This window comes from Mixophyes fleayi, chromosome 2 (genome assembly GCF_038048845.1).
Source record: "Mixophyes fleayi isolate aMixFle1 chromosome 2, aMixFle1.hap1, whole genome shotgun sequence".
Classification (NCBI taxonomy): Eukaryota; Metazoa; Chordata; class Amphibia; order Anura; family Limnodynastidae; genus Mixophyes; species Mixophyes fleayi.
In genome coordinates this window covers 352,078,419-352,150,507 of record NC_134403.1, presented here as the reverse complement: position 1 = coordinate 352,150,507, position 72,089 = coordinate 352,078,419, and the positions used below count along the sequence as shown (strand labels likewise).

Sequence of the window (72,089 nt, the reverse complement as noted above, 5' to 3'; positions counted from 1 at the left end):
TTGGCTGGGACTAAAGCATTTCTGCAGCTTGGCTGGGAGATCATCTTCAGAATGATCTGCCGGCGCCGAAGGCTTTATTGCTCTGGCAACATCCATAGCACCACTTTACTTGGCTACAGTTCAGTCAGGTTTTGCTTATAAAGGGAAAACATAGGAAACTGCATTTAACATTGAATGTATAGAGATTGACAGCTTGGCCCGAATTTGAGTACGCTCTCCGTACTGGCGTTCCATTGTGGTATCTCCATGACAACTGCATCAGGGCCACTTTTCCAAACTACAGCTTGGCTAGATGCAAACTACCATAGACATTCAAAGAGGACAAGGCTTAATTGCCGCTACAAGTATTGATTTAGCACCTTGGCCAGATGCCTTCCTTGCGGTTGTCCCAGCAACTGCATCAGGACCTCTCTCTCTTTGTATGTGTGATCAGAAACCTCTAGCTACCAGGAATTACCTTTGGGTTCATATCTTAACGTCCTGGTAACATCACAGTCCCTGCCATGTCTTATACTGTCTTATACTGAATTGTTTCTGCATGCCTAGAGATTTATTCTGTTAAATGCATCCATTCATTACATGTACATGTTATTATGTCTACCGTTTTAATGTACAACGATGATAGGCATAATGGAATCTATGCCATACAAATAAATAATAATAATAATAATAATAATAACAACTGTGTTTTGTAGGCTTATACATTTGTGCCTACAGAAATGTAGGTATGAGTTCTATGTTTGTCATGCAAGTACTAACTTGGACGCTGTTTTGCATTAAGAGCTGGGATACACCTAAGCATAATGCACCTCTTGGGTCTGTGCATATTTTCACAGGTGCAAATTTGCACAAACACTTGCAACTCTAAATCACCATCTATGCTATTTTTGACGCTTCCTGTTATACAATTCTTACTACTGGGACAGGTAAAATATATCTATGTCTTCCATTAAATAACAAGTCCCCAGGTTGTTTTATACCATTCCCAATGTACCATGTAAACACATATTAAGAGGCAGAGCGAGCACTATGTTACAAGCATGAAAATGGACAGAAATTAAACCGCCAACTGGATTTTTTCATGGTTTTTTTTTTAATCGTGATCAATTTGTTTCACTTGAAGTCCTCATCTTGTGTCACCTGCTGATATTTCAGGTGCATTATATTTCTCCTTTGCTGGCTCAGACTAACACATCACTATAAATACGCATTTCTTGATGTGAAACCACAATCAGGCAGTTTCCTAATGTACTCAATGTATAAATTGAGATTATGAATACAAGTTATTTCAAATATATTTGGCATTAAATGACCCTTAACATTAATATATAGATAGATACATAGATAAATAGATACACAGATATATATAAATGTGGTAAAAGGTCATAAATTGCAGTGACGAAAGTCTTATGTGTGATGTCATTACCAGATTTATTTATAAACTGCTATTCAGTTATGCACATAATAACTCAGTATCTAGAAGCAAAATATACGGCAGGTTTTGCCAATTATCGGAGGTGTGAAACTTCTTATTCTTACCAAATCCTTAATGCTTATTTCCTGATGTAATAGCGGAAGCATTCAAACAGGCCATATGTCAAAAAATTCAAACTTTAAAAGCAAACATTAGTCAGAAAATAAACACTTAGCCTCTCAAAAATTGTACTATTTATTGTCCAAAATACTTCCTTTTAGCTGCAGGGCCAAAGAAACAAATAGCCTCGGTGTATAACTGATACAATTATATTTTGTTTCTGAAAAGATTTACAGTTTAAGGGAAATAGCAAGACATTAATTCCTTTGCTTGCAGCCATGTCTGCTGCAGTTATTTATTGCCACCTACTGGTGGATGCAGATACTACAGACATCTACAGTACCATTAGGAATATTACACTGCCTCAGTTCTGACTCTTTCTGGGACAAGTGGACATAGCAGCCGGGGGTTGTAAATCTCGAAACACATTGTTGCTTGTTATAAAGACATTAGCATCTATGGAAAAACATAATAATAATAATAATAATAATAATAATAATAATAATAACAACAATAATAATCAATATTCATAAGGATGAAACTCAGTTAAATCATACGTTCCTAGAAAATAGGTAACCCGTATCCACGTGAATAATGGTTCAGTCCACAAGATGGCTGCCTCCGCTATGTATGCCAGGTATTATAGCAACACAGGAGCCAAAGAAAACGAACACAACGGAAAATCTGTCAACAGAGATGGATAACGTAGAACAGATGTTAAGAAACTCACAAGTGAAAGGGGATGGGAAATGTATTTATCAATGCAGAAGAAATAATCTGCATGTTGTACCAAAAGAGCTCCGGCCTCTGGATTCACTCAACAAGATGATCCGCTAAACTCCTTTGTGTCCACTGTGAGATATTCTCTCAACATCTACAGCCATTCCTGTTATTTATGTGCTATGGGAGCGCTGCTAGGTGTGACAGCAGGGGAGTATGCGAGGGAGAACGTAAGGAAGTCCCAGCGTAGATGACATTAGCTTGGGAGCTCAGTAACAAACAAAAAACAGCTGGAGGAAGTGTCAAGTTCACCTGAAAAGCACAATAACTAATCTGATTTTTAAGGGGCATCGGACTGAAAGTAATTACTGTGATTGTATAACCCCTTTATAACCACATCTGAGCACAAATACTGTGGCTGAGTCCAAATAATACAAGTGCACTCGCTTGGATAACACATTTTGTTCTGTATAAGATGGAGACTATCCAAGCAAAGGTGGTATCTCTTATTACAGTACACATATAGGCCATATAATGTATGTTACACTGCATTCCCTTGGCATGCCAAACTTATATCACTAGTTTTAAAATATAGGGGAGATAACAACATCAATATAGAATCTTTTATTGGTCTAAAAATGTAAATGGAATAACTTACAATTCAATATAGAAGTTGCAGCTTAGTGCAATAAATATGGATTGTGGAAACCTGATACTATTGGCTGGAAACCAGAAACTTAAAGTCACGTCACCTGAATTCCAACTGGTATCCTACAATTGCCCTCTAAACGCGTTTCACACCATGTGCTTCTATAAGCCACTGAGGCAGCAGATGGTGTGAAACGCGTTTGGTAGGCAATATGGCATACCAGTTGGAACCTAGGTGACACACCGGGTAGACTTTCAGTTCTGATTTCCAGCCAATAGTGTTGGGTTACCACACTCCTTTTTGATTGAACTATGTTGCAACGTCTATACTGAATTTTATACATCTTTTAGATTAATATAATATTCTTTATTGACTCCAGTTTTCTCCCCTCTCATTGTTTTTGGGAATACATTTTGGTACTGGCCAGTGGATATAAATTTATGGACAATACATATGGTAACAATACTGAACTCTGAACAGCAGGAGACATCCTTTCCAATTTAATATGTCGCTATTTTAATAGACTAAAAACTGTTGAACAAGTATTTATATCTTCTAAATTTGCTGGACATCCTCTTAGAATATTATGTGAGTTGAATTTTTAAATTGATCTCAAGTTTATTCTCAGTTAGATCTGAACATTCTTTGAAATATTGTTTTTGTCTGCAGGAATGGAGACAGATATGAAACATGCCCATTTGTATGGGTTTGCACCAAGGCCCCCTCAGGGCGCTCCTCAGACTGGTAGTGTGGCACTCTTAGCTGCTGACCGCTTCTCCTTCATGTCAATGGGCTACGTTTGCCTAATTGTAGCACCAGCCCTGATTTGCACATGGCTTAGCAGATAGCCACGTGTTAAAGGGAGTTGCTCTTTCTGATTAGAGGTGTTGGATGGACGAAGGTGTTACTTGCAGAATGCAGCCTAAATTTAGGAAAGCACTGCACTCTACCCCACATGTAAAAGTAACATATTATGTTACAAAATATTTTGAATGAGGCATAGAAGATAAAAAAAATTTAAATGCGGGTTTGAAAAGTGGAGATGTTGCCTATAGCAACCAATCAGGTTCTAGTTATCATTTATTTAGTACATTCTACAAAATGATAACTAGAAACTGATTGGTTGCTACAGGCAACATCTCCATTTTTTTTAAACCCGTAGTTTAGTAGATATACTCCATAGATTGATTGATTAGCGACCAGTTAGAAAACCTATGTAGAGCCTCTTTCACTCACAACAGTACTCAGGTAGGCTGTGGCATTTCAACAATGCTCAATTGGTATTAAGGGGTCTAATGTGTGCCAAGAAAACATTCCCCACATAGTTGACACAAAGTAGGATGAATCCAGGGATTCCTGTAGTTAGTATCAAACTCTGACACTACCATCTGCACGTCACAGCAGATAACAACAGATAACAACTTTAGTCAGACAAGGTGACATTTTTCCAGTATCTAATTGTCCAGTGTTGGAGAACCTGCGCCCATTGTAGCCTCAGATTCCTGTTCATAGCTGACAGGAGTGGAACCTGGTGTGGTCTTCTGCTGCTGTGGCCCATTCACTTCAAGGTTCAATGTGCTGTGTGTTCAGAGAAGCTCTTCTGCATAACACTCTTATAACCCATGTTTATTTAGTTACTGTTGCCTTCCTGTCAGCTTGAACCAGTCTGACCATTATCCTCTGACCTCTCTCATTAATAAGTCTTATTCATCCACAGAACTGCCGCTCACTGGCTGTTTTTTGTTTTGCGAACTATTCTCTGTAAACTCTAGAGACTGTTGCGCATGAAAATCACAGGAGCTCAGTAGTTGAGATACTCAAACCACCCTGTCTGGCACCATCGTGTATGGTCAAAGTCACTTAGATCACATCTCTTCCCCATTCTGGTGTATGGTCTGGACAACAATTGAACCCCTTGACCATGTCTGCATGCTTTTATCCAGTGAGATGCTGCCACGATTGGCTGGTTAGATATTTGCATGAGCTGTGTACCTGTGTACCTAATAAAGTGGCCACTGAGTGCATATGCTTAACATTGTAAAGTGTATATAACTGTGTAAAACTTGGGTATTTCCATGCCTGAGTGTTATTATATCCACCAAAGTTATAAGAGGTTATAATGCAAAAAAATTTGTAGGAGGGGAATATTCATATCTGTTTGATTATACCGTGTGTTTCATCATGAGTGATGTTACACAATACAGCCTAGATATTTAGGGGCAGATTAAAATCCCTGCGTTAATCTTTAGAATACCGCGGGCCGTGCATTATTACCGTTACTATGGTAACTTTATCACGGGTCTTTGTTCGCAGCTCGAAGAGCTGTGAGCAAAAATCAGCGTTGAAATTACCGTAGTAACGGTAATAATGTTTGTATGTCAACATCATTTATAAAGACTACTATGACTTTGACCATGTATTGTACATTATATTCCAGTGTCAATACACAGTATGTCCCATATCATTATCCAATATAATCTCTATGCCAGCATACACAGTAACACCCTATGTTAACATCATACACAGCATTGCATCCATTACCACAATTACTATATACAACAATAGATATGTGACTAATTCCGTCCAGAATTCTGGGAATTGCAGAACACACGGGAACACTGTATATATACAAATAGAGTTACAAAATAAACAAAGTATGTATTAACTGTAAGTTTAAAGCAGAATGCTAAGTGCTCGCTCAATGACAATCGGTCTTGAAACGCCGAAAACAGGAAATTTATCACAAAAAACAACAGAAAATGCTCAAGTACAATAATGTTAGAAAAGGACCCAAACTGGAACATAGCAAAAGGAAACGTTAAGCAAAGGACACAAATCTTGACTCCTAATATTTAGAAAATAAAAAAGAGTTAATGTCGCAGGATACACTATAAAATTGCAAATGTTTTTATGCAAGTCACAAACAATCGTCAGATCAAAGCTTTACTAGCACCAGGCAGAAGAGCTTTTTCTGATCCTTACATTGTTGCTCGAGTCACCATTCTTTGACCTGCAGATCACTACCTTTAAAGATGTTTAATGTACCAAGCTGATAAATTGAGCGCACCTTGATCTCCTAAACGTAAACAGCAGTGAATGGGTCTGTGCTTCAAGCTCAGCCTCTTGGGAAAATCCTCAAAGCCTGAGAGAGCTTGTCAACCTTTCAAGTTTTTTAGACTGGTAAAATCTCCATCTTCATTCGACTGGAACAGTTGGCTGCTTTTTTTTTTTCTTATAGCAAGATTTCTGAGATTTACTGTTTCTTTGATGTAAATAATTTTGCCTTACTTTCTGCACTGTTAAAAAGTTAAAGTTCAGTCTTACAGTTAGAGCTATAGCGTGTGTTAGTATGGTAACAGGTGGGGTGCAGAGCAGCGAGGGAGGGCAATGTGAAATGCGTTTCGGCTCTTTTGGAAGGCTACACGGAGGCACAAAACGAGTCCCATTAAAAGTAGAGGAACAGAAATAAAGACCGCTGCTCTGAGACAGCGAAAAATTTAACTCATTTTGTGGAATATAAGGCGGTTCTCACCGCACGGCAATGAACATCCCTACAAATGCAGTCTATTCACTTCTTTATCTTATTTCTATAATCGCGCTCCACAAAATAAAGTCTTGTTTTTGCACCGTTCTGCAAAGCAAGGCGCAATGATGCAACTACTCTTTTCTTTGTATTCCTCCCTCTGCCTCTGCAAACATGGTAATCTTGTTCTGCAACCTCACGCATTTTGGTGGAAATGTAAGTGCATTCATGCAAATTGAAGCACATTGTAGGTCCAAAGTTAATTTTGCACTGATCAGCAGATGCATTACTTCCTAAATGACCCCTCTTCCCCCCTATTTCTTTCGTGCTCCCCCACATAACTAACTCCTATTCTTTCCCCCTACCTAATTCTCACAATTCTTCTATTTACCCTTTCCACCATTGTTTAATTTTTTTTCTCTCTCCTTCATTTGGAGCTGTGCATATGTGTGTATATAGTATACCATTATTATATACGCTATATATAGCATACAGTCACAGTGGTGTTATCAACTCATATAAAAGCACAAGACTACAGGCTGAGAGTCTTCATTTCTGACACAGATCTTCGAAGTGAGTTCTACACTCACAGTAGTGGCTGTGATATTACCTATAATAGAGGAGTAGTGGTTTTTGACATTATTGACATCTTGAAATTAAAACATTTTAGTATACGTTTTTAACTAAATTATGCTTTGCTAAATATACATATTTTTTTTATGAAAGGGAAATTGTCAGCCTGCCAGTGGGCTGAGTCTTGTGAGAAAATTCTGGGACAGGAAACTGTCATGTGCCAGGGGATTGGTACTGTAGTGGTTCTGCATCTTCTGTGAGGATTATAATGTCTAGCAGATGTAAATTACATGGAAGAAAGTATGACTTAGGCTGGGTACACACTACAAAAACTTTCGACCAATTTTTTATCACTAACAATTTTACAAACGACTGAAGTTCCAATCAGTCTGCCGAAACCCCCCCTCGGTTTGCTTAGGCAACCCGATGGGGGGTTGCCTAGTGCCTGGAAACCCCCTCCAAGCCTGGGGCTCTGAATAAATGAGGTGGCTGGATCCTGCTCCCGCTTCACACGGCTCTGCTTGTAAAGGGAGAGCTGTGTGCACCTAACAGTAGTGCATGCAGCATTGCCCATGTATATTATGGAAGAGTTGGAGAGCATCCAAGCACTGTCTAAATTTATATGTGTAGTTTCACAACACCTAGAGTGTCACAGGTAAGCCAACACTGATCTAGGACATGCCCTACCCCAACTTTAATTCTGAAATCACATTATAAATTTACCTCCCCCTCCAACATGGTTTTGCCTTACTTACTTACTTTTGCTTAACTTCCTTTAATAAATCAGGCCCTCTGTAAACCCTATGGAGATTGTGATTGTGAGTGCATACACACTGCAGGATCGTAAGGCGGTTGGAATGAGATTATTAGTTTTACCGGCCAATCAAATGAACCGACGATCGGTGCTCTGGAACAACTATCGGTCATCGTGTAAGTGTACATACTACTGCAATATTGGACCGAACAGTCGGTTTACGGGTGTTGGATCTGATAATCGACTGAAAAACCTGTAGTGTGTTCCCAGCATAAAGCAGAGAAGCACTAGGTATTGTTCAAACAGTATTTTAACAAATATGAAGTATATTATCTTTTTCATTCTGTAAATGGATGAGGTAAATTGACCACGGTAGTAAAATATATTATTGCCTGTGATGAGTGATATCAGAATAAAACAAAGAGCAGAGTTTATTTTCCAGCTGTTTATAAAACATTTTTATATTATATCCTTATATTTGGTACGCAGTGATGTCACATGACAGCTAAGGGTTCCGTGATGGAACGTATGATTGTCAGTGAAGTTAAAATACATCTGGGTATCACGATCTGCTCCTACAAGCAGCTTTTTTTGTTTTAAATTGAAACATGTATGTTATAAGGAATAATATATATTCTACTGTAAATTCGGTCTTTTGTATTTATAGGGTAATGGTCTTTGTAACCACTGAGAGTACTTTATACATACTCAAATATCATAGGCAGTCTTTGGGTTTATGTCTGTAATTTGTGTTTATACTTAGATCTGCAGTTGACCACTTTTGGATATTTGCGCAGTTATGCGCACAGATTGTACCATATGATCATCATTTATCGATATAGTGCTACCAATTCTACAGCGCTGCACAGAGAATATTTATCAGTCAATCCTTGCCCCATCGGAGCTTACAGTCTAAATTTCCTAGCACATGTGCTAAGGTTCATTTTTAAGTCAGCAGCCAGTTAACCTAGCAGTATCTTTTTGGACACAGACACACATATATATATATATATATATATATATATATATATATATATATATATATAATTCTACACACATAAGGCCATGGTCAGGAATCAAACTCATGACCCCAGCGCTGTGAGGCAGAAATGCTAACCACTGAGCCACCGTGCTGCCCTTATCACCTGACTCTCCAATGTGTGCTTATTAGTGTGTGGATGAAAAAGTCTGACCAAACCATTGCCTATTCTATGACAGGAACCTCCTCCTTTATTAAATGGGAGATTTTTCCAATTTCTCTCAATATGCTGCTCATTACACACTCATTCAGATTTTAAATAACTCATGTTTATTAGGGATGTGCACCGGCGACTTTTGAGGTCTCGTGTTTTGTGTTTTGGATCCGGATTTTCATTATTTTTGGGGTTCGGATTTGTCTCGCAAAACACTTGACGAAAGGTCTCGGTTCGGATTTAAGGTTTTGGATTCGGATTTTTTTTGGAAAAAACATAAAAAGTTTAAAAATCAAGTTTTTGGGCTTATTTTCACTCCTATGCTATTAGTAACCTCAATAACATTCAATAACAAGCATTTCCACTAATTTACAGTGTATTCTGAACACCTCACAATATAGTTATTAGTCCAAAACGTTGCAACAAGGTATCTTTCTGGACTGCGTAGAGGAGTGGGTCACCACAATATATATAATAAAAAAAAAACATCAACTTGTATGATTCGCACCAATAAATGTACCTGGACTGCGTAGAGGAGTGGGTCACCACAATATATATTAAAAACCCTGAACTTGTATGATTCGCACCAATAAATGTACCTGGACTGCGTAGAGGAGTGGGTCACCACAATATATATTAAAAACCCTGAACTTGTATGATTCGCACAAATAAATGTACCTGGACTGCGTAGAGGAGTGGGTCACCACAATATATATTAAAAACCCTGAACTTGTATGATTCGCACCAATAAATGTACCTGGACTGCGTAGAGGAGTGGGTCACCACAATATATATTAAAAACCCTGAACTTTTATGATTCGCACCAATAAATGTACCTGGACTGCGTAGAGGAGTGGGTCACCACAATATATATAATAAGAAAACCATCAACTTGTATGATTCGCACTAATAAATGTACCTTTTTACTTTTTTTTTATTTTTTAAAAACTTGGGAATAATGGGGAAATAACTATGCCCTTAGAAGCACAGAGCACAGGACACAGCACCACTGGACTGAACAGGACACGGCACAGGACCCAGCAGCACTACGGAACTCAGCAGGACAGAGCACAGGACACAGCACCACTGGACTGATACTGCAGAATGTGTGAACTTTGTAATATTGCAGTACCAATGGACTTATACTGCTGGATTGGTTTTGCAAATTTGGTTATAATTATATATTTTTTTTTAATTTTTAATTTTTAATTTTTTTTTACTTTTTTTTTATTTTTTAAAAACTTGGGAATAATGGGGAAATAACTATGCCCTTAGAAGCACAGAGCACAGGACACAGCACCACTGGACTGAACAGGACACAGCACAGGACCCAGCAGCACTACGGAACTCAGCAGGACAGAGCACAGGACACAGCACCACTGGACTGATACTGCAGAATGTGTGAACTTTGTAATATTGCAGTACCACTGGACTTTTACTGCTGAATGTGTGAACTTGGTAATATTGCAGTACCAATGGGCTTATACTGCAGGATTGGTTGTGCAAATTTTGTGGTAATTAAAAAAAATTAAATTAGTTTTTGGTATTTTTTAAATAACTTTTTTTTATTTTTTTAAACACAGGGGAATATTGGGAAAATAACTATGCCCTTAGAAGCACAGAGCACAGGACACAGCACCACTGGACTGAACAGGACACAGCACAGGACCCAGCAGCACCACTGACCTCAGAAGGACAGAGCACAGCACACAGCACCACTGGACTGATACTGCACAGCACAGCACAGAACTAAACAGCACAGCACAGAACTAAACAGCACAGCACGAGATCTACCAGGACAGAGGACCACCTAACACACCCTCCCTCTACCCTGATCAATGCCCGAGTGAAGATGGCGGCGACTAGCGGGGAATTTATAGGATCCGAGTATCGCGAGATCCGACAACGGGATTATGAGTCAGAGCCTCAGTTTCAAATTTGAATTTGGCGCCAATACCCGGATCTGTCTCGGATCCGACTCGGATCGGCAACGTTCGGGTGGGCTCGGATTTCAGAAATCCGAGTGCGCTCATCTCTAATGTTTATTACCGGACATTGTAATTAGGAGACTTGAAGCGTAAATAATATTGTTACATTAGAGGCTTACTGAATACGGTAGAGCAAAACATTCCTGTTACATGGTAATGTAATGTACTGTAATGTAATGTAACGTAATGTAATGTAACGTAATGTAATGTAATGTACTGTAATGTAATGTAACGTAATGTAATGTAATATAACGTAATGTAATGTAATGTACCGTAATGTAATGTAACGTAATGTGATGTAACGTAATGTAATGTAATATAACATAATGTGATGCTGCGCTAATTTTAGGGTTTATAAATTACCTAATTTTTCAGTGTCATTTGTGATATTCTGTGGGAGCTGCACATGGATTGAAGAGTAGGTGGAGATTGATCACACTTCTTGGGACTTTTAGATGACAGCTGCAGAAATGTTAATGAGACAGGTCTTAAATATTCTGTGTGGTAACACTAACGAGTATGACTAAATTACAACTGCCTCTAAGGGCTAGATTTACTAAACTGCGGGTTTGAAGAAGTGGAGATGTTGCCTATAGCAACCAATCAGATTCTAGCTTTCATTTTGTAGAATGCACTAAATAAATGACAGCTATAACCTGATTGGTTGCCTTAGGCAACATCTCCACTTTTTCAAACCCGCTGTTTAGTAAATATACCCCTAAGAGACCACACCAACATGAACCAAATTGTTTAATGCCCACCGATTACCATTGCTCTAAATTTCTAATGGAATTAATTTGGTAAAATGTTATAAACAAATTAATTTCTTAGGTGTCAATAGTTCAGAGCTACTTTTTGCTATTGATCCTCATTTCCTGCTCATTCATTATGCTCCCAGTTTTTAAGTGGATGAGTATAGAACAACTAGTAGCCAAAAAACATCATAATGTTCACACCAGCACAGAGTATTTCAGGAGACGAGTGTGCTCATATAATCATCATCATCTTTTTATATAGCGCCACTAATTCCGCAGCGCAGTACAGAGAAGTCACTCACATCAGTCCCTGCCCCATTGGAGATTACAGTCTAAATCCCCTAACATACAAACAGACCGAGGAAGACTAAGGGCAATTTAATAGCAGCCAATTAACCTACCAGTATGTTTTTTTTTAGTGTGGGAGGAAACCGGAGCAAACACGGGGAGAACATACAAACTGCACACAGATAAGGCCATGGTCGGGAATCAAACTCATGACCCCAGTGCTGTGAGGCAAAAGTGCTAATCACTAAGCCACCCTACTGCCAACTAAGTCACCATGCTGCCTATAATAGGAGTGAGTTGACTGCTTGCTTATAGATAAGTAAGTAGCCACAGACTGAGAGTTAGATGGTGGAAGAAGCAGGGTCCTCAGCAGCACATAGTATTTCAGGAGGTGAATGTGCTGATATAATAGGAGGGAGTTGACTGCACACTTATAGATAAGTAATAAGCCACAGACTGAGAGTTAGATGGTGGAAGGAGCAGGGTCTCCAACAGCACAGGGTATTTCAGGAGAAGAGTGTGCTGATATAATAGGGGAGAGTGGCCTGTACACCTATAGTTAAGTAAGAAGCCACAGACTGAGAGTTAGATGGTGGAAGGAGCAGGGTCTCCAACAGCACAGGGTATTTCAGGAGAAGAGTGTGCTGATATAATAGGAGGGAGTGGCCTGTACACTTATAGATAAGTAAGAAGCTGCCAGCAGACAGTTAGACGGTGGAAGAAACAGGGTCCCCAGCAGGTCCAACTAGTTATATGCGGCTCCTATCACATTGATTACATCAAACTATTTTCCCACAGTTCCCCTTTAATTCTACATGGAACAGGCCATGTCCTGCAGACTAAACAATACAGGAATATTCAGAACAGACTTATCTTATTTTTGGACTATAAGACACACGGAAACGTTAGGTTGATTTTGTTGAGAATTAAGCTTCCCAGAAACACAGAACACAGAAATTTAAATAAAAGTTTCCTTTACATAAATATTCATACATATTCCAAATCTGATGGTAAAACTTTCTCTTGGTGCTGAAGCAATAACAGAAAGTGGAAATCCCCAGGTCTCGGAAGCCAGAGCGGATCCCAGACACTTGGCTGGGGAACTCCATACTGCAGCTTACAACAAAGAGCTGGTTGATCCTCATCCTCCTGTAATTACACGTCCAGTGCTGAAACGTAGGGACTATTGTTCTTCCTGAGCCACCTGTGAAACTTCCATCACTTCCCAGCTCCCGTCTCCACGAGATTTACCAAGAGAAACAGTCCCCTCTTAGCTCAGCAGCTGACAGATTACAGAGTCCTGGGGGTAACTGGATCAAGCTGAGAGTTTTCCGGCGGGTTTGAAAAGTGGAGATGTTGCCTATAGCAACCAATCAGATTCTATATATCATTTTGCAGAATGTACTAAATATATGACAGCTAGAATCCGATTGGTTTTTCAAACCCCCTGGAAAACTCTCAGCTTGATACATTTACCCCCTGCAGTCCTTTCATGCCAAGAGACCGTGAAAATAAAGTGTAGATGGCCGTCTCCTCCTCCATGCCCATCGCTAAACCTGACAGTGTTAAACTTATGGATATGGAGGAAAAACTTTGACTTCAGGGCTGTCTTTCCGACTGGGCATGATGGGCAGGTGCCCAGCGGACAAGGGGACCCGAGGCAGGACTCCTATAAAGGTGGCAATCCAGCTCCCTCCCTGGTCCCCTCTTCCGTGCTGCGCTCGCAGTGAATGTTGGGCGTTATGACGTCATCATGCCCGACATTCACTGCGAGCACAGCACGGAGGAGCGCAGCACGGAGGAGCACAGAACAGCGACGAAGAGAAGAGGATCGAACTCGGACAACCAGGTGATTGAGAGGTAAGTTAAGGGGGATTTGAAAAAAAAACCTGATATATATGTATATATAAAATCATTTTTTTTTTAACACATACATATATATATATATATATATATATGTGTGTAATCACATATATATATATATATATATATATATATATATATATATATATATATATATAGGGGCCCGTAATGTATAGGGGTGAACTGCTTTGCCCGGGGGCCCGTAATGTTGTTAAGATGGCCCTGTTTGACTTACTATCTTTTTTCCCCACAACTATTTGCAGATTGACATTAATACATGTATATCCTCCAGTATCATTAATAGGGCTTAGTGATGCAATCAATTGTAAATAGAGTTTAGTGATGTCATCAATTCAGTACTCAGACTTTGTTTGTTTTTTACTTCTCTGTAGTGCAGATTTATTTGGGACAAGTGATACGATCAAGCTGCTCCCACTGGGCACAGAGAGCCCACCCACCATTCACTTACTAACCATGCTGTCACTTCAAAATGTTGCTACAGAGCGACCGGGATTAATATGACCCAATCCACTGCGTGCTCTACAGTGCTCGGGGTATCAGATCGTGCCATAAGTCAAAACAAACAAAGCCTTCTCCATCTGTAGCTGTGTCTCATCGCTGCCAGATCCTTACTATTTTCCCATACATTAATGTTTTACTCAGCAAACTTTACGTTTACCTGTATAATGAACTATATGATGTTAATTATCAAAACCACCGAAGTGTTAAAATGAGACACTTATTCTTACCAGTGTTTCGTAGACTGTAGTACAGTTTATATAACCATACTTGCCAACTCTCCCGGAATGTCCGGGAGACTCCCAAAATTCGGGTCGGTCTCACGGATTACCGGGAGAGCTGTCAAATCTCTTGCATCCCGCAATTGCGGGGCTAAAATGTTGCGATTTACGGTGAATCGCGTCATTTTGGCCCCCGCCACAAAACGGCATATTTGACACGGGGGGCGGGGCCAAAATGACGCGATTCACCATGCCCCGCTTCCTCCCGCCCTCTAGACATGCCCCTCTCCCGGATACAACTTGCCAAAGGTAGGCAAGTATGTATATAACTTACTTTCAATGTGTATTTTTTTAACCCATAACAAAGACAAACATTCCCTGGAGAAGTGGGAGAATTAGGTGGTTTTATTTTTCTCATACTTTCTAGTTCCAGGATGCTTGGAACTAAATTCTAGGAACAGCTGCGGAGGGAACTAGGAATCCTATTGGAGGATAATAAATGCAGTTAGGGGGTAGCTTGATGACCGGAACTTAGGAGGCCCAGAGCTGTTCCACCCATCATTATTGGTGCAGATACATAGTGATATGAAAAATGTCTCTGCAAGATATAAGCTTCAATCTGCCTCCATACTAATTTCTGTCAGCTCCTTTGTGATTCAGACAGGGTATAGATAAAGCTTGGTGAAATATGAGCGTGAAAGGAGTTAACCAATCGCAGAGCATAATAATAAGTAGGTGGGGAAGGTGCAGCGAGTCTTACCGCTAGGGTGCTGCTAAAGGCCCACGATGGTCTTAAAGCATTGCCGAGTGTTCCTATAGATCAGGGATTTCTTATGGCAAATAAGTATACCTTAGAATTGTTTTGTTCTTAGAATGCAGCTTCCTGATTCATTCTATCAACCTTTCCTAAAAATAACAGTACACTCAATAAAAGAACATTACTTTGTATTTTGTCTCCATTATCACAGAAGAGAGCTTCCAGTACAGAAGCTCAGGATGTAATTCAAATCTGCCTCGCCGACAGCTTTGCAGTGAATTCATGTCACGCTTGTGCCTACCGCCTGTCGATAAATACTAATAACCCGGCTATTATCTTATAGCAGGCCCGTCTTTCCACCAGGAATAATACATACATCAGAGGTGTGTATCAGCGAAGAATACTGGGTACCAGAACCAGGAAACCACAGGACAAAACAGGATCCAAGTTCAGAGAAACACAATGAAAGGTTAGACTTAGGCCACATCAGCTATAGCCAGGCAAATGCAGCACTGAATCAAAAAATAGGTGGTCCCAAACTAAATAACATCTTTATAGGTTGTTACGTTTATATGACATCTGTACAATATTAATATTTTTTATTCGTTTTAGTTACTTTGGTTATTTTACACCTATTAGTGCACTTCACCTATAAATCACTCCAAGACATAATAAAAAACATGCCAGGGGCCAAGATCAGGGGCCAAATTCTAATGACGGCCATGCCAGGATTAAGAGTGATATCATCACTTATAAATACCGTTTACTGATGTCATCAATTGTAGTACAGATTTCTTTGGGATAAGTGACACAATGGAGCACCTCTCTCTGGGCACAGCAGGCGCGGGTGGGGCACGAAATGACCATTCTGAACATTCCGACAAAAGTCCGAGCGACAGTAAAATGCTGATTCGTGGAATCCTAACCTGTAGGAAATAGAGACTTACTCACAAAGTGACAGACTACCTTTCTGGTGACCTTGCTATTAACTCTGACAGGAGAACAAGCCGGCACTGTGATTCCTAAAAAACATTAATTTAAATTAAGGTTAATAGTGTTTGTAGCTACCACCCCCCCCCCCCCCCCGCTTTTTATTTAATGTATTAAATCGCAATAGTGACTACCACCGGCAAGCCCACCATTCACTAATAACCAGGCTGCAATTCCATAATGTAGCTACAGAGTGACCAGGGTTTGATATGACTCAATCTAACATATTTTAGCTGTATTGAGAGTTGTAGTGTTATTTGTGTACTGTATTGTACTGTTACACCATGTTGTTGTTTGCCCTCTAGGCTGCAAAAAAAAAAGGCCCGTGAAACTCGTACAGCTCCAAGTATCTGTAATCTCCACTCCCTCCATCTCATTCATCCTGCAATAATTAAATCTCATAACGTCCCTACAATGCACAATATTAATAAGTCTATCTCAGGCATGCCCCAATCCAACCAAATCCTTCTGCCTATGTACCACACATAATAGACTATGGGCCTCATTTAGAGTCGGACGCAAAGTCCGTTTCAGGCGCATCCTGCACATTTCCACTGACGCGCATGCGCAGTAAGCAACAGTTCCCTGCAGTTCCGACCACTTATCAGACGCAGTGTACCCTGCGACAGCTTGCCTCTCAGTACGAGGGAAAGGGTGGAACACAGAGTTATGTAGGTGTGACCGTAAAAAATTCAGATACTATGGGCGTCTAGCCGCAAAAACTACCCTTGTCGGATCAAGACGCAGGCGTGACACAGGTCAAAACAAGACTGTAAAAGTGCGGCAAGAATTAGGAGGCGCAAGTAGTTAGCTAGCTGCAGGAACTGGTCGTAGCTTGGTAAGGTATTACGAGTGGGATGTAACCGGGGTTGCATGCCACTCCTAATACCCAACTAAGCTGCGGCACACTCCCACTCCTACTCTTTCATGTAAGTCTTAGACGCACATTGCGTCCGACTCTAAATGAAGCCCTATGTGTATATCTTACAACATGCAAACATGCGAAATCGGGCCAAGTAAACCCCACCCAGATCTACCCTAAAGCGCACACTTTGGGATGAAACTCCAATTGAGGTCCGCAATTTGGGACTGTTATGCTGAAATCAGGACACTCGGGGAATATGTCTGTGCGACTTATGACAACGAACGTAAATTTGTAAAATCAACACAAACAACTTTTACGGTTCATACATATTATTAATATTAAAACAAAGCACAATAATTGTTTTGCAGATAGATAGATAGATAGATAGATAGATAGATAGATATAGATACACCAGCAATAGTACAGTGGCCATACCACTAATACTGAGAATACATTGTTTTATTCTTTAACTAGCTCTATAACAATGATAAACGGTTTTAAAATAAGTACTTGTATATACTCTTCAAGTTGACTGTGACATTATGGTGCAGCCTGTAACTGTGCCTGTGTTGCATGAACCCAAAATAAATGATGCACTATTAACAATTCCCAAAATAGAAAGAAAAATGAACAATAGAAAGAAAGTATTTAGTATAATTAATACTTTTGCCAGCTGGCATTTTTTCTCTTTGGTTACTTAAATTGTCTTACAGCGCCATCTGGTGGACGTGGCGATAGAACAGCAAAATTACTTAAACTTTAAAAGTGATGAAAAAGCAGCATATAAAATAACATACAGAAATAAAAAATAAAAAAAAATAGCTTAAGACAGCCATTCATTATAGACACAGACATTCAAATAAATTAATAATAAATAGATATTTAAGGTGAACTCTGGATCACTTTTACTAGGAGCTAGTAAGATCACTGAGTCTTAAGGCACTTTGGGATACATTTATCAGAATGTCCCTGATCGTGGCCATAAGTCTATTTTTTTTTTTTATTGCTGCAATTTAACAAAAAAAAATGTCGCTGGCGACCCATAGTCCTCTGCGAAAACTATACTGTCCCAAAGCGGTAAGAGGCCAGACTCTTTAGCTGCCGAAAACCACCAAATTTTACCAATGACTCTTGCCAGCAGAGGACCACGCGTTTTTGCTCCTTTATAATTATGTCCCTTTGTGCCTCATCTCTCAGTGACGTCATTAGTTCCTAGTGAATCAATAAGCTGAATATTTTTCAGCCAACAACATAATAGTGAATTATATGTATTATATTGAGATTTTGAATAATCAACGTGGCTTTAAAACCTATTAGCGAGAACTAAAGAACCGTATGCCATTCTATTCCATTTCTAGTTCTGCTTATGTGGGTTGAAAATCTTTATATTTTACAAACCGCACTTTAGCTATAATTGCTATTATCCTTAAAGCAGAAAGCTATGGCCAACATTAAATCAATTCAATAAATTGTTTATTTGTAACAGTAAGAATTGAGCGTATGCAAGAGTAAACATTTTATCTTGCAAGTTTGGCAGCTGGCCATGCTTATTCAATACTACTTTTTTGACCTCGCCTCCGTGAGATCCCGGAAGGCAGGACCACAAGGCAAGTCCAGGGGCCTTGAGACGCGATTCGCTTCATGGCGCCCCCCGCTGCCCAATGACAGGATCACATCATTATGGAACGGGGCCATGATGATGGGAATTGAATCATCAGAACCTGACCACTTTACAAGAGAAGAGGCATGATTTGGGAGTCTCTCAGATGTTCCCGGAGAATAGGCAGGTATGACCAAGTCTATAACTTCCTTAAATCTATAGGCATGCATACCTACCACAATATAGACTATTTTACCTTAGACATAAGGCAATGCTTTTGCTTTTCCCACTTATTTTGCAATTGCAGTGATCTGGTCTGAATGTAGCAATTGATGTCAAATCAATGCCATTTTTAAAGGATGAATCATCATCATCACCATTTATTTATATAGAGCTACTGATTCCGCAGCGCTGTACATAGAACTCATTCACATCAGTCTCTGCCCCATTGGAGCTTACAGTCTAAATTCGCTAACATACACACACACAGACAGGGAGACAGAGAGAGAGAGAGAGACTAGGGTCAATTTTGATAGCAGCCAATTAACCTACTAGTATGTTTTTGGATTGTGGGAGGAAACCGGAGCACCCGGAGGAAACCCACACAAACACAGGGAGAACATACAAACTCCACACAGATAAGGCCATGGTCAGGAATTGAACTCATGATCCCAGTACTGTGAGGCAGAAGTGCTAACCACTTAGCCACCGTGCTGCCCTCATTCATTTTATAACCAGATAAACAGAATTGTAAAATCAGAACATTTAATGAAACAGGTCCTGTTGGAAGGTATGGGATGAGTGTGTGATATAGTGAACATCACGGTTACTTAGCAACAGTAAAGTCTGTTTAGGTTACAGTCAATGCCTAAATGTTCCTTTTTCGTCTGGTCACGAGTGTTTACAATATGGACTGACTGCCTTGTGTTTTATTTTTACAGGGTTGCTATCCTGCTTAACAAATCAGCACTGGAGATCCTGGGTCAGAACTGTGAGGTTTTCATGATATCCACAGTCCACAGACTGCACATGTTAAAAAATTCTCAGCTTTGTCTAAAGCAAATATATCAGGGCATCGCCAATGCGTTTGAAGTTGAATGGCTGTCAGTCTTTTTGCAACTGATTCTGGGATGTGACGTAAGATGACTGGAATACATTTGCAACTGCAAACTGTAAAAAAAAAAAATGTGGTTTTGGATTTAGAAACAGGTAGGAAACAATTAGATGAGTTCAACCTTATTATAGTGACTTTGTAATGTCTTGGACAAGAGTGCCACCTGGTGTACAGTTGTAGTAATGCATATGAACATTTTAAGGATTTTAAGGTGGAACCAGATTATTAAACTTCCATGCACAAAAAAATGTAAACAGCAACTTCTACAAATATACCATCACATATGATCGTTTACTACCCGGGCTGTTATATTTATGAATAAAATAGATAAAGAAAATTAATTGTTTACATTTCTGAAATGCTGTTACTTTTTCAGTAGCTAATTGTTTTGTTTTGTTTTTAATTCTAAATATTTATATCTACCAGTTCTCCTTATATTGTATGAAACAAAGTAAATTACAAATAAATGATAGGATAAGACAAATAAATAGGAGAAAGGATTAGCTGTTCCACAATTTGCTGGCATATATAACTTTTATAGAGACCAAGAAAAAAATATATCACTGGCTGAAAGAAAACGTCTGTTAAAACGATTAGGGCGAAAGTGCTTCCCAGAAACGCAGGTGTATGACACATCGCAGTGGTCAGAGATGTGAGCTCAGTTTGAAAAAGTGTCCAAAAAAGTGCAGACAATGTCATGTTTTAGTGGACAGTTAGTATAAGTGCGGTTTGTACACATTACAGTGTAACAAATCAGGATCAACTGTCTGGTATTAATGAATCAGATTCATTACTTAAATGTCCTAATAGAACTGGTGTAAACTTGATATAAAAGGGGATCATGACAACTGGTACAGAGCAAAAAAAGGTCATATGACCCATATCATCCAATCAGATGTGTGCTTTCAACTAACAGCTTGAATCTGATTGGCTGCAGGTTTCATAGCATGTTTCCTAAGTGTCTCTAATTGTTCACTTCAGCATACAGGGGACAGTGACAGAACACAACTTGTGAAACAATAAAAGGGAATGTTCACATTTGCACAATAACCCAGTAATATAACCTGTTTTCTAGCAAATAGTCGAAGTGTACAACCACTTTAATGCTATGGCCCACAAGTGGCACTTACATGCCCTATTGTGGTATAAACGCTGCCCTCCAGTCACACTAGCGATGACACGCTCTATCAACGCTGTGGGCAACATTCGTGCAGCGTTTCGGCAATTGGTGTGACAGGATTTTGCTGCTAACGCTGCTTTGCGCCGGCACAGAGCGTTTGTAAGCGCAAGGTTAAAATGTCTGGAATATGCAGGAGCCCAAAGCACCGGAGTAGAACCATCCTAAACTTTGCTTTAATGTGATATTCTGAGGTACAATCTGTGGCCACCATAACCATAGGTCTCAGAATTCTCGCACTTCAGTCAATATGGCTGCCAGACATCATTGTTGGCCTCAGTTACTGTATCCGAAAGGCAGCAACTTGCCGTCTTTAGTTAGGTGATTGCCCTGTCATGTTTGATTGAACCTATTACATAATTCTGTAGTTCCCTTGAAATTAAAGAATTAGCATTACCTGAGCCTGAATTTGTGTTGTAAGACACCCTGAGGTGAAATGCTATAAAATATCCCCTGCGCTGGTAAAGCATCACGTAATCCAAAACACCCCTTATCCGCTTTGCTTGTGGCTGAGTCCAAAATCTCCAAAACTTCACATTACCTAATGCATGCTAGTAAAATAACTTGTGGGTGTAAAGGAAGCTTGCCAAATAGAGCAACCTGTCACTGCCGGCTTTATGTGATCCCACCGTATTTACTAAACTGATAGAAACAAAATGTGCTCCATTAGGAAGTAAAAATTAAACAAATATATTATTTATATTGTGCTGAAAATCCCTCCCTCCGGCCTACAAAGGGTCAGCACAGAGAAAGGAGGGAGAGCACAGTGCACTGCCTCCTCCGAGTATGCCGTCTGACCGCCCCAGAACTGTGCAGAGGAAGTCATGTGACGCAGAAGTCTAGATGGGTGGTGGAGACGAAGGAAAGAGAGCACAGTGCACTGCCTCCTCGGGGTATGCCGCCTGACCGCCCTGCACTGTGCAGAGGAAGTCATGTGTTGCAGAAGTCCAGCTGGGCGGTGGAGAGGAAGGAGGGAGAGCACAGTGCACTGCCTCCTCCTCCTCCTCCAGGTATACCGCCTGACCGCCTGCACTGTGCAGAGGAAGTCATGTGACATGGAAGTCTAGCTGGGGGGTGGAGAGGAAGGAGAGAGAGCACAGTGCACTGCCTACTCCTCGGGGTATGCCGCCTGACCGCCCTGTACTGTGCAGAGGAAGTCATGTGTTGCAGAAGTCCAGCTGGGGGGTGGAGAGGAAGGAGATCACAGTGCACTGCCTCCTCCTCCTCCTCCAGGTATACCGCCTGACCGCCTGCACTGTGCAGAGGAAGTCATGTGACATGGAAGTCTAGCTGGGGGGTGGAGAGGAAGGAGAGAGAGCACAGTGCACTGCCTCCTCCAGGTAAGCCGCCTGACCGCCTGCACTGTGCAGAGGAAGTCATGTGACATGGAAGTCTAGCTGGGGGGTGGAGAGGAAGGAGATCACAGTGCACTGCCTCCTGCTCCTCCAGGTATACCGCCTGACCATCTCCACTGTGCAAAGGAAGTCATGTGATGCAGAAGTCTAGATGGGGGGTGGAGAGGAAGGAGAGAGAGCACAGTGCACTGCCTCCTCCTCCTCCAGGTATGCCTCCTGACCGCCCTGCACTGTGCAGAGGAAGTCACGTGACGCAGAAGTCTAGCTGGGGGCCAGAGATGAAGGCCCGATGGGCCACAGACACCTATTGCCCACCGCTGTTCTAAATAAGAGCACAGAGTAGCATAAAATCTAAATAACAGGAACTATTCAAAGAATCTGAGTCAGTGATAGACAACCTGTGGCTCATCAGCTGTTTGTGGAACTACAAGTCCCAGGATTAAAGTGACTTGCCTATGTTACATTGAATTAGATTATTTAAGCTTTCAGGCTAACCAGTATGTCCCATTGTTCCTGAAACAGCTGTATTGATGTCCCAGAGTACAGCTTCAGCTCACACACTGTGAGCCAGTGACAAAGTGCCGTAAGGGAAACAGTTAATAATATGATTGTGCCAGGGCCATGTATTGGGGACACTGCCACTTGGATGGAAATGTACCAGTGGCAGGTTGCGTATATAAATGAGTCCTGTACCAGCAGAGAAAGACTTACTGTTCCTTTTTCCTAGAACTGCAGGCCTCCCCTCCAAGAAAGCTGAGACCTGCTTTTTATTACTATTATTTATAAGTCACTATGAAGAGCACAGTAATGCAAACATTTGAAACCGGGGGCTTCATAGAGTTGTAATATAAACAGGAGTGCAATGTACTTCTGCAGAAAGTATAGTGAGTGCAGTCTTCTATAGCACTTCTCAGAGCATCTGCTTCCAGTTTAACCACTCCCACCATAACTCTGCCAAGTATATGGAAACTCCCCTACAGGAAGATTAACCCTCTCCGTTGCTGTAGTAGCAAGGGGTCGTGGTAAGATTTTGGCAAATCCCTTCTGAAATTGGAGAGCTGTGGCTTTTGCAGTTGAATCTCAGCCACCTACTTCCCAGTACCCCCAGTGTGCAAATGTCCTTGGTAATATAACATGTTGACTTTTAATATTATCCCGAAGTTATTGCATTTTTTTTTCTTTTTGTGTTTCTGACTATTTAAGAAAAAAAGCGTAACCCAGAACCTGCCCTGACTGTATGTCAGACTGCATTGTATGTGGCATGACATCAGTGCTCACTAACTAGTGTATTCACAGAACTGGCAGTCTATTCAGTCGCAGCTAAAAGGCGTGCAGCAGGCACTGGTGACCTGTGACTCTCCAGCTGTTGTGGATGCTGGGATTTGTAGTTCCACAGCAACCAGAGAGTTCCAGGTTGCCCACAAGGGGACTGGTTATAAGTCAGGACACACTGCCATTCATAACTTGAATCAATCATTAACTGCTCTCGTAATTATGAAGTACTAGGACATATTAAACTTTTAAGAAGTTTAGTGAAACTATGAGGACATACATTGTTCACTCCTCAGCCACTAGTCAAGGCACTGGTAACGGACCTGTGAGACAGGCAGCCTTCATGTGTCCAGTGCATTATGTAATAAGCAATATAATAAGAGTGTGGACACAGAACGAGTGTATGTCAGTGGGAAGACGTGCTCCTGCTGCAAATTTCCAGGCTAGTCAAGCAGCTGCTTCCCCCCCTCCAGTCCCCATGATTGATGATTTTGGCCATGCTCCAGCATAAGGAAGGGTTTTGTCCCTCCTTAGGATTACGCACGAGATGAGATCACGCACATCAAAGGTTCAGGGGAGGGCCCATAGGAAGGCTTGCCGACAAGCCCCATAAATTCCCGCACAGGGTGTCAGGCTCCTGCACAAATCCCCCAGCTATGCCCCAGAGTGTATCAGAGGGAGCTATCTAGTTGGAGTTTGCGAGCTTTACGCGCAGTCCCTGCAAGGCGTAAAAGGAAAAAAGCTCCAGAGCAATTACCTAGTGGGGAAGCAGGAGATCTGCTGCAGAGTCCTACTACCTAACATACAACAGCTCGAACTTGTACAACTTCTAGTATTCTGCACTGAGCACAGTTACGCACCGAGAAGTTGCGCCTTTACGCTGTACCTTGTTTCCTTATCTTGCCTAGGATGAAGTGTGTGCGCTACCTGCTGCCCTGCATGGCAGCGTTGGTCTATGCCCGGATTGCTCTAGGTGTGTCAATGGAAGAAGAGCTGGTGGCCCCTGTCAGGGTGGAAGTTAATGCCCAGCAGGGACCATCTGACAATGGAAAGGTGGTCTACCGCCTGGATGCATTTGGAGAAGCGCTGACCCTGGAATTGGAGCCTGACCCCAGCTTCCTTGCACAGGACTTTAGTTTGCAATATGTGGGTCGCCCCAAGTCTAATGGAGAAGAAGTTGCAGACACTCTTGCTAACTTGGCTGATTGCTTTTATTCTGGCACTGTCAATGGGGATCCGTCTAGCAGTGCAGCGCTGAGTCTCTGCGCAGGGATCAGGGGCGCTTTTTATCACCGAGGGGAAGAGTACTTCATCCAACCCAGCAATCACACATTGACAGTGGCTTCTGGCAACCCTTCCAGCCCACTGGTGCTGCATCTGGTCAGCAAACGGAGCCGTGCCAAGGCTAAGTGTGGAGTGACTGATATGAGCCCCGAGCAGCTGGACTCAGAGCTGCCACAGTCCCCGCAAACTATGACACCACCAGGTATGACACCGGGCAGCCAAACATTTCTCTAATCCGTTCACTTCCATTTATCATGCAAGGCTGCGAAAACAAGTTTACTGTGCATTCTATTAACTTTGGTATATGAGATGCATTGGGAAAAATACGTGTGTATGTATGTATGTATGTATATATATATATATATATATATATATATATATATATATATAAATTACACACACACATAAACCTGATAATTACATAAGAAGTATGTGCCATCAGATCATTGTTTTTTTTTAGGGACAATGGTTCTGCAGGGCACTATGCCCTGCAAATTTGCCAATCAACCAAGTGGCATGGTTGTGCCATTTGTTATTCCACAAGAGTACCTGAGCAAGTTGGCATGAAACTTGCACAACGGAGAGTGGAACTAGTTAAACAATACGTAGTTCGGAATGATATCATTTCAGAAATTGGGCATGTCTGTGCTTGCAGAGCTCCCCATAGCTGTACGAAAAATAATTGTACTTTGCTCTGCTCTTGGGCTGTGTTGTACAGTCCTTGTAAACTTTCCATTCATAAAAAAAAAAACATTGTGATAACAAATTAAACATAAAGTATGCTAATTAAATTCTTTAGGCTGTTTGCATTTATCCTGTGTCCAATGCATGCCTTGGTTGGGTTGCAGAGCTAATAGTGCCTGTTGCAAATGGTGAAAGTGTTTGAATGTCAATACAAGGGTATATTGTCTTGGAAAGGTGCTGCTGTTTCAGGGTCAGAGATGCAGTCGGTCAGTTGGCAGGAATCACAAGTACTGTACTGTGATTCTATGTGGAAGTTACTCTTTCAATGCTAAAAGAGATGGAAGGTGACTCATATCTCTAGCTGGCCAAAGATGACTTAAGCATATTTGAAGAAAAGGACAATTTGCTGCCTGCATAGCTCTGTAACAATGATAAACACAGCAAATGGAAATTGTTTTTGAAACTTGTTTTTCTGCAAATGTCTTAAACTTAGCAACAAGCCGATTGATTGTTTGTTGTTTCTTGTTATCCTGTGCAGGATCTGGAAACACACGTAAAAAGAGGTTTGTCTCCAGCCCACGTTATGTGGAAACCATGCTTGTGGCAGACCAATCAATGGCTGAATTTCACGGGAGCAACTTAAAACACTATCTCCTCACGCTAATGTCCGTTGCTGCAAAGCTCTACAAGCATCCTAGCATCCGTAACTCAATCAGCATAGTGGTGGTGAAGATACTCGTCATCTACGATGAACACAAGGGACCTGACGTGACGTCCAATGCTGCCCTAACCTTAAGGAACTTTTGTAGCTGGCAGAAGCAGCATAACCAAGATAGTGATCGACATGCAGAGCATTATGACACAGCGATTCTCTTTACAAGACAGGTGAGTGAATGTGGCAGCGAAACGCGTTACACTGATATTCCATCCTTGTTTTAGATCAGATATCAAGATCAGAATTGTCCATAAATATGTTGTGCTCTTAAAAAGGAGAAAAAAAGAGTAGTGATCTCAAACAGTTGTATACACTCCAGCCAGGGCCAGGAGCCAAAGTTAACATTTACTGCCAAAGATTTGTCCTTGGTCTAATTAATATTGAAACTTCTATTTTTGTTTTTTTAAGGATCTTTGTGGAGCTCAGACGTGCAGCACCCTTGGGATGGCCGATGTCGGAACTGTTTGTGATCCGAGTCGCAGTTGTTCTATCATTGAAGACGACGGCTTACAAGCTGCGTTCACGACGGCCCATGAACTAGGTATACTTCTAACTCTGCTCAACACAGCTCCTAGGACTGGGGTTTACTTTAAGACTGGGATAGAGGTTATACCCAATGTAAACTTTTCAGGAAGGAAGCGTTGAATTTAATGTTTGTTTAGAGACTCCAGATGGACAAGTCTGGGATTTTTACGCTTGGCTGCTGTAGAAACTAGAAAATATGCGCTGAGCATTTATGATGAGGAAACACTTGGGGCCCTTGGGATCTTTGCAATACTTAATATTGGCCATATTTTAGCTGAAGACTTTCCTCAAGTGCATTGTTGAGTTTATACAAGAGCTGTAAAGTGTATTGCACACAGAGAACAGTTCCGCTTTTTTGAAAGAAAAAAAAAATGTCTTGCATATTTCTTTAACAAATAATGTCTGTTTTCAGGTCATGTGTTTAATATGCCACACGATGAGGCAAAACATTGCTCGGGCTTTAACGCTGCCAATAAAGACTCTCACATGATGGCGTACATGCTCTCCAATCTGGACAGACAGGAGCCGTGGTCTCCTTGCAGCGCCTATATGATCACGTCTTTCTTGGACAATGGGCACGGTAAGCATGTTTCACTGAAACTATGAAACGCGTTAGCTCATAAAGTTTGAAGATGTTTAGATCCATCTGTCACCATTTCAGTGGTAAAGAGCTGACAATTTGTATGTGGGTTAATCTGTGATTGAGGTGTCTAATCCAGTAAAGTGAAGGTTGTCCACAACTTTCTCTACTGCCATAGAAATAAAAAGGACCAGTGAATAGTAAAGTATTTTTTTACAGCTGTCTATCCCTTAAAAAAACTACCAGGGCCATCTATTAGTTATTAAATTTAAATGCCTAACATTTAAGAGTGTTCCCCCTCCCCGCCTTCAACCGTTCTTCCTGTAGTGACGCAAAATTGTCTGGGCATGTTGTCAAGTGAGATGTCACAAGCTGTGAGAGCATGTTCTCTGAAAACACTGATTGTACTCAAACATTCTTTTCTTGTTTAATTAGGAGAGTGCTTATTGGACAAGCCTAGCAGACCCATCCAGCTCCCATCAGATCTCCCTGGAACACTGTATGATGCCAATAAGCAGTGCCAATTCACTTTTGGAGAGGATTCCAGACATTGTCCAGATATCGCTAGCACGTGTACGACCTTGTGGTGTACCGGAATTTCTGGAGGTCTGCTCGTCTGCCAAACTAAACACTTCCCTTGGGCCGATGGGACCAGTTGCGGAGAAGGGAAATGGTGTCTGAATGGGAAGTGTACAGAGCAGAAACACTATCAGGTACAGTTAATGTTTCTCAACCTTCTCAGTTGGACAGTAGACACAGACCTGTTTCTTGGAGAACTCTACATTAAGTTGGGTTTTGGGTCACTTAGTTTCCCTGGTGTTGCTACTACTCAAAGCCACAATTCCCACCTGTCAATATGTGATCTATACTTTATGATGCCTCGTAGTTTAGCTGTACAACTTGGACAATCACCGTGGATCACCTCTGGGCATGTGGTCCATTAATGACCGAAGCTTAAATTAGCTTCTCTTCAACGACGTGATTGGTTAAAATATGTTTCAGTTGTTAGGACTTGTTCGATGAAATAGTTCTCGCTTCATATCTGATTGTGTATGTAGCAATGTTTTTATTGCTATTATTACTATTGCATGAATTAACTTTAGATGGTTTTGCTGCTATTTATCAATGATCCTTTCTTGTATAATTACAGACGCCTATAAATGGTGGTTGGGGACTATGGGGTCAGTGGGGAGAGTGCTCCAGAACGTGTGGTGGTGGAGTCCAATATTCTCAACGGGAATGTGATAGTCCGGTGCCAAGGGATGAAGGCAAATACTGCGAAGGCAAGAGGGTTCAATACCGCTCATGTAACACTCAGGACTGCCCTGAAAGTAATGGTGAGTAGCTCTTGAATACGCTATATGTAATCTGAACCTGGTATGGTAATTGAACATTGCATTAATGTTCTGACATCTTCTAATATCCTCAGGCAAGACGTTCAGAGAAGAGCAATGTGAAGCTCATAATGACCTCTCCAAATCTGCAACTGACAGTGGACCCACTGTTGAATGGACACCTAAATTCGCAGGAGTCAAACCAAAAGATCGTTGCAAGCTTGTCTGTCGTGCTAAAGGCACTGGGGTTTTCTTCATGTTGAACCCAAGGGTATGTTCCTAAAATTATACTTTTTTTCTTATTTCCATATGTCTTTTTTCCTGTATCGGTGGAGGCTGTAAGAACTACATTATTTAGTTACTAAGCAGGACTAATAATTGATCACTAAAAAAAATGTTTTTAATAAGTACTCAATTTGTTTCAAGCACCATTTTTAAAGCCGTCACACTTTATAAGATCATTCTGATTATTTCAAGTAGGGTTATATTGAAAGGCAACTTCTCTACAGTATCAAATTCAAGTACGACTTAGGAATCAGCTTGGGGTACATATTCTTGTACATCTAGATCCCTGATTATGTGCTTTTGGTTTTAATGAATTTAGTTGTCTACTTATTGTATTGTAATACATATGAAACTATAATAACAATTGATTTGCAAATAGAAGATAAAATAAGCAAATGAGCATAGAAACCCATCTTTTGGGTATCAATCTGCAAATCATGAACCCCTGAATTGGAGAACCCTTTGTCAGTCATTCCACATTAGTCTATGTATGATCCAACATTTACCATGTCCACATAATGGATGTTTAGGGCTATATTTACTTAACTGCGGTTTGAAAAAGTGGAGATGTTGCCTATAGCAGCCAATCAGATTCTAAATATCATTTATTTAGTACATTCTACAAAATGACAGCTAGAATCTGTTTGGTTGCTATTGGCAACATCTCAACTTTTTCAAAACCGCAGTTTAGTAAATATACCCCTTAGAGTTCTAATGACTGCTTTGAAAGTCACTGTCCCAGTATCATGGGTCAATACAACATTTGATTGGTTGACATGGGTTACAACACATCTATACACCATTTTATTAGACAAGATGAGACCTTCAAGGAGATTCCAGAAGCCGCTGATGTAAACTATGTAAATTGATTTATATAGGGTCTTAAATTTGTAATTGTAGGTGTGATATTTTAGCAAATTAAGCTTCAGTAGATGCACTGAGTGTTTTCTCTGCTGACCTTTGTCCTTCTTTTGTCTCGTACAGGTAGCTGACGGTACCCCGTGTAGCCCTGACTCAACCTCCGTCTGCATTCAGGGGCAGTGTGTTAAGGCAGGTTGTGATCGAGTAATCGGTTCCAGCAAGAAGTTTGACAAATGTGGAGTCTGTGGTGGAAATGGATCCACATGCAAGAAAATTTCTGGAACTTTTACTAAAGCACGGTATGTTAAATCCCGATGAAAGGTCTAAATATACGGTTGACCTCAGTGAGTTGTATCTGTATTAGTAAGAACATAAATCATACAATAGTTGTAAGGCACTTTAACCTAGAATCAATCAAAGGGGATTTTGGCTAATATGAGGGTTGTGTATTCGTTACACGTTTACAGTTTAGCTGATTCAAAGGACAAAAGTCCATTTAATCTGTTACCGATTAAGTGCTTCCTAATCTTCATGTGGTTGCAGAATTTAATTTTGAAAGCAATTGGACCAAATGAAACAAAACACTTTACAATATTTCAGTAGTCACCAAATGGTGCTAAAGTGGAGAATTGGCATCGGACATCAGGGGGTAAATGTATCAAGTTGCGAGTTTCCGGCGGGTTTGAAACAGTGGAGATGTTGCCTATAGCAACCAATCAGATTCTAGTTATCATTTTATTTAGTACATTTTACAAAATGACAACTAGAATCTGATTGGTTGCTATAGGCAACATCTCCACTTTTCAAACCCGCTGGAAACTCGCAGCTTGATACATTTACCCCCAGGAGAAGACTGGGTCATCTCGTCCACCCATAACGTCTGTTTCGTTGTCTTTCTGGATTTCTATTTTTCTCATCTCCCTGGTTCTTTTTATTTGGGAGTTTTGTTTTGTAATTTGTTTGGCTTTTTGTTTCAATATCCTTTTTATTTCTAACAGTGTTTTAGTATAGTGTATTTTTGTTTGCTCGTTTATGACGTTGCACTTTTATTTTTCTACAGACCTGGGTATCATGATGTGGTGACAATTCCTGGTGGTGCTACCAACATTGAAATCAAACAGCGTAACAACAGGGGCTCTGTACACGACGGCAGCTTTTTAGCTATCAAGGCAGCCGACGGCACCTATATTCTCAACGGTGATTATACATTGTCCACACTGGAACAAGACGTTTCCTACAACGGCAACTTTTTGACGTACAGCGGTTCTTCCGCTTCACTCGAAAGAATCCGCAGCTTTAAGCCACTGAAGGAACCCATAACCATTCAGGTCCTCTCTGTGGGGGATTCGCAGAGACTGAAAATCAAGTATATTTACTTTGTCAAGAAACCAGCTCAACCAGAAAAGACTTCAAATAAAAAGAGAGAATCTTTCAATGCTATACAAGAGACAATCCTCTCTGAATGGGTGATAGAAGAATGGGGAGAATGCTCAAAGACTTGTGGATCAGGCTTGCAGAGAAGATCAGTAGAGTGCAAAGATTTGAGGGGTCAACCTTCAAAAGACTGCCGTAGTGAGCTCAAGCCAGATGATGTCCGGTCCTGTGCAGATATTCCTTGTCCTCAGTGGCAGTTGGGAGATTGGTCTTCCTGTTCTAAGACATGTGGAAAGGGTTTTAGAAAAAGACTATTAAAATGTGTGTCCTACAAGGGTAGCAATTTGCCACAGGACAACTGCGACCCTTCAAAGAAACCTAAACACTTAATAGACTTTTGCACTGTTTCCATCTGCAGTTAAACAGCGTCTGACTCAGAACATTACTAGGTTCTAGCAAGAAACAAATGAACATGCTGGTAACGGAAGGTCAGGTAGAACGTGTTTGTCGAACGTACAAGCCAGAGGATGGAAAGTTATTGAGAGGGAACAGTGCAAATATCTACTGGTTGGGTTGGACCATCAGGTTAAGCAACACATGTAGGTTTGAAAGACGGGCAAATTAGTGTCACTAGATCCTCCATCGTTAGAACCCCTGGGGCATTAACCGTTTCCAACCTTAGAGTCTGTTACAAGTTAGGAAAAGCTGCAGAGCCCAGTAGATAGCGGCCCTTCTTAGGTTTTAACGCCACTCAGGCTCCTAAAGAATCGTAATGTCAATCATTGCTGACATTTTCACATGGAAGCGTTCATATGGTTTTTAAATATTGTCCTTGGTCGGGGTTACCCTACCTCAGTTACGAAGGACACAATCAAGAACTGATAAAGGATCTTCAGTATAGTTCACTATGGCTGCTATAGCATTACAGTATATATATAAATATATTATTATTTTTTTAGTGAAATAAAGACATATTCTCATTTATACGAGGTATGCAGATTAGGTGGACCAAATTTTATGATACACAAATATAATCTTCAAATACATGAATAAGATATGGGATGAAGTACCCCCTACTGTCGCTCACAAGAATATCAGAAGTTGCCAATATGTCCCGTAACCACGAGGCCCCACGTTCAGTGATTTTATATGAGTCACGGACGTCTAACGTGACTTTTTTTTTATATTGTAATAATGTATAGTAGAGGTTGCCTTGTCCCTTTTATAATACACACGTTTTCCTAATGAAAAGATGACAAATAGTATTATTTATGGGAGGTTTTACATACATTAGGATCCCTTGTGTATTCTATCAATATCATCCTCAAAAAGTTGACCATGGCAACCAGTTGGGAATGTGAAAACACTTTCTCCCCAAAGCAATTCGCCTTCTGGATTTAAATGAGCTCTTCTAACGTAGCCAATCACACAGACAATGGGTGGGTTGGGAGAACTAAATTTAGGCCAGTATAGAGTATGAGCTACTTGTATATGTATAGAGATGGAAACATAAATATATCTATATTCCATGTTCAAGTGATGTAATATGGAAATACATTTGGTAGACAGTCTTGGGGATAGCGGGTCCATCCAAAAGCTGTTGGCAAACTGCCATGTGTCAATTTATCTATGCCAAGTCGGAGAATATGACTTTAATATGTGTGTATATATAACAAAGTGTACTTTATAAGTATGTGCTTTCAACCCCTTCCATGAAGGGATGGTTTCAATGACACATCATATACCTATTTATTTTTCTACATTCAGTCTGATTATATTTAAAGTTATCGCTTTCTATAACGAGAAAAAGAGTATTTATGCATTATTATATGTTAACTAGTAATATTAAAAGAACACAGTGACATTCTCTGACTTCCTTGTTTGATTTGAAAAAAAAAAAACGACAAAAGCGAATGTAAATATTTCAGCCAGGACGCCTGATTGGTTTGCAGAGCGTGACTAAGTGCCCGGATTATGTACTCGCTTACACACTCTTTGCTTTGGCATTTGAGAGAACAATAAGATGTCGGTACAGTGTCAACTTTTTTTTTTTTCTTTTTGAGAGGCGACTAAATCGCTTTAAGGTGCGTGAAACAGCGGGCGTTTTTCTCCCGTGCAATTAGCATGTGAGAAATGAACATTTGCTACCTGGTGGAAATGAGAAGCCAGGGATTGTATTTCTGAATGGAGGGAGACAGCCAAAGAAAAAAAAAAAGGAAACTTGTGTTTTTTGCTTGCGGGATTCACTTTAAGAATGTTAGAATTCCCTCCACGCTGATGTCATCATCGTGATGTGGTGTAATCCTATTTTTACTGCAGAATGTTTCAATATGCTTCAATCGTAAACATATGTGCTCAGTAAAAGATTAACAGCATCGCAATTACAGATGAAAAGTGTCACTTCGCCTGAAATGCAAATGGTAAACATACGGTGTGAAAGACCGTTTAATGGGGAACTAAGTTTAATGCAAACATACTGTACTTCTGGCATTAAAGAGCATATGACGTTTATAGAAAGGTATTTTTTTTATATGCATCCCTTTATATGACTTTTTGTGTTTGATGGTGCTATTTTTGTTTCGTGGAGATCAGCAACAGCAGCATTACCCCTCCCCCACCCCCACCCCCACATGAAAAAAGTTTTGCATTCTTATGTTTAATTATATAAATTATACTAAAGAGGATTATTTTTTTGTTTACGCTCCAAAGAAATGTATTAATTGCTTATGATGTTCCACTGTATTCTATATTAGCAGTTTCTAATAACCCAGAAGCTGTGGTACTACAAGTTTCAGCATGCTACGCCTGCCGGAGCCTGTTATCATTTTACAGATTACCTTCAGTTGTGGGCGGTAAACAGATTAAAACACAAAGCAGTGGATGAATATTGAAAATAAGTGGTTTTGAATGGCTAGGGTTAGATTTACTAAACTGCGGGTTTGAAAAAGTGGGGATGTTGCCTATAGCAACCAATCCGATTCTAGCTGTCATTTTGTAGAATGTGCTAAATGAAAGCTAGAATCTGATTGGTTGCTATAGGCAACATCCCCGCTTTTTCAAACCCGCAGCTTAGTAAATCTAGCCCTTTGAGTTGAACGTCTGAAATGTTATTTTGCATTGTCATTAAAAGCATATAGAAGAACATGATTAGATCTTGGGCATCTTTGGCATAATGTTTCTTACTGAAGTAAAACCCCCAGGTCATGATGCCCACTGTAGTACCCATGGGTGGCAGAATGCTCTGGTTGGTCTTCCACTCTCCACCTACATACTGGTAGGTTAAGTGACTTTTGATAAAATTCATCTTGGTGTGTGTTTGGTTGGTAGAGAATTTAAGCTGTAAACTCCGTTGGAGAAGGGACTGATATAGATGATTAAACATTCTCTGTAAAGCCCTGTATAATTTCTTGGCTATAATAATGGGCAATAATAGCACTGCTAAGGATTTGCAGAAATTAATTCATCTAGGATTTTGTATTTATAGAGAGGCCTTTTGTTTCACTCAAGCACATCTAAATATAAAGGGAGCAGAAATACTATTTAAATAGATCATTCTCCTTCTATCCTTACAGGAAAACAAAGGGGATATGTCATTTTTTTGCAGAAAATCTCATTTATCTAAATATAACTGAGTGGGAGCTGTCATAGTTTCCGTCTGACTTAGCAGATAGAACACATGTTGTAAACAGTAGCAACCAATCCCATAACAGGCTGCTTTAATCTAGTCACTTGTATTGGTTGCTAAGAGTTATAGCACACTGCTGCTTATTACACCTTATTATCTAATAAACCCCATAGAGTAACAATTCATCATCATCATCATCATCACCATTTATTTATATAGCACCACTAATTCCGCAGCGCTGTACAGAGAACTCGCTCACATCACTAACAATTAAACAAACCCTGGGGTGATTTCTCTTGAAGATGACGCACTACTTTATTTTCTATAAAAACAAGAAAAACCTTGATTGCTTTAAGAAAAAATAATCTTTATTTATTCCAATGTAAGCCTCCCCAATGATGATAATGTCTACATATGTAATTAAAATGAAAATAAACACATAACAAGTTATATTAAACACTTTTAACGCCACCATCGTTTCACACTGTTGATTGAGCAAAAGTCTGGCATGAAAGCTGTATAACGTGGCGTGTTCATTAAGTCAAAATTGATATTTTGCCAGAAAAAAAATGCAATCCATTATGGAAACAGTCCTGTACAGAAGCCAATTTTTTTGTGTGTGTTTATGTGTGTGTAGAAGGAAGTGGAAAGGGTTCTCAAAATCTAGTTCGGCCTTAAAAAAAAAATACAAAAGACACAAAAAAAAAGTAAAACGTAATCAGTTACTTATAACTGATTTGATGCTTTAGCAGGTTCTAGTCAGCTGATCAGGCCCTATGTGTACAGAACCCTGGGTTTGTCATTGGCTTTTAGACTTTGATAGTTAACAGAGCTGTTTCCCAATGTAAACAGTCCATGGGAAGCCGCACTACACACACGTAAGCTATGTAAACATTGAGCCAAATATTTATGAATGCTGATTTACAATTCATATGTTATATTTTGAGTACAGTGTTCTTTTCTCAGAATTTCTACTTGGGGTACTCGTCTGCCTATCTTATAACAACACTCCCGCTGTATAATTGCTGTCAGTCCTAAGAACGCAGATTAGGCTGGAAGTACGATTCACCCACGTTCTGCCCCATTACAAATGGCTGGTTCACGCGCAGCGGTTCTGTAAAGGATTCTCTGACACCAAAGAGAGTAACGGTCTTAGGGGTATGACCACACAGGACGTTTCTTTTTGTCTCTCTGAATGACCAGAAAAGTGTTTTAAGCTTCCTCTGGTCAATGGTTCAGTGAGCGGCATTTACATATGAAAAGACAAGAAATGTGGTAAGTTGCACGTCCCCATGAAGCTCTCAATTTGTCATGTCACTTGTCCATGAATGAGGCTGCAGGAAAAAGGGCTCTCCTCACATGTCTGGCTTATTGGGCTTCAAAGCCCTGCAAGTGGTTAAATGAAAGCTATGGAAATCCAGATGGACATGTGAAGAGGATGTACTTATGTTCCCAAAAGACAAGGGGAAGTTGGGAAAACTGTGGGGGTTTTACAAACCACTTTGATCGCCACCATGTGGTCACTATGTGGAAGTTCATGAGTAGTCTATTAATGTCAAGAGAAGCTATAAAGCCGAATGCACTTAAACTCATGTGTTTGTGCCAGTGTTACCCATCCAGGGTTAAGTCTTGTGTATTTCCCAGCCAATAGTATCCACAAGGAGGGTTTTGGGCTTCTCTATATAGTCAGTACTTGCCAACATTATATATTAGACCTCCGCTAAATCCTAGGGAAAGGGGGGAGGGGAAGCTGGGCGCAGCGAATTGCGTCATTTTGTCACCACCCCCGAAAAGGTCTTGACATTATAAACGATATGCAGTTTAACATTTAAAAGCCCAATCTCCTGATAAAATAAGTGTTTTCAGAGAAAGGACATCACCTATATAGCACAGGCTACCGCCAGTAGCACCCCCTACTGGTGAAAAGATTTGCCAGCTTTCTCCGGCGAAAGCTTCACCACACAAGTCTATTTAACAAGAACCGCGACGGTACATGAACCGCCATAATCTTTTTGCTATCACCATTACAATAGCAGAAGAAAGTGAAAGGAAAAAATGATTTTTTTATTTAAATATCTAAATATTTTAAGATAGTTATTTTAATATATATTTTACTTTTTTTTTTTATTAATTGTTTCAATTTTTTTAAGGCTTGAGTATTGAAAACCCGAGCCTGGACTTTCAGTCCCACTACTAGCTAGGTCACGTGTGCGCAGATGCTTTAAGACTAGTCCGGCGAAGAGGTAACTAAAGTCTTTCTGCTCCCATCGATAACACAGATTAATAGATAGAGTTAGAAGCAAAGCAGAAACAAGGATCAAATGTTCTCCTGTATGAACCATGATGTGATGTAAAGGGTGCAATGTATTTACTTGTCTTGTATGCAGGGAATATACTGGTTTTGCATGTAGCTCACTATTTTTACATTGCAATTTAGAGTTCAGCTAGGACACGCCCCCAACCAATTGGTACAGAGTTTGGGGCAAGTGCAGTTTGTAGGGAATATCTGTGTATAGGGTTAGTATTTGGATTTATCGTAGGGTGCTGACAGCCTCCACATTGCCCTCTCCCCAGCAAGGTGATTTCAAATGCGAAAGCCACAGTGGTCTCTCTAATATAGATAATATTGTCATTTATGAACAAAGTGCACGGTGGCTTAGTGGTTAGCAATTCTGCCTCACAGCACAGGGGTCTTGAGTTCAATTCCCGACCATGGCCTTATCTGGGTGGAGTTTGCGTGGGTTTCCTCCGGGTGCTCCGGTTTCCTCCCACACTCCAAAAATATACTAGTAGGTTAATTGGCTGCTATCAAAATTGACCCTAGTCTCTGTCTGTGTGTGTATGTTAGGGAATTTAGACTGTAATCTCCAATGGGGCAGGGACTGATGTGAATGAGTTCTCTGTACAGCGCTGCAGAATCAGTGGCGCTATATAAATAAATGGTGATGATGATATACTACTGTACAATTGAAGAGACTTGTTTTTTGTTTTGATTCTACTGGACAGTAACCTATGTATAAAGGATGGGACAGTCAGGAGGTATGCAATAATAGCCCTGATTCTGCAGCCAAATGCATAATCAAGGCTTTCCTTAGCAGGATGAGATATGTTACTAAACTTCAAAGGGTGGTGTTCAGGGAGGTGTTTAGCAGGGGTCTTAGGAGCCTTTTTGAACATGCATCTGTTTTGCACGTCCTCTGAGATGGCGGGGATCGGTGACCCCAAGACAGTTTTAAGAAAAGTATATTTATATGAATATGTAAACCACAAATCTTGTGCATATGATGACATTAAATATGAGCTGCCATAAATTTACTTGACAAAACAAAGGGTTTATTTACTAAGATGATACAAATTGAGCTGTAACCCGTAGCAACAGGTCAGATATTAGTTTTTATTAGTCCACCAACATTAGAGCGATAGAAACTGATATCTTATTGCTAAGAAGTTAAGTCAACTATATCACATTAATATGTACCAAAAGCAGTGTATTATCAACCTTAAAAACAAAGAACAACGAGTGCTTATGCTTAAGTAAATATGTCCACTCTTACACTCCTCTTCAGCAGGATGCCACTATGTTAGGAGAGACGTACTTCTGTGACACAGCAGATAATGAGTGACTGACAGCCCGGTGAACTTGCTGTGCAGGAATACACAGTGTGAATTGGTGGATTTTTACATAGTGAGAGAGCCAGTGATCATCATCAGCATTGTCATCATTTATTTATATATATATATATATACTTTCCACTAATTCCGCAGCGCTGTAAAGAGAACTCACATCAGTCCCCGTTCCAATAGAGCTTACAGTCTAAATTCCCTAACACAGACACACACACACACACACATACATCGTGAGGACCCATGTCTGGAACATGGTGTATAGGGACACCCCTTTCCTAATGCCCTGTGGACAGAACAATCATATGGGTATGTGTAGGAGCGATTTGTTACCACATGAGATTTACAATTAGACTTTTCATAAAGTACTGACACGGACTGCAAGATGGGGAAAGTGTCATGTATTTTGACTGTCTGAGGACATCCAGAGTCCTGCATACATAAATTAATAAATAATAACAATGGTAGGGAAAGTTTTGTGTATTCTGGCAGTCTGAGGACATCCGCATGCCCACTTACACCGACACCTATCCATAGAGGATACAGCCCTGTTCAACCACTGTGCATCATTTCAACAAGTTTGATCCCTCGTCAAAGGTGTTATGTGGTTCTTTATGTAGAATTTCACCCCCGACCAGTTCCGATCTTTCAATATGGATGGGTCAGCCATGAGGCACAGTCTCCGGGCACCCAGCATGTCTGTATAAACCTCATCGGTTGTTTCTCCACAGCCTGGACCTCCTCTCTGTCCCAGGACTTCTTTGCAACCTGAAATGAAGTAGAGTGGTCCATTACAGGTCTGCAAAATACAGAGAAGGCAAAGTTCTTCTCCCTAGCTACACCTACCTGTGGAAACCATGGCTAAGCACTGGTCCCATGTTGCCAGGTCCATACACCGCTTCTCTTCTGACGTGGAAGTGTCGACCAAACACTTGGCCACTTGTCCCTCACGGAGGATTGCTCATCATCCGCACATGTCGCTCTGTAGCTGGTCTGGTTCTGAAAAAGATATGTAAACGACCAAGGTGAAAGTCAAAAGCACACATCAGACACCAGATTTTTCACTTACCGTCCGGATCAATGTGTTTCTCGTCCAAATTCTTGCCTTTGAATTCGGCCAATCTGCCACTCTTGAGAGCCATTAACAGTTTGCTGATCTTGGCGAGTTGGAAGGTACCTTCTGGGAGGCGGTAATACTGCCGGTGCACCCTGATGTTGTGCCAAAGAAGTCTGCCAGCTCTGTGTAGTTAAGGTTGAGGACCTTCGAGAGAGTGGCAATGTGCTTTAGAAGCTTCGTATGCAACCAGAGCCTATGAAGTGTGACAAGGCAGCTGGTCTGGCGAACATGTAGACATTTTTGCTATCCACTCCACATTTATAACACTTTTCTGTGAGAAGTTCCATTGCAGCTTTCATGGTTGGTGTCAACAGGATGGGGACTTTTCTCCCCCATTTTCCTCGAATTTCAATGTGAGTGAAGTGCCAGCAGAGCTTCCTCTCAGCCTCAGAAAGCGATAGGGATACATCTTCGTGGAGGTATCTCTTGAAGAGAAGGTAGTCAGCAACATTTTTGAAGCTTCCCTATCCTTCTTCAATTGAACAAGATCACCTGTGCCAGGGTGACTTTTGCAAGTAGTGCCCAGTGGTTAACCGTAGGCTCGGTGGATATCCCACTTCGGTCGGCTTGCTGCTTCTCATCGAGGTACAAGTGCATCTTTTTCTCATCTTCCATGAAGGGTAAGAGCTGAGGCATGTTCCACTTGGACTCCTTAAGAGTTTTCAAGGCAGCCGATGAGATCAACTCGTTCCATCTCACCTCATATAGCTTCCTGCAGCCCTCCATCATGGCTCCACACTCCACAATGCTCGCTATCTTTTGCAGGCCGTGTCCGACCTTGAGTGCCAGCGAGGGCGTCTTAAATGTACCCGTCTCCTTGTCATAGCCAGTTACCAGCTTCACAGTGTCTACTACATGAAGAAAGTTCCATGGAGTAAAGTCTTTCATCCTCTCCAAAGGGGTAGCTCTTCTGGCCTGTAGCAGTAGCCTGCCCATTCTCTAAGCTTCTGACGGATGTACTTATGCCTGCCAACATCTGATCCGACCCGGTTGAACAGATGCTGTCCCATCTGCATAATGCATCGGTCATTTTTGACTGCGAGTAAGACTTCATCCTGGGTCATGTCACTCAAGAGCTTCCAAAAGCCACCACTGATGTCAGATGGAACAGGCTGAGTAAAGGCACACAGTGACTGGACTCTGTTCTTGGCAGGTGTGAGCTTTTTGCCCCTTCGGTTTAGCTTACATCTCTTCATGTGTCGCCACAGGTATTTCCTTGCAAACTAGCATTGGCAGGCTACACAGTGCATGATGCCTTCAGCATCCATCTCTTTGTCTGGAAGTTTGCACGGGACCAGAACGCCCTCATTGCCTCAGCATTGTGTGCAAAGTTGCCCCTATTACAAAGATATGCCATTTGCATGCACCTTTCTTTCAAGTGCTTGGGGAATTTCAGGGCCCAGGCTACTTCAATCTCATTGCAGTGAACAAACTCCAAGTGCCGGGCAAATAAAAAGAGAAAAATCTCACAGTACGGGCTGTACTGCGTCTTGTTATACGCCCGGGAGCCATCACTGTTTCTGGATAGCGTTTGGACAGACACTGCGTAATCTCTCCAACCGTCTGTGTTTAAAACACGGCTGTCAGAAGGTCGAGAATGGTCATACATAGAACTCATCTCTGGGTACCTGCACTCTGCTGTGCTGGTGGACAATGGGGCATCACCTCTGGTGTCTGAACCACTCTCCTCCGAAGTGTCAGGGGAATACTCATCTCCACTGCTCTCTGGGCTATAGTCGGAGCTACCGGTGGGCTCTGTCATACTTCCCGGTCCCCGCTTTACCTTCAGTAGCAGACGGATTGGACTGTGTCTTTACCTGCTTGGTGTATAAAGCATTGGTAGGCTGCCGTCACTTCCTCTTCCTGCTCCTGTCATGCATATGGACAGTATACTGGCCTCTGGCGGTGGGATGCTCACACACTTTCTCCCCTCCACATTGGACATATGCACACTTTTGTTCCGACAAATGTGACTCGTGGGGACATGGCAGATTTTTATGCTGAGCATATCAGCAAGGACCCCTGCAGTGATTAGCCTTGGGAAGCTTTGTGGGGACCTCAATTTTTGTCCCCACTATGACTCAGGTCCTCACAGTGTTGGTGTGTAAACAGGTCAATGTCCCCACAAGCATATGAATGCAAGTACACACATACACACACACTAGTGTCCATTTGATAGCAGCCAATTAACCTGCTATTATGTTTTTGGAGTGTGGGAGGAAACCTGAGCACCCGGAGGAAACCCACGAGTGATGTCACAGTAACTGAAGTCAGTGCCGTCTACGCTCATGATTCATTTAAAATATTAAAGTGTTTCATTAAGCAGTACTATAGGATAAAAAAGGGAAAGTTGTAATTAATTAAGAGGGTTGCCCAAAATTTAAGTAGACATGAATGACTGTGAGGTGATTTTTTAAATGTTCCTGGCATGAACAAACCATAAACCAGCATATCACATACCATACCAGCATATCACAAACCTTAAACCAGCATAAACTACAAACCATTGTCACAAAAGTGTGTATATGGATGCACGTCAAAGAAACAGAATTGGGGTTGTAAGGCTGGACACTGATTTTATTGTTTGCTTGACAGGATGGCTTAGTAAAACGTCCTGGAACAGCTTTAGGGTATAAACCACAAATCATCATAGCTTAGTTAACGAATGCTAGCAGTGCACACCCACTTGCAAAGGGTTTTGAGGTGTCATGTACAAAGCTTATTATTGTCAATCCTATGTAACTTCCTGTATTCTCTGACTCGCAACAGATTCCATGTGAGAGTGTGAGTGTCCATTTGTGACTCCGCCAGGATTGTTTGTATAAAACAATTGCCTTACACGCTGCAAGACAGGGGTACTCACCTTTGTATGTGCACAGTCAATCTCTAGCTGCGTTTGTGCAAAAAATATGCTCTGTGCCCCTGTTTTTTCCTCTTGTTTGTGAATGACACCCATATGGTGCAAACAGCATTAATTCCTTATTGTATTAGGTATTATAAAGCAAACAGAGAGAGTGTTCTTTGTTATGTACATGTTCTAGAAAGGAGGGGGAGCTGTTGAGTGTATTGTAAATTCTACATACGTTTTAAAAAGGTAATTCTGTCTTTAAATTAGAGATGGGCGGGTCCGGTTCTCCGAGAACCGAACCCACCCGAACTTTGGGTATCCGAGTACCGAGCTGAGCAGCTCGGTACTCTCCCGCCCATTCCGAATCCAAATCGAGGCCGAACGTCATTGTGACGTCGTCGGATCTCGGGGCTCGGTTCTCGCGATACTTCAACTTTATAAATACACGCCTCCACAGCAATCCATCGCCATTTGACAGAGGGAGAGAGCAGGGTGTAGTCATAGGCTAATTAGAGCAGGGACAGAGAATACAATATTGTTCTTGCAATTGCTCTAACCAAAATCGCTAGTGCAGAGAGGAGGATAGAGGTTTATTATTTTTTCTTCATATTTGGCACTCCCCAGCGCTTTTGGGGTGTCCCCCATAATTGTGCATAAATATTTCTGGCTGTCAAAAGTCATATCTGTCAGCAGTATCTACTAAATAATTTTTAGCACTCCTCAGTGCTTTTGGGGTGTCCTCCCTAATTGTGCATTAATATTTCTGGCTGTCAAAAGTCATATCTGTCAGCAGTATCTACTAAATAATTTGTAGCACACCTCAGTGCTTTTGGGGTGTCCTCCCTAATTGTGCATTAATATTTCTGGCTGTCAAAAGTCATATCTGTCAGCAGTATCTACTAAATAATTTGTAGCACTCCTCAGTGCTTTTGGGGTGTCCTCCCTAATTGTGCATTAATATTTCTGGCTGTCAAAAGTCATTTCTGTCAGCAGTATCTACTAAATAATTTGTAGCACTCCTCAGTGCTTTTGGGGTGTCCTCCCTAATTGTGCATTAATATTTCTGGCTGTCAAAAGTCATTTCTGTCAGCAGTATCTACTAAATAATTTTTAGCACACCTCAGTGCTTTTGGGGTGTCCTCCCTAATTGTGCATTTATATTTCTGGCTGTCAAAAGTCATATCTGTCAGCAGTATCTACTAAATAATTTGTAGCACTCCTCAGTGCTTTTGGGGTGTCCTCCCTAATTGTGCATTAATATTTCTGGCTGTCAAAAGTCATTTCTGTCAGCAGTATCTACTAAATAATTTTTAGCACTCCTCAGTGCTTTTGGGGTGTCCTCCCTAATTGTGCATTAATATTTCTGGCTGTCAAAAGTCATAACTGTCAGCAGAATCTACTAAATAATTTTTAGCACTCCTCAGTGCTTTTGGGGTGTCCTCCCTAATTGTGCATTAATATTTCTGGCTGTCAAAAGTCATATCTGTCAGCAGTATCTACCAAATTATTTTTAGCACTCCCCAGTGGTTTGCGCTCAGAATGGATTCAAAGCAGTCCACATATGATCTAAATGAGCAACCAGGTTCTGTCACCAGTCCTGATGTTAGTGTTCCCAGTACTTCATCTGGCCAAGGCGATGTCAAACAACAGAGTGTTTTCAAATTAGTGCAAAAAACAAAAAACAAAAAAAATTTTACTGTATTGAAGCGAAAAAGAAGTGTAACTGAGCAAAAGTTAAGTGACGATAAAAAAAAAATTGCAAGCATGCCATTCTACACACGCAGTGGCAAAGAGAGAATGAGGCCTTCACCTTTGGCTATTAGTGGCAGATCCCAAAAAGTTACCCAGCCTACAATTGGTGCACAACTACTGTTACGCGTCAAAGCCGAGCTGCAAGATAACAGTGAGGCATTACAGGAGAATATTTGCTCTGATTCACAAATGACAACAATCCCTGTGGAGAGTCCATCCAACAGTGGGATGTCTAATCGTGAGCATTCTGCTGATGTGTGCCTTAATAGCCCGAGTGTAGCCGGTGATACCCAAATTGAGGATGCCACTTTGGAATTAGAAGAGGATGAGGGGGAGATTTGTGTAGGCGATGAGGGCGCTAATGATGATGTTGATGATTATGATGCAGACAGATACCAAATTGCCTTTCTCAATTTCTATTTATATTCTAGATTATATAACGGCTGAATAGTTTTCTATTTTACTCCTAGTGGAGAGAGGATCTGATGCAGACAGATACCAAACTGCCTTTGTCCATTTCAATTTATATTGTACAGTATATAACGGCTGAATTTATTAGTATTTTATACAAGTGGAGGGGGGCCTAGAGAGACAGAAACCAAACTGGCTTTCTCCATGTCAATTAATATTGTACAGTCTATAACGGCTGGATTTTTTGGTATTTTATACAAGTGGAGGGGGGCCTAGAGAGACAGAAACCAAACTGGCTTTCTCCATGTCAATTAATATTGTACAGTCTATAATGGCTGAATTTTTTGTTTTTTTAAAAAAGTGGAGGGGGGCCTATAGAGACAGAAAGCAAACTGTCTTTTTCCATTTCTTTACATATTTAACTATAAGTGTAGGGTGTAATATACATCCAAAGACGATGGCTACATTGCCAATATGCATAGATGGAGAGGAAGACAATCTGTTTTGTGTGTAGAATAGGCCTACCAACGAAGAATTAAACTTTTTTTTTGATGATTTATTACCTCAACAATTAGATTACTTATCTCTAAAACAGTTGGAGCACTAAATTGGGTTATTTTAGGCACAAAAACATGTATTTTCCAACAAAATAGCAAAACAAAACCAAACAAAACCAAAACCAAAACCAAAACACGCAATGGCGGTTTTGCGAAACCAAAACCAAAACCAAAACACGACGGTAATCCAGATCCAAAACCGAATCCAAAACCAAAACACGGGGGTCAGTGACCATCTCTACTTTAAATACTGTTTGTAATTAAAACAAAGCAAAAGTTTGCCCAATAAATCTGTTTGCTTGTTTGACTTATGTTTTTAGGAACTTCTATAAATCACAAAGACATTTTTCTGGCTTAATAGCTTTATTAATACAACCCTGATAAGGGAATGGCAGCCTGCAGTGATCTCGCAACATTTTGTTTAATGATTGTGTCTGTAAACTACCATATCCCAGCATCCATTGCTCGCATTACATCATATTTAAACAGTATCTGTCACTCCCCTGTGTTACATGTTTCTGAACTGTCCAGACTGCCAGGACTTTGGTGGGAGTGGTAATAAAGGTGAATGGAAAGGGGATGGAACTTTGGGGGCAGTCCAGCATGTCAGAAGTTCTAGACACACCCCTGGGGAACTTAACATCTTGTAAAGCGGGAGTGTGTGTGAGCCAGACAGTACAAAGGCTGCACAGCAGTGTCTGTTACCAAGATCAGCCAAATTAAACAATATTGCTCTAAAGAACATCTTCTAAACTAAAAGGTCACAGGTCCTTGTTCTGTTGGCAAATATGTACAGTAGGTTAGGGCCTAATAAATGAATGGAAGCCACATTCAAGTTTGAGATTAATTGCAAACAATTGTATTTTGACAACATTGAAAGATTGTAATTAAAGTGAACCTATTGCCTATATCCTGACAGCAATATTGTTTCTAATTAGTTGATAGGCTAAATATTTGTTTAGCCCATACCTACCCACTCTTTATCCTTTCCCTCCGGGACATCCAGGGGGGTGAAGTGTGAGGGTGGAAGGGGTAGGGGTGTGGCTTCTTGCATCATTATGGCCCCACAATAATTCAAAAGCATCATTTTTCCACAGGGTGTGGGGTCAAATGGTTAGATTCACCACAAATCATGACATGGAGGCTCCCAACTAGGAAGTGGGCAGGATCAAGAGAATGGCCTGTCCGGGAAACCTACCCAGGATTCGGGAGTCTTCTGAATATTCCGGAAGAGTGGGCAAGTATGGTTTAGCCCATAAAATGTCTGTCTCCTTTTTGAGTAGGCAACAGGTAAACTAAGAGGTCTATTTATTGTGCATGCCCAAAATCTCAAGTATGCATTCCCAATTCACTTAATGATTAGTTTACTGTTTTATATTTATAATTATGGTTTTCAGTGTTAATGGGAAATGTGTGTTTAGTTTTCCTGTTTCAAAATTCTTGGGGGGGGGGGTTCTCATGAAAAAAATCTGTGAATAAATAGACCATAAAGAAATAAAAATTTCCATATTACTTTATCTCAGGGGATGGGAACCCGGGGGTGCAAGGAGAAGTTTTCCTCAGGGAATGCAGCGGTCATCATGGGACATAGTCCTAGGAATGATGGTGTCAGGGGAAGGGTCATGTGACAGGGGAGATGGAACCAAGGAAGGGGATAGGGTACAAGGTGAAGAAGGGATGAGCCACAAGGGAGGGGGGAGGAGACCACATACACACAGACACATATAGGTCCATTTTGTCAGCAGCCAATTAACCTACTGGTATTATTTTGGAATGTGTGTGGAAGCCAGAACACCTCAAGGAAACCCACTCAGCATGGGGAAAACATACAAACTGCACACAGTTAGGGCCTTGATTGGAATCAAACTCATGACCGCAGCGCTGCGATGGAACAATGCTAACCACTGTGTCACCCAAATATGTCAGCAGTAGTAATACCTAACAATATGCCAGTTATAGTCATAGTGCCCAGCAATATGCCAGCTATTGTAGTAGTAGTGCTCAGTGATATGCCACCAGTCGTACAGGTGTTTACATCTTGAATTCTATGGAAGGGGTGAAATATTTATTTTATTTCTGATCCTGGGGAGCAAGGACATTACAGGAGGGCCACAAGGTGGGCACCAGTGTCCTAGACAGTGCCACTTGTGACATACTTACATGAACCTACCCGTCTGCAGTGCCTCTGGATATTATACAATGTGTTCTTGTTATATATATATAGCCTTATTGAGCCTTAGTCCTATTACGTGCTGTGCACAATTCTGGGCTTATGCAGCAGGAAATCTGTATTATCTGGTAAATCTTTGTTATGCACTGGAATATAAATAAAGTGATATTTATAGAGCTCCCTTTGTTTAGCAAAGCGAAAAAAGTTGATTGGACATAATGAATCTGCTCCTTTTTATAGCAGTGATTGTCCCGGGTTCTGCTGCCGGCTCTGACAAGTTGTGGCACTATAAGTGTCAGCATACATAGCCACGTAGTTCCACAACTCCTGGAGAGTGACAGATTGCCGACATCTAGACAGTCGCTGTCACTCCAGCTCAGAGTTTACATTTACTGTATAACATGGCATAAACTGCGTACCGTGGATGCCAAATTTCCCCTTCATCATCATCATCACCATCTATTTATATAGCGCCACTGATTCCGCAGCGCTGTACAGAGAACTCACTCACATCAGTCCCTGCCCCATTGAAGATTACAGTCTAAATCCCCTAACATACACAAAGACAGACAGAGACTAAGGTCAATTTGTTAGCAGCCAATTAACCTACCAGTAGGTTTTTGGAGTGTGAGAGGAAACCGGAGCACCCGGAGGAAACCCACGCAAACACGGGGAGAACAAACAAACTCCACACAGATAAGGCCATGGTCGGGAATTGACCTCATGACCCTAGCGCTGTGAGGCAGAAGTGCTAACCACTTAGCCACCGTGCTGCCCACAACAACTTAAACTAGCTTATCTAAAATAAAGACTCGGAGACGTTGTAAAGTGGCTAAATAGGTCAGAGTTTATTGAGTAATTTTGTGGCGGAGAAAGAGCACCGCGGGACAGCTGACCAGACCGATGACCCAACCAAGCGTGGAAGTGGCGATACCACCGTACATCCACTTACCACAGGGAACTAATCCCTAACTGCTTGGCCGGCGCTAAACCTGGCGCCAGAGTGACTGCGTCCCCTCTAAACACACAATGCCGTACCCTCATTGAGCCGGACAAGGGATCCTCCTCACTGAAGGACCAAGAGTTACTGTTGCCGCGAAGGGGGCAGTGACCTGCGGCCAATAAGCGATAGCACCGTATGTATCAGCCTGTGATCGCAGTGCTGTACTACCAACTGTGCCTGCTCTGTGACGATGGAAAACCGTGGGTTAAAACAGACACTTAATCTACAAAACCGCCACAAAGGTGCGGGTGGGCGGGATCTGGTGAAGAACAATGTGGTAACCAGGAAGTGAGAGAACCTATATAGAAATCCAGGACACTCCTATTAGACAGTCATTGGTCGGCTGGAGCTGGATGTTAGACTTTTTACATACTTATCATATATCTCCTCTTTCAGTAAAATAACTGAGCGCAGCTGAGGCATATTATTTATTATTATTATTATTATTTATATAGCACCAACATATTCAGCAGTGCTGTACAGAGAATATTTGTTATGCACATCAGCCCCTGCCCAGTGGAGCTTACAGTCTAAATTCCCTAACACACACAGACAATTTACCTACAATATATGTCTTTAGGGTGTGAGAGGAAACCGGAGCACCTGGAGGAAACTCACACAAACACGGGGAGAACATACAAACTCCACACAGATAAGGCCGTGGTTGGGAATCGATCTCGTACTAGCCACTGTGCCACAATACTGACCACGAGGCATAACGGTGTTCTGATCTAAGTAATAAAATATTATCGCTCCCTGGTCAAACCATTGTGAAAATAGGTGAGATGTTCTCATGACATTTCCAAGTTATGTCCATCTTTAGTTCCTGGGAGAAAACTGAGAGGAAGATTTGGATCTCCGCTGGGCCTGTCCAATCACGTTCCACCATCATGTTCCCATCTACCCGTTAGCTTTATCCGGGTCTTTTAACTGATATCTGAACAGTACAATCCTGCCATTGAGCTTGAAGGTGAATAATTGCCTATCACACCTAACATAGTACCAACAGTCCCTACTTTCCAGGGTCAGTCGCAGGTTTTAAAGATCTCTGCCTGGAAATGTCCCTGTTTTTCAGTATTAACCAACTATACAGGACAACTCCTTGGTTTTTTTTTAATACATTTTGCAATTCATTCTTGCTTTACTCTTGTTCTCTGGACTTTATCAGTTAACATTTATTGAAGCATGTTTAAAATACCAAATAGTTCCAATATAATCAAGTGCTGCTAACATGTCGCGGTGGGGATATTAGTAAACCAAGGTCCAGCTAGAGAGTTGCACGTGGGATGTGCTAAAGAAAAACACCTGCTCGGCAAAATGTTTAAAATGATGGGGTCTCTTTATCAAAAAGCGTAAAAACCCCTTTTGTTTTTACTGGCAGGGGCAAACGCAGGATTTGTAGAGGGGGGTTTCCACACCACGCCGACAGTGGGCGTGGTCAACATGCATGGGGGCGTGGCTATAATTTTAGACAGTGCTTGGCTGCTCTCCAACTCTTCCTATTTCTATAATATACATGGGCAATGCTGTGTGCACTACTGTTAGGTGCAGGCAGCTCTCCCTTTTCAAGCAGAGCCGTTTGAAGTGGGGGCAGGGTCCAGCAACCTCAATTATACAGTGCCCCAGGCTTGGAGGGGGGTTTCCAGGCACTAGAAACCCCCCTCGGTTTCCCTATGACTGGCAATAGGACTTGTTTTCGCTTCCACTTCTATATTAAAAGGTTTATCTCCTGTGATTATGGAGTTACCTGACAGCTTTAAGTATAAGAGGCTCTCTCATGATGGAGCCTATTTATCATGTATCTCAGCAGGGATCATCTGTTCTGTTAAAGTCAACCCAGGAGGAAAAATTTAATTTATGATCATTTATTTAAAGCTTCATTCACCAGAGTGAATCTGCTGTGACAGTGATGCAGGCACCATTGTAACAGTGGAAGTTCTGACTTAGGGGTGAATTTACTAAACTGCGGGTTTGAAAAAGTGGAGGTGTTGCCTATAGCGACCAATCAGATTCTAGCTGTCATTTATTTATTACATTCTACAAGATGATAACTAGAATCTGATTGGTTGCTATAGGCAACACCTCCACTTTTTCAAACCCGCAGTTTAGTAAATCTAGCTCTAAGTGTATCCTCACTTTAAAACACCACCGTTCCTTTGTCAGAAAATACAGGGGATGCAAAATGCCAGTGTGACCTTATCTTACCCTGCTAATAGCAGCTGCTGATATTTCTCCTAATCCTGCCCCCTCCCCTTCTTCTTGCCTGTCCCACAGCCAGCTCACGCCCATTCAAGACACCCTACAAAGTTATTAACACCTGTCAGACAACATTTCTTGCTAGAAGCAACAAGCTCACCTCCGCTCCTGACCTGCTCCTCTTCAACTCACTAAATCTGTTGACTCACTGATTTTGACACCCTCTCCGGCTGTACTCCCGATGCACTGCACCGATAGTTTTCAATTATTCACACTTTAGTGTTAGTGAGGAGGTGATGTATAATTATTATTTATAGATTCAATGCCTGCATATTCTCCAGCACTATACATTGGGGAAAGTATACTCCTGTCCATTGTATATTTTAGATTATCCCCGTCCTGCATCTTATTTTCCTGCATCTTATTTTCTCATCCCTTGATGTCCATATTAACATAGTTGATAAGGTTGAAAAAAGACACCAGTCCAACAAGTACAACCTATTTGGATCTCCTGCGATCCCTCACTTATATTTGAAATTGATCCAGAGTAAGCAACCGCCAATCTGTTTCAATTGTGAAAATCCCCCCAGACACAATATTGCAGTCCTATTTTTACCCTATATCCACTACTATCCTTCATTTTAATTAACGGTCCCTGGATACACTTTTCCGCTAAAAATTTGTCTAACCCTTTCTTAAACATATCTATTGAATCTGCCATCACAACCTTCCCTGGCAGTGAATTCCATATCTTGACTGCCCTTACTGTAAAGAAGCCCTTCCTTTGCTGGCTGTAAAATTTCCTCTCCTTAGGAGGTGACCACGTGTCCTGTGTATAGTCCTTGGGGTAAAAAGTTCCCATATTCTCAGGCTTCTCAATGTTTTAAACATCACCCTTAATGAACACAATATTTCTCACCTCACTCCTTTTCCCTGTGTGATAATAGTCTGGTTCTGCTTTTCCCACTTATTGTTTACTTGCAGGAACTTTGGCTTAACCAAATTTACAAAAAAAAAACAACACCTTTAATTGCAGTTGGTTCAGAAATGGTAATTGCAGTTGGAAAATAAATGGAAAAAAAAGAAGTGGATTATAATGTCACTGTGAAAAAGATATTCCCTCTTTACCTTAAACTTAACTGTTCTGTTAGTGATCCTACCCTCTAGCTTTCCACAGCTCTCCATTTCAATCCATTCTGAATGTGACTACAAGACATCATTTTCCGTACTAATCACTTCACTAACGCTGCAATCCTCTAACTTTCATGGCACATCACTGACTTTTCCCAGGATACAATTCCAAATTCTGGCTCTAAGTTTCAGAGTCTTGAACACTATCATCATTATTGTCATCATCACCATTTATTTATATAGCGCCACTGATTCCGCAGCACTGTACAGAGAACTCACTCACATCAGTCCCTGCTCCATTGGAGCTTACAGTCTAAATTCTCTAACATACACACAGAGACAGAGAGGGAGAGAGAGACTACAGTCAATTTTGATAGCAGTCACTTAACCTACTAGTATGATTTTGGAGTGTGGGAGGAAACCGGAGCACCCGGAGGAAACCCACGCAAACACAGGGAGAACATACAAACTCCACACAGATAAGGCCATGGTCGGGAACTGAACTCATGACCCCAGCGCTGTGAGGCAAAAGTGCTAACCACTGAGCAACTGTGCTGCCCACTGCCATAGCTGTCTATCTCTCCTGTTGTCTCCATATATCTGCTCAGTAGTTCTGACCTGCCTAGTAATTATACCTTTCATCACCCCTTATCTTCACTTTCTTTATCCCCCTGGAAGTATTCTCCCATGCTGAACCTGTAGGTAGTGGGAAAAACATGGAAATCAGCAGAATAAAGTCATTTAATGGAATGTTGGCTCACCAATGGTGGTCAGTGCGACATGTATGTGTCAAGTCTATGGAGATGTACAGGAGACTAACTGCACCATTATACCACAAGAAGGCCACTTAACACATGGTTGCTGGTATCATCATCGTTGTGAGCACCCCTCCCATAGGAAGTATTATACAACTCAGGACCAGCGAGCACTGACCTTGCTTTCTAATAGAATGTTCGCTTCCAAACCATGAAAAAAATATGCCCCATAGCATTATGGATCCACCAAAAGCTTTCACTGTTGGCAACAAGCACTCAGGGCTATAAAGTCCTTTAGGTTAGCATCACACATTGACAAAAATGGTGAAGAATAATTAATCTGAACGCAGCTTGAAATTTGCCGTCTATTGATCTGCAGTGATTCTCCTGTGTTGACATCACCATAGACTCCATTGCTCAAGAAACATTAGCAGGTTGAACTATCTTGGTCACTGAAGCTTTTGCCAAATGTGCCGGGACAATCGCCTGCCTTACTAAGTCACCGAGGTCTCTCCTGGCAGCTATTATAGATCTCCAGGGCAGCTCAGCATTTGTGTTCACCCTGACCATGCTGGTGTGTTGTTTGGTTTATACACGGGCCACTCCCTTGCTTTCACTGAGGTTAGTGTCCGTCGTTTGCCCATGTTTTCCCTTTTTTGTCTACTACCTGTATATTCTGACTCTTCCACAACTATCCCCTAAAGCTTTAAGAATTCCAGTAGATCGCAGTCCAGTTATAACCTGCCTATCTCAGACTCTGTCCACATAATGCCCCCACTACACTTCTCTGTGCTCATTCCCAGTCTTGTAGCTTTTCCAGTGCATTCTTAAAGCAGTTTATTTCTGTTTCCAGACACAAACCAGCTGTTTGTTCCGTCTATTCAGTGTCCCTGATCTCTAAGTGCTTTATTCCCCTATACTTATATGACCCGTCCATTTGTCAAACTTTACACTTCTGCCAATTTTATCACCTCTCCTGTTTCACATTAGCTTATAAGCGCATTGAAGCAAGACCTGAACACACATTATGGGCTAGATTTACTAAGCTGCGGGTTTGAAAGAGTGGGGATGTTGCCTATGGCAACCAATCAGATTCTAGCTTTCATTTATTTAACACCATCTACAAAATGACAGCTAGAAGCTGATTGGTTGCTATAGGCAACATCCCCACTTTTTCAAACCCGCAGCTTAGTAAATCTAACCCTATGTCTCTCTGTAATCAATGTATGTCTGTTTTCATATGGTGGAGTCTCTATATCTTGTATCAGTCTGGGAAGTGTAATTGACAGTAATGTTGTAGATATACCAACATTCCATACTCCCAACCCTAGTGTCATTTACAGGTGATTACAGGTCATTATGCCTCTATGCATAGTTTATAGAGAATTTAATAGATACATTGTCTGCTATATTCACAAACGCCATCATCAGGCGTTATTATATTTATTGGCCTTTGATAAGACTACATGAAATGCATAGGACAGAGCAGACCTAAGTCACACCAAGGTGCAACAATAAACATCTCTGACTAATGATATCAATATATGCCTGAACTAAAGAAGGACGAAGGCAGGGACATATAATGTTTTTAGAAAAAGATAAATTTGTTTTTCTAGCAAACTTTTTTTTGTAATTTTTTCAAATATATTAAAACATTTACAATCTTTAATCGTGGAGCATTATAATCATATAGGGGCCTATTTAAAAAATAATATTAAGGATCCAAGCTATTTATAACTACACTGTTATCACATAGAAAAGCAGTCTCAGTAGGTTTCTATGGGGCCTGCTATTTAGCATAATTTACTAAGGGAGAGCATTGCGGTAGACGGATCTTCGGATCTTCTGCTCTCCCCTCCGGTTACTATCACAAAGGTGGCCACTTCGCAATAGTGACCATAGAGGAGATAAACTGTGTGTTCACTTGGACATCCGTTTATCGTAACGGATGTTCAGGCAGAACACTCTTCATAAATGGTCGCGATCTTTCATTCCTTATCACTAAAGAATTAAAATAATCGCGTCAAAAATCATGGTTATTGTTAAATATGCCCCATAGCGGGAAATCTATTTCCAATATGTTACCAATAAAAATATATGATAACAAACTATTTGTTGCATTATAAAGTTATTTTTAGAAGATTGGGCAGCACGGTGGCTTATTGATTAGCACTTCTGCCTCCCAGCGCTGGGGTCATGAGTTCAATTCCCGACCATGGCCTTATCTGTGTGGAGTTTGTATGTTCTCCCTGTGTTTGCGTGGGTTTCCTACGGGTTTCCTCCCACACTCCAAAAACATACTGGTAGGTTAATTGGCTGTTATCAAAATTGACCCTAGTCTCTGTCTGTCTGTCTCTCTTTGCCTGTCTGTGTGTGTGTGTGTTAGGGAATTTAGACTGTAAGCTCCAATGGGACAGGGACTGATGTGAATGTGTTCTCTGTACAGCTCTGTGGAATCAGTGGCGCTATATAAATAAATGATGATGATATGTAATCATAAAAATATTGCTAAATAGAATCACAGTAATATAATAAAATTGTGCAAACTGTAATTAACTTCTATTTTTAAGTGTAATAATGAATCATATATTATATAATGATTTGGTAATTCTAATGACATTCGTTAAGAAATTCTTTCTTTTTACTATATGGAACCTTTGAGACAGACATTTTCTTTTTACAGTCTCTGAGTGCAGCTGAAACAGACTTCCCAATTAGTGCAGTAGGACGCAGTGAATTTTGTTACATTCTTACAGCTTATAAATGTAGTTTTTTAGTAATTAACTATGACCAAAAATCAGCTGGAAAGTTCATGTTTATTATAAAAAGTATAAAAAGTTGCCCTTTGAAGTTGAAATGGTTTGGAATAAAACGTGAGAGCTAAGTCATCGGGTATCTTTGACATTAGGGAACCTTGTAATGTTAATTATGTTTACACAGCAAACTTCTTTGAGAGCAAGTTCAAAGAACCCTGTTAAATGCTGACTGTGTTTAGTTTTAAAGAGCCCTTGTTACAATCAGTTGCACAATATGAAAAGGTCGTGGTCATGTGATGTTCTGGTCGGATACACTGTGCCAGCTGAAGTCTCCAGGTCTGAAATTGTCTTTTGGTGCTCATGTAAGCTGGGTCACATGACGCGACAATCCCATCTCAGGTTGCATCTTTCTCCCGACCCCCAGCCTGGTCCTGCTTCACCTCCCCATGAGGTAGTCACTGACCCCAGGTGGGAGCATTTGTGGGCAGCATGGTAGCTCAGTGGTTAGCACTTCTGCCTCACAGCACTGGGGTCATGAGCTTGATTCCCGACCATGGCCTTATCTGTGTGGAGTTTGTATGTTCTCCCCGTGTTTGTGTGGGTTTCCTCCGGGTACTCTGGCAACTTCCCACATTCCAAAAACATACTAGTAGGTTAATTGGCACTAACAAAATTAACACTAGTCTGTGTGTGTTAGGGAATTTAGACAGTAAGCTCCAATGGAGCAGGCACTGATGTGAGTGAGTTCTCTGTACAGCGTTGCGGAATTAGTGGCGCTATATAAAATAAATGATGATGATGATAGTATACACCAATCACCTGTGCCTGTTTCTGCAGTCTTTGCATTAGCAGCTCAGGGGTATATTTACTAAGCTGCGGGTTTGAAAAAGTGGAGATGTTGCCTATAGCAACCAATCAGATTCTAGCTTTCATTTATTTAGTGCATTCTACAAAAATGACAGTAACATCTCCACTTTTTCAAACTCGCAGTTTAGTAAATATACCCCTCAGTGACTGTCAAGAGGGTAAACACTCCTGCCTCCACCTAGCCAAAATGGCCAATAACCCCTTACATGTTGACCTGGGGCGATTTTCCCCTGTGAAGGCAAACGTGAGCTGTAAATTTTGAACTGTAAGTCCGAATCAATCAGGTTTTATAAATGATTTATAGATCTCAAACATGTTCAGGGCCTTCAGAAAGGTTTGAAATCTTCAAGCATATCTACACATGAGTACTTGTGGCCTGCGGTATCTTCTGATATGAATATACACATAAAGTGCATATTAACATGGATTCCTGTGTCCCATGAAACACTCATATGTCCTGACAATAATTTTTAACCTAAATTTATATAAGGACCAACATATTGCAAAACATTTACAGAAAATGTTTACTCATTCACATCAGTCCCTGCCCTGGAGGAGCTTACACTCTAAATGTTCCCCCAACATAGATGCGCACAATGGGCTGATTCACCAAGGAACATAAAAGTCGATTTTGAGCATATAATTCCAGAACCGCACAATACGCAACAACATTCCATTCATCTTTGTTCGCAAAGGACACTCACTACAGCTTACGATTTCTGAGAAGGAAGGGGACGTGGGGAAGTGGCATTTGTATGTAGTCAATGTACAGTTATGGTGTGCCCAACTCAGGCACACAGCCATGTCCCATTCAAACTTTGGGCATCTCAAAAGTTACTGGTTTTTCTGCCGTATCTCTTGCTCCAGCTACAGGGCTAGTCTATGTCCTGACCAGTAGTGATGTAATCTTGTATGTATGCTATAACATATGTTTGCAATCTGGAGCAACTTTAAAAATATATTTTATGTTCAGTAGACCTTATGAACGTCCTAATAAATATATTTCATGGGGAAAAAAAGAAATATATAAAAAAAAAAACTTGTTTTTTAACTATTTTATTATTAAAGTCTTTATTATTAACAGGAGACATTAGTTGAATAGTTGTTTTTTTTCTGTGCCTTCTTTTACAAATTTATGTTCCATATCAGTGTTGGACGTATCCTGCAGCATCTTGTGCAGTAAAACTGCGCAGACCTACACCCGAATTCCTTAGCTCACATATCTTCAGCTCCGCCCCTCGTATGCCCGTGCATTTAAAAAAAGTAGCGTTTAGTGTGAGTGCCTTGATGAATAAGGCCCCATAATGTTATCCTACCAGTATGTGTTCGGACTGTAGGAGAAAGCTGAGATACCCAGAGGAAAACCATGCAAACACGAGGAGGACACGCAAATCCCACATAGGACGATTTTAATCTATGGCTTTCTACATGACCTCCTGCCACTTGTATTCAGAATACATTGCTGTTTTTATCTTCCTTCTATGTTGTTCAGCAAGGTCTTTCTATCATCAAGGCAGAGATGTTTATTTTTATTGCTCTTACATGCCACAAAAATTGCTTGTATCTAAGGAACCACATTTATCCAATGATCGGAGTGAGTATGAGATGTACCTTACTCACCAGAAATAAAATGCTCTATCCAGATATGAGAGTTTTGGTGAAAAACACATAAGAAGTTTGAAAGATAAACACATTTATTTATGAATCCCAGAAAGGTATGTGCACACCTAGTAAATTAAAGTTGTCTGAGAGGAGTTTCACCGCTTCAAGGTAGAAAGAGGGTTTAGTCTTTTTTTTCCTTCTACCAAATACACAGCGTTGGGGATTGTCTTTCATTGTAAATTTATAGAATTTTAACTGAACGTGTTTCCTTTGCATAAAATGGTCTTAGAGAGATGCTGACAGAAAAATAGGAAACATAATATAAATCTAAAGAAATAAGAAATTCTAGACTGTGTATATCACAGGTGGAATATGATGAACTATTTGACCAGATAATATTAATGTATGATGACAGGTTTGCTTTCAATAAACTGCTTGAGACCCCAAACCCCAGACCAGATGTTGTTTGAAAACGGTATCACCCTTGTGAGTGGTCTATCGCATACTTGCCAACTTTTCCTCATTGGCTTCAGGGAGATCCCTGGAGAGGAGGGTGTGCGGGGGCGGGGCTTGGCAAATCACATAATTTTGGCCCAGCCCCCTACATGACTGTCGCAATATTTGCATCATAAAGCCCCCCCCCCCCCCACCACGTATCTTTTGCAGGGGCGAGAACCGGGAGGTTGCCCTGTTCTCCCAGGAGCCCAGTAGGTCTAATAGAAATGCGGGAGTCTCCCAGACATTCCGGGAGAGCAGGCAACTATGCGTTAAAGAAAAGCAGCTAATGAATCTCTAGAGACTAAAGTGTCTTTTACATTTCTGTCTCCATTACTGAAGTCATGTTGTCTTACCTGTCACTCTTTGATTAAATCTTGGTCTTCATAAAAATGGCCACCTCCATAGGCATCAATACATGGGCATAGGGCACAATTTCTGAACTGTGTCATCATGCCACAGATGGCGAAGCCAACCACGTCTTGTACTGGCTCAGCATCAGGGAGAATGCCAGACTCTTCAGGGAGTGAGGGAGATCACCCCTATTTCAGGGAGTCTCCCTGACACTCAGGGAGAGTTGGCAAGTATCTATCGTTCTGCTTGGACAGTGCCTAAACATTATATAAACAGAGCCACATTGCGCAGTGATTAGGCCTCTGGCTATGGAAGAATCCATCATGTTTGTATAAAACACGACTTGGCCCAGACGAAGGTTGTTTCTGCTGAGACAGCAACTCCAAATCTTGATCCCCCCAACCAAAAAAAAGTAGATCAGGATTTTGTTTACGTAGTGTAACAAAACAATTAAGGCAAATGTCAACGGCTCATTATTTCTTGCCTGGTAAATTAAATAAGGTCTCTCTTCAGAAGGCTGCACCTCAATCTCTTGTGTTTTCAAAACTAAACGACTTGTGACAAATACACTTAGGGGAATCTCAAAGACTTCAGTCAGCAGCTCATTCCGCTCAGCCTGCTTCCTGCACTGAGATGTACAGCCACAACAATGGGCCCGCAGACAGGGTGCATCTGCTGCTCTGGGGAGAGGGGATGATCAAAATAGAGACCCAGCCAAAACTCTCATTACAGTGCTGTGTAATCAAAGTGACCTGAAGGTTGTAAAAGTTAAACATGACAAAGGGGTGCAAGGTAGATTAAGGCACTTTGGGATTATGACAATAAATTGCCGTATAGCAACCCATATGCAAAATTCTATAAAATCTAAAACAATACAGCAATGTTGGTGCCCACGCTTAAAGGCGAAAGCTACAAGATTGCTTCAAAAACATTGTTCCTATAACATATGGACAGAAGCAGAATAAATGTGATTCAATCTATTATAATTAAGACAACTGAATACTGTAGTCAAATGCAGATTGACATATCTAATTGTTTTGTCAAAGTATTCTGTGTAGTTCTGTATGATTATTCACCATGCAGTTTTGAAGTTTTGTCTTTAAGTACATTGCCTTTTAAATTTTGCTTTCAAAATCGCTGAATATCGTCCATTTGCAAAAATTGTAGCATAATACACTTACCCCCTGGGATCAACAATTGATTAGCCAGAGAAGGCCTCCCATCATTCCCACAGATGTATCATCATCATCATTTATTTATATAGTGCCACCTTGCTTTTGTTTTGGTTTCCTCTGGGTGCTCTGGTTTCCTCCCACACTCCAAAAACATACTGGTAGGTTAATTGGCTGCTAACAAATTGGCCCTAGTCTCTGTCTGTCTGTCCCTGCCTGTCTGTGAGTGTGTGTTGGGGAATTTAGACTGTAAGCCCAATGGGGCAGGGACTGATGTGAGTGAGTTCTCTGTACAGCGCTGCAGAATTAGTGGCGCTATATAAATAAATGGTAATAATAATAACATTTGTCCCCACAGACCGACTAGGCTCAGATTTGTCAGCAGTCAATTAACCTACCAGTATGTTTATTGGGATGTGGGAGGAAAGCAGAGCACCCGGAGGAAGCCCAAGCATAAACAAGGAGAAACCATGGTTGGGGATCGAACTCATGACCACGGTGCTGTGAAACAGAAGTGCTAACCACTGAGCCAGCATGCTGCCCATATAGCCCATTGCTCACACAGGAGCAACCAATCACTCACATAGACACATTCCCACCATCCCTACACCTGGATGGTCCAGCCAGTGCACATCGATGTGTATGCCTACTTTCCTCTCTCCAGGAAACGCCTCTACAAACACTCCTATGTGACCAGAGAGCCAATGAAAAAGTGCCACAGAAAAATTAGAAGATCTACAATGTGCATAAGGCACAGAGTGTTAGGAACCCCACTAGCCGGTACAGCAAAACCCGGAGTCTGCTCTGAAAGTCTGGTGTTCACTGTTGCCCCTAGTGGTGGGGACAGACTTGGCCGCAGACTAACAGAGGGTTGTGTGATGTGTACCGGCTGTGGAGAACCCAGGAGCAGAGGGTTATGGCAGACAGTGTATCCAGAGAACAGGCCGAGGTCAGGGGTCACTTGCTAGATAGAATAGTCAGATAACACGCCAGGGGTCGGGGTCACGAGCAAATCAGCAGTATCAGAGGTTCAAGCCAGAAGGTCAAGGGCACAGGCAAAAAGACAAGTCCAAGGTACAGGCAGGGGTCATACACGGCAAACGGAGGTCCAAAGGTTTAACACCAGCAGCACAGCAGCAGGCAGCAACACAGTAGTCTGGAAGCTATAACCGGCAGGGAGGCTAAGCCCTCCCTGCCTTAAATACCAAATGTGACCAATCAGAGCCTAGCTCTGAAATTGCCCTCAGCCTATGCCTAAATAATAAAATAGTTAATAATTATCCCACAGGCTTGTTATAATCTTGCGCATGCGCCCGGCTGCCTCATAGTGCCGGGACGCAGCGCTGAACAGAATAGCGTCCGACTGCCGGGACGCAGGTCGGAGAGTCGCGGCGGCTGGGCGCCGCCACGGCTCGTAACACAGAGTAGTTATTTTCCTTTGACAATGTTCTGTAATTTTACTACGGTGAGAGCACCCAAATATATTTCCTGTGTCCTGTACAAGGCTGGTTTTGGAGTGTTTGACCTGTCCAGGGACATTTGGAGTCACTGTTGTTATTTTTTTGTGTAACTGCTACTTTCCCTTTAGTTTGCCCGCATTTACGAATTGCAAAATGGCCTTGGTGCAAACCAATACTCTTTTTGGTGACTTAACCAGCTTTGACTTGTGTGCCTAGATTTCCACCAAAGTGCATTGTTTTGTGGTGCAAGATTGCAGAGATGCAGAAGTTTCCAGCAAGAGATAGGAGAATTTGGGAGTAGTTTCACCTAGTTCTGGGAAAAGCCATCAGTGTTCTGCCCCTTGGATTACAGGCTTTTGGCTCATGGGACATCATCATCATCATTTACTTATATAGCGCCACTGATTCCGCAGCGCTGTACAGAGAACTCACTCACATCAATCCCTGCCCCATTGGGGCTTACAGTCTAAATTCCCTAACACACACACAGGGCCGCCTTCAGAAATAATCATGCCCATTACGGGCCCCCCGTGTCCTCCGCCCCCCCCCCGATGAGCGCACCCCCTCCATGAGCAACAGCAACATATACTTACCTGGGGGCCCGCCGCTGGTCTCCGCTACTGTGTCTTCAGCCTGGCTGTCACTGTGACAGCCAGGCACCAGGATGCGATTGCAGGGGTGAAGAAATCATTCCCCCTGCGATCATGTGCCCTGCCTGTGACAGATCAAATGGCAGATCACATGGCTGAAGACACAGTAGCGGAGACCAGCGGCAGGCCCCCAGGTAAGTATATGTTGCGCTGTTGTACCGGGCCCCCTGGTGAGCCCGGGCCTGGTACAACAGTACCCCCCGTACCCCCCTGATGGCGGCCCTGCACACACACACAGACTATGGTCAATTTGTTAACAGCCAATTAACCTACCAGTATGGTTTTTTTGGAGTGTGGGAGGAAACCGGAGCACCCGGAGGAAACCCACACAAACACGGGGAGAACATACAAACTCCTCACAGATAAGGCCAAAACGTTTTGCTACATTAAAATAAATCTTATGAAACAAAGGAAAATATAGCAGGAACATTCTTCAGTGTTTGATTTTTTTATTTCTATGTTAATAGTGATATTACTTTGTTCACAGCAAGCAGTTCTGTAAGAGGGATCAATGTTATATGATGAGCAGCTGTGCAATGTATCATTAGCACATGTTAAATTAAAGCTCTGTATGTTGGCTTTAAGTTCTGAGTGATTTTCTGTGTGTACAACCTCTTTAATTAATTTTACTGGCAGCTTATGTTCAACATAACAGTCTATCATCTTCGGAATAACATTGAAATGTTTGAAAACATGACTGAGTGTTGCGTGACAATGGGATAAAGTATCCAGAGAATCCTACTAATGGGTGAGCTTGACATACTTTGTGTGGCCAGAAAAGAGGCACAAATTACAGGATGGGAGAAATGTACAGCAGAGTTTCTTTATTTCCTGAGAACTCTAATAATCATAACCAAGTACTGGTAGGAAAGATGTGGTGGTAGTATAGGCAGGAAGCCGCAGAAATACATTTTTTCTGTCTTTTCTTTTTAAACTTATAGGTAGAGATGCTCAGGCTCGGTTCCCTGAGTTCGCGCTTTTTTCGATTTGAAAACGAGGCAAAACATCATCATGACGTCGTCAGATCTCCCAATTTTTGGATTCCTTTTTAAGATCCAACATAACGATGGGTGGGAGGGACAGCGGGCCCAAGGAAATTTCCATCTTGCACCATTTTTCTTTTATGCCACTGCTGTGTGCCAATGTGTCCTAGATGTGCTAGGAACTGCCATGTGTTTGTGTCATTGCTCTGTCACTTACCATCCAGCCAGGTCGCTGCAGTCTTTGTCCGAAAGTGTATGGAAATAATATTGTGACCTGTGAGGTGGTCAAAATTGACTGCAAATGACTTGAAATTAGTCTTATTGAGGTTATAATAATGTAGGAACAAAAAAAAGAGCAAAATTATGTGATTTTAGCATATTTTAGGATTTTTTCTAAAAAATCCAAAACCAAAATCAAAACACATGAGGGCGGTTTTGCCAAAACCAAAACCAAAAAACAAAGCTAATCCAGAACCAAAAACAAAACCAGTTCACGGGGGTCAGTGAGCATCTCTACTTATAGGACCTCCGTCATTGGTGCATCTTCCATAGGTGACCAGGAATAAAGGGGGGACCCGTGTGACACAGTTAGGCATAAAAGTTGAATGAGTTCCAGGCGCGACAATGACAACACTCACCCCGGTTCCTCCCCCTCTTACATATTGGCCCCCTACATTGATAAAACGCCACTGACCTCTCTAGTTGTAGATGAAGTATAATTTATATGACCTTCAGTTATCCAGCTTCTGGTTTAGATAAAGTGCGGGTTGGGATAGTTTTACTAGACGTATTGATTAGATTGGCATCTGTGTATCCAATATGGAGAATCTGCAGCTCTGCGGTTCTTCACCTCTAGACTAATAGCATTCATAGAGCTGCACTAGTTTAGTTGTAGCCCCTGCTTGTCCATGTGGGTGTCAGCAGGGTGTTAACCTTAACTTTTACCTTGTAGTACCTTCGATTCAACCACCTGGCTGTAGCTCAGTGTCTCACACCTCCTGTGGGTTAAAGTCAGCAAACAGGTGTCCCAGCACATGCAGGTGTGATAACAGCAGAACAGGTGTAATACAGGTGCAGCATCCAGGTTATCTTATGATTAGATACATAGATTATAAAGATTCACTTGTTTGCATTAAGTTATAATACAGTGTAAAATAACTGCATCATATGGTGATAATAACACCATTATTCCCTCAATCTGTAGACCCCAACACTTGGCTAAAGACCTGACACTCCCACTTAATAAGACTGTCACTCTCTGTTCGCACTCTATCCTATTCTGATTCTCATAACTTATTCTCAGTTTTGGAGTAGCTTGCTTGCCTCTCAGAGCGAGCAGCCATGGTCACATGCAGGTCAAGCTAGCAGCATCCTGTTCTGACATCCCGCTCCGTCTTATTTCTTGTGATCTCCTTCTCAACTCCTATAAGGAACCAGTTCCTATCTCTCTATTTCAAAGTACACTCCCAGGCGCATGCACACTGCTTTCGAATCTCCACTGCATTCAACGCAGTACACTGGAATCACCGAGCATGAACTCACACCCAGGGGCGGACCTAGACGTAATTTTTAGGGGGGGGGATTTTGCATAATCACGCCCCTCCTGCATTCTAATTGGCTGGCCCCGAAAAAACCCGTCCACCACCCGCGATTGGCCCCGCACCCTCCACCCGTTTTGATCGGTGTCTTGGATCCAAATCTAAAGATCTTGTCCTGCTAGGGGATCCACCACTGCTCACACCAAGTCAGGAAAAATGTGAGCCATCACTGCCCTGAACCAAACCAATACTCCCACCACGAGTCCTGCATTCAAACTTAAATCTTACGTCACTCTCTCACCCAGAGCTGTCTTAATGCATGGGCCCGCTGAGGAGTTGCCCGGGGGCTCTACGAGCATAGGGGCCCCATGGGCTAGCCAACTTTTCAGTATTTTGTTCCGGGAGATTTTTTTCAGAACCTTCAAATCCTCTTTATTAAAATATTTCGGTGGACTAATCACTGCAGTATCAGCTGTTATCTGTACATGCCATCTTGGTGTTGTGAATACATATCTTGACCTTGACAAGAACATGGTACACGTACTAATTGTACATAAGTGGGTGAGTGGTTGTGTAGGTAGGGCCCCAATGCACTGCTTTACCCGTATCCTATAATGCTCTCAAGACAACCCTGCTCTCACCCCTGCTCTCACGGGGGAATTACATAATAGAGGTCTAGTTTAGTTATAAAAAAAGTTCAACAAGTTCAACAACATCTTTGATTTATTTGTCCAATTTTATTACAGCATTTTATCTGTTTTATTAAGTGAAGTAAATTCAGCTGATTTTTTAATATTTCACTTATGTATCTAAGCCCACTGTAAGTGCAAAATAATATATTATACACTTCCTCTGAGCTTTGTGAGAGTGATATATTTTTCTGCTTTTGCTTGCTGTGGGCCACTATTCTAATCTCTTGTTCTGAAAATGTGCCTGCCCTATCATCATCATCAATTATTTATATATGAAAGGGAAGTATTATTATGCAGGGGCACATGTGATTGTGAAGAGGCACAATGTTATTATGCAGGGGCACATGTGATTGTGAAGGGGCGCAGTGTTCTGATGAAGGGGCACAGTATGATGAAGGAGGGTGCAGAGTGATGAAGTGGCACAGTGTTATGATGAAGGGGCACAGTGCGATTGTGAAGGGGCACAGTGTTATTATAAATGGGCACATGTGATTATGAAGGGGCACAGTGTTATTATGAATGGGCACATGTGATTATGAAGGGGCACAGTGTGATTGTGAAGGGGCGCAGTGTAATTGTGAAGGGGCGCAGTGTTCTGATGAAGGGGCACAGTTTTCTGATGAAGGGGCACTGTATGATGAAGGAGGTTACAGAGTGATGAAGTGGCGCAGTGTTATGATGAAGGAGCACATGTGATTGTGAAGGGGTACAGTGTGATTGTGAAGGGGCACAGTGTGATTGTGAAGGGGCACAGAGTTCTGATGAAGGGGCACAGTGTGATGATGAAGGGGCACAGTGTTATGATGAAGGGGCACTGTGTTATAAAGGAGGATACAGGGTGATGATGGGGCACAGTTTGATGATTTTTGTATATATTGTTGTTTTATTTTGTTTGATCTTATTCCTCTTAATGATAGCTGTATGTTGTTATGCTTTTTCCATGAATTTATGTGTATTATTTTTGCAAACAACTTAATAAGTATTTCTGTCCTGACCTAAATACTTATAACGTTATTTTGACCCAACTACTTATAAAATGGGACTGCTCAGTAATTATTTTGGATTAGGGGTACCTTAAAAAAATGATGGAGACCCTAAGGGTGCCTGGAACTGAGATAGTTTGGGAACCACTGCCCAAGTAAATAGGCTAGTGATACATACAATTTCACTAGGGTTAAACAATGCTAACCCAACACTGATGTGTGTCCGGCATTCCTGTACAACTGACAACATATATCTTCCTCATAATGAAAGGTAAATAAACAACATTCTGCTGTGTTATGTAAATACACCACATGAATATTCACAAAACATTAAACCCAGGAAATGTTAACTCAATCAAATGCAACCTAATTAGCAGCTTGTGTGTGAAACATCCATAGATTTAGTTTCTTCCTGTGTGTTTGGTGTCATATTGTATAGTGTAAGGAGACAATAAAAAGAACATTAAAAAATAAAATATATCCACTTGTGCTTAATGTTTACTACTTTAGCATAAACATACCAGAAAGTTAAGTTTATCAGGCAAACACTTAATTTAGGGAACCAGAGTAATGTTTTTTTAAATTAAATGCACACTGACAATTTTGTGTATTGTAGAATGTTCTGCCCGTTTTATTCTTCATTGGATAAATCTTTAAGATACATTTAATACAAAAGAAGATTTGTGTTCTTTTCCCATTTTACAGGGTCACTAAACCCCAACATTTTAAATATCAGATAAAGTTAAAAAATCCATGTTTTAATGTTACCCTGACATTCCAGTGCTGTAGGCTGACAATTAGGTGCTCTTGGGCCCATAAAGAGGTAAATTCCTACTTGTCTACTCTCCCAGAATTTGGTGAGTTTAGGATTCAATAAACCATATGTAACATCACTGAAGCTGCATAACAAGGGCAATTTGTGTCATCAGCGCCTTGATTTACGCCATCAGCAATTTGCCTCATTGCGCAATCATCATCATTATCATTTATTTATACAGCGCCACCAACTCCGCAGCGCTGTCCAGAGAATACTCGGCAATCACATCAGTCCCTGCCCCATTGGAGCAGCGTTCCCCTGCTATAGCGGCAACATCCCCGGCTGGCTTGCCTATTGCTGGTTGGAGTAAAATGGGGGAGCCCATGCTTTTTGCACCCCCCCCCCCTTCCCGATTTTGCTCCTACCAGCACTAGCCTGGCAGCACAAGGGTTAATATCGTTGGGAGGGGGGACCCAAGAGGGTTTTTTTTTAACCCTTTGTGTGTCAGTGGCTTCTAGGTCCAGCGGCTGTATTGCTTGTTTAACGTAGACATTGTGACTGTTAGCGTTTCTACTGTCGACAATCACAATACCTACATTTTCAACATGTCAACAGGATAAGTTTCGGCATTTCCACAGTCGGGAGAATGACTACCACCGCTCTCTATATACATTTTGTTAACATGAATTTAAAAAAAAAAAATGAAGAATTAAATATTTTGGTCACAATTTTTCATTAGAATTTAGTTTTATTTTGAACATTATTTTTTTATAGAATAGCTAATAATGAGTATTTGTAAAATAATCTCTTTTATAAGACATATATGTATGTATTGGTGGGCAGCACGGTGGCTAAGTGGTTAGCACTTCTGGCTTACAGCACTGGGGTCATGAGTTCGATTCCTGACCATGGCCTTATCTCTGTGTTTGCGTGGGTTCCCTCCGGGTGCTCTGGTTTCCTCCAAAAACATACTGGTAGGTTAATTGGCTGCTAACAAATTGACCCTAGTGTATGTGTGTATGTATGTATATTAGGGAATTTAGACTGTAAGCTCCAATGGGGCAGGGACTGATGTGAGTGAGTTCTCTGTACAGCGCTGCGGAATCAGTGGCGCTATATAAATAAATGGTGATGATGATTGGTGTTCAGGTTTATTTGTATAGTACATGAAATGAGCCGATTGATTGTACTATTCATATCGCTTTTTTTGCATCACTTACAGTAAAGAGGTATTTGCACACACACACACACACACACATACTATACTTTACACTATGTTCAGCATATAGCAAATACAGTCATTTTAATGTATTTAATGACACCCTTCTGAATTCATCTTGCGCGGTTACGACACTAAATGGTATAGACTTATGAAGGGCAAGGGGTTGCATTCATGTCATTTACGTGCCGTGATGACCATTACTCATCAATATGCTTGTGTTTAACTGACTGATTTGTTTATGTTTAAAGTCAAACTGAGTTTATCTGTGTTCTGTAGCTGTATTTTTACACTTCTAGTACAACAAAGTGAGCCACAGTATTTGGTGTCTGTACTTGGTGAATACCTCACATAAACAAACTTGTCTGGAAGTGAAAAGACAGCTCCTGTCTGCCCTGGGGATATGTCTTAGCTCAATACCTTCTGCAAAAAGCAAATGATCTTTCAGATTAAAATCTGCACCTCAAAGGCAAAATCCACTCACAGAAAACTTCCTTCCTTTCTCTTATTTTCAACTAATCCCCCAATAGCAGGATCTAGGCCCTTCACCTCCTGCTATTCCCACACTACATTATAGAGTTTCTATTTAAACTACCCCAAGTCAAGTTAATATCATAGGATAGAAACAATGCAGCACTTTCCTTTTTAAATGTCAATTTGATCATCTTAGATAGGACCTGACTTGTACAGGCACCAAAATATAACTTGTTCTGGACAGAATAAGTTGCTGCTAAAAATGCATTGGTTTGTGTGCACACTGACCAGTTAACAAGCAGTTTTGTACCCATTATAATTAGAGATGAGCGCACTCGGATTTCCTGAATCCGAGCCCACCCAAACGTTGCCGATCCGAGTCGGATCCGAGACAGATCCGGGCATTGGCGCCAAATGAAAACTTGAAAGCGAGGCTACGAGTCATAATCCCGTTGTCGGATCTCGCGATACTCGGAACCTATAAATTCCCATTTAGTCGCCGCCATCCTTACTCGGGCATTGATCAGGGTAGATGGAGGGTGTGTTAGGTGGTCCTCTGTTCTGGTAGATCTCGTGCTGTGCTGTTTAGTTCTGTGCTGTGCTGTGCTGTGCTGTTCTGTGCTGTGCTGTGTTCTGTTCTGCAGTATCAGTCCAGTGGTGCTGTGTGCTGTGCTCTGTTAATTTTGAGTTCAGTGGTGCTGCTGGGTCCTGTGCTGTGTCCTGTTCAGTCCAGTCGTGCTGTGTCCTGTGGTCTGTGCATCAAAGGGCATAGTTATTTCCCCATTATTCCCAAATGTTTAAAAAATTAAAAAAAAGTTATAAAAAAAAATACAAAAAAATAATTTTTTTTTTTTTTTAATTACAACAAAATTTGCCAAACCAATCCTGCAGTATAAGCCAATTGGTACTGCAATATTACCAAGTTCACACATTCAGCAGTAAAAGTCCAGTGGTACTGCTGCAATATTACAAAGTTCACACATTCTGCAGTATCAGTCCAGTGGTGCTGTGTGCTGTGCTCTGTCAATTTTGAGTTCAGTGGTGCTGCTGGGTCCTGTGTGCTGTGTCCTGTTCAGTCCAGTGGTCCTGTGTCCCGTGCTCTGTGCTTCTAAGGGCATAGTTATTTCCCCAATATTCCCAAGTGTTTAAAAAATTTAAAAAAAGTTAATAAAAAAAATATACAAAAAACTAATTAAATTTTTTTTTAATTACAACAAAATTTGCCAAACCAATCCTGCAGTATAAGCCCATTGGTACTGCAATATACCAAGTTCACACATTCAGCAGTAAAAGTCCACTCCTCTACGCAGTCCAGATACATTTATTGGTGCGAATCATACAAGTTCAGGGTTTTTAAATTATATTGTGGTGACCCACTCCTCTACGCAGTCCAGATACATTTATTGGTGCGAATCATACAAGTTCAGGGTTTTTAAATTATATTGTGGTGACCACTCCTCTACGCAGTCCAGGTACATTTTTTGGTGCGATTAAGACCAGTTGATGGTTTTCTTATTATATTGTGGTGACCACTCCTCTACGCAGTCCAGGTACATTTATTGGTGCAAATCATACAAGTTCAGGGTTTTTAAATTATATTGTGGTGACCCACTCCTCTACGCAGTCCAGATACATTTATTGGTGCAAATCATACAAGTTCAGGGTTTTTAAATTATATTGTGGTGACCACTCCTCAAAGCAGTCCAGGTACAATTTTTGGTGCGATTAAGACCAGTTGATGGTTTTCTTATTATATTGTGGGGACCACTCCACTACGCAGTCCAGAAAGATACCTCGTTGCAACGTTTTGGACTAATAACTATATTGTGAGGTGTTCAGAATACACGGTAAATTAGTGGAAATGCTTGTTAATGAATGTTATTGAGGTTAATAATAGCGTAGGAGTGAAAATAAGCCCAAAAACTTGATTTTTGAACTTTTTATGCTTTTTTCAAAAAAAATCCGAATCCAAAACCTTAAATCCGAACCAAAACCTTTCGACAGGTGTTTTGCAAAACAAATCCGAACCCAAAACATCGCGAAAATCCGAATCCAAAACACAAAACACGAGACACCAAAAGTCGCCGGTGCACATCCCTAATTATAATGTAGTCATTAGTCCAGACACCAAATGGATTTGTGACAATTTGTCCTTCAGTTGTGTGACTAACTGTTGAGATGTCCAACATTTTCACTTGGTTAGACACATGTATGGTGTAAGACAATGCTAAGTATCACCTCAACAATAATATACAGAATAATGTAACAACCGTTGTAAATTCGGAGGTTAGACATAAAGTTCTACGACATTATATAATGCCAGAGGCTGCAAACAGGGGCGGAACAGTTTATTACCCGAACCCCTTGACAAAATTTGGGTAGGGGTTCAGTGATGCCATTCTAAAGTCCCGGGTCACTTCTAAGCAGGTTGGTCCAGGACCTGCATAGAAGAAGCCTCCGCTCTGCTCTTTTGAGAGCAAAGAGATAGTCTTGGGAGGGGGTGGGGAACATTGGAGGGTTGGACAACCCGTCACTGTACCACTTACCTCTGAACCCCGTAACCGCAGCACAAATCACGCTTCTCTGTTAAGCAGTTAGATGGGTGAGTCTGGGTTTGACAGATGCCCGGAGAACATTACCCGCCTGACTGCATTATGCCAACTGTATAGTTTGGTGAAGGAGGGATAATGGTATGGGGCTGTTTTTCAGGTTTGGGTTAGGCACTTTTAATTAGTGCACTCACACTCCTTATCTGGTGCCTCTTTTGGGGAACTCCTGAAGGTGGGGATCCCCCTCTGTCACTGCCCCTTCACTATGGGGCTTTTATTTACTTGGAGCTTTAACCCCCTCTATTACCATACATCTAGTTATGGGCTGTTTATAATTGGGGCTCTTTCTGCTGCCCTTATGGAGGTCTTCGCATGTTGTCTCGCGGCATCCACCGTGCTCCCCCAATTGCTGGTAACCCAGGACCACCCTGTTCCCAATTAAAATGCTTGCTACCGCTAATGCAGGAAACCAGAGTCTTAACTAGACTATGGTTCCCACATGGGGCTCACATAGTCAGTGCTGACACTTTTGCGCCATGCGGCAAAACTCCACCTTCTGACTCTCGATGACGCGAAAATCCGCATCATCATGCTATAGTCTCGTGAATCAGGCACCTCGCTTCCTACAACTCCCCATCCAGTGACCTCGCCTGCTGTCACCCGGGGGGAGCGGAGCCACCATAGTAACGCTGCAAGCGATACACCTGCACAATTTTTTAAGTATGGCCACAGGATTGTTCCAATCTGTGTGCTTTAATTTATACTAAATAGACTGTTGTCTACATAAATTTGTTTCCATTGCCAGGAGGCACAACGGCATGAACCAAAAAAAACCTCCTGTAACCTCTCTGGACTACCTATAGATGGGAGTTATTGATTGCGTACGTGTTGGTTGAGTCTTCTCCAAAAGGCAAAGATATTGTATATATTAACAGACATCAATATCACCTTGTCATTGTGCAGGTGGCCTGTGATGCACACTTGAGTACACATGAGT

At 41.4% G+C, this 72,089-nt stretch overlaps 1 protein-coding gene across 1 annotated transcript; it reads left to right on the top strand.

Annotated features, from left to right (window-relative positions):
- The first annotated feature begins 24,342 nt into the window (after nucleotides 1-24,342).
- Nucleotides 24,343-33,216, top strand: ADAMTS1 (ADAM metallopeptidase with thrombospondin type 1 motif 1). The gene is made up of 9 exons (XM_075197127.1): nucleotides 24,343-25,196; nucleotides 26,217-26,563; nucleotides 26,802-26,934; nucleotides 27,331-27,498; nucleotides 27,934-28,211; nucleotides 28,649-28,835; nucleotides 28,928-29,103; nucleotides 30,102-30,277; nucleotides 31,039-33,216. Exons 1-9 carry the CDS (start codon nucleotides 24,620-24,622, stop codon nucleotides 31,772-31,774), a joined length of 2,778 nt encoding a protein of 925 aa, XP_075053228.1. The 5' UTR covers nucleotides 24,343-24,619; the 3' UTR covers nucleotides 31,775-33,216.
- Nucleotides 33,217-72,089: the final 38,873 nt, after the last annotated feature.

Bases quoted from the DNA above. Each gene is read 5' to 3' on its own strand.
- ADAMTS1 (XM_075197127.1), top strand. From the start codon at position 24,620: ATGAAGTGTGTGCGCTACCTGCTGCCCTGCATGGCAGCGTTGGTCTAT. The intron at 26,935-27,330 runs GTATACTTCTAA...GTCTGTTTTCAG, and splicing joins CACGACGGCCCATGAACTAG to GTCATGTGTTTAATATGCCA. The intron at 28,836-28,927 runs GTGAGTAGCTCT...TAATATCCTCAG, and splicing joins GGACTGCCCTGAAAGTAATG to GCAAGACGTTCAGAGAAGAG.